The sequence below is a fragment of the Scleropages formosus genome, chromosome 16 (genome assembly GCF_900964775.1).
Source record: "Scleropages formosus chromosome 16, fSclFor1.1, whole genome shotgun sequence".
Taxonomy (NCBI): domain Eukaryota; kingdom Metazoa; phylum Chordata; class Actinopteri; order Osteoglossiformes; family Osteoglossidae; genus Scleropages; species Scleropages formosus.
Window position 1 is genome coordinate 1,454,636 of NC_041821.1, and position 62,516 is coordinate 1,517,151.

The 62,516-nt window shown below is 46.3% G+C and overlaps 3 protein-coding genes and 1 long non-coding RNA gene across 4 annotated transcripts; all 4 read right to left on the reverse strand.

Annotated features, from left to right (window-relative positions):
- Positions 1-29,677: 29,677 nt before the first annotated feature.
- On the reverse strand, positions 29,678-30,262 carry LOC114912446 (salivary glue protein Sgs-3-like; the record flags this gene model as incomplete). The annotated part of the gene is made up of 1 exon (XM_029259278.1): positions 29,678-30,262. A coding segment is annotated over one exon (585 nt), but the record flags the coding sequence as incomplete, so codon positions are not given.
- A 1,206-nt stretch (positions 30,263-31,468) lies between these two features.
- LOC114912409 (mucin-2-like) lies at positions 31,469-32,881 on the reverse strand (the record flags this gene model as incomplete). Its single annotated transcript, XM_029259034.1, has 1 exon — positions 31,469-32,881. A coding segment is annotated over one exon (1,413 nt), but the record flags the coding sequence as incomplete, so codon positions are not given.
- Positions 32,882-34,411: 1,530 nt separating this feature from the next.
- Positions 34,412-34,954, reverse strand: LOC114912411 (salivary glue protein Sgs-3-like; the record flags this gene model as incomplete). Its single annotated transcript, XM_029259048.1, has 1 exon — positions 34,412-34,954. A coding segment is annotated over one exon (543 nt), but the record flags the coding sequence as incomplete, so codon positions are not given.
- A 1,876-nt stretch (positions 34,955-36,830) lies between these two features.
- Positions 36,831-37,583, reverse strand: LOC114912415 (uncharacterized). The gene is made up of 3 exons (XR_003798264.1): positions 37,533-37,583; positions 37,223-37,362; positions 36,831-36,891 (listed from the first exon to the last, which is right to left on the reverse strand). It is a non-coding gene; the product is annotated as an uncharacterized LOC114912415 (long non-coding RNA).
- Between the last annotated feature and the right edge of the window lie 24,933 nt (positions 37,584-62,516).

The window sequence follows — 62,516 nt, forward strand, 5'->3', positions numbered from 1 at the left end:
CTGCTACTCCTGTATTGTATGTAAATGTTTGTGTACCACACACATACACACACACACACACACACACACACACACACACACACACACACACACATACACACACACACACACATTGTATGAAACCACTTGTCCCAAGCGGGGTCGTGGCAAGCCGTAGCCTAACCCTGCAATACACAGGGAGCAAGGCTGGAGGGGAGGGGCCACACCCAGGACGGGACGCCAGTCCATCGCAAGGCACCCGAAGAGGGATTCAAACCCCAGACCTACTGAAGAGCAGGACCCGGTCAAACCCGCTGTGCCACCACACACCCCTGTTTGTGTACCTTATTTTTTTTTTAAAAAAAATGTTGAAAGGTTCATCAGGATTCATTTATACTGCATTTTATGCACCTACTCAAGTGATGAACATCAGTGCATCAAGTGGAAAGTAACAAACTAGGTTTACTTAAGAATCACATATCTGCAGCTATGTCTATTTCTCCTAATGTAATGCACAAATTGTATTGTTAGTGACATTTACGTTGCTTTGGAGAAAAGCGTCTGCTAAATGAATGAATGAACTCTGCTTAGGGATTCCTTCGGGGTCCCCTGGCAGTCCCAAGCCCAGATAAAGGAGGAGGGTTGGGCACGGGGCTAGCGACCCCATCCCATAAAAAATCCACACCGCTACAGAAATGCCAACAAGTACTCAAGACATCCCAGACATCTCAGCCTTGGGAAAAGATGGACTTCCAGCTGGAAGTCTTATGACGCGGAGTGGTGAAAGCCAGAAGCATCTGGAAGCTGGTGCTGCTCAGCCAATCACCATCCTTTCAACCAAGGCCACCCTTAACATAGGGACGTGGAATGTGAGGACCATGTACGAAGCAGGAAAGGCGGCACAGGTGGCTGCAGAAATGAGGGCCTACAGACTTGCCATCCTGGGAATCAGCAAGTCACAGTGGACTGGCTCAGGCCAGAAGAGGCTATCACCGAGAGAAATGCTACTGTTTTCAGGACACAAGGAAGATAATGCCCCCCACACCCAAAGTGTGGCTCTGATGTTAAATAAGACAGCCCAGAGAGCTCTCACCGAATGGGAGGCCCATGGACCATGCATCATCATAGCAACCTTTAGAAGTAAGATGAGAAGGATCAACATGAATGTGGTGCAGTGCTACGCCCCAACTAATGACAGCGATAAAGAGCAGAAGGAGGAATTCTACGATAGACTGCAGACCGTCATCCAGAGTTTGCCAGTAAAAGACGTCACCATTGTCATGGGAGACCTCAATGTCAAGATTGGCAGATTATGGGGCAGCAAGGACTAGGTGAGATGAATGACAATGGAGAAAGATTTGTCACCTTATGTGCCACAAGCAACCTGGTTATTGACGGAAGCATCTTCCCTCATCGAAGGATTCATAAAGCGACTTGGGTTTCACCGGATCTATCTACAGAGAACCAGATAGACCATGTGTGCATCACAAGGAGGTTCCAGACATCCCTGCAGGACGTACGCACCAAACGAGGAGCAGATGTTGCCTCGGACCATCACCTCCTTGTGGCTCGCCTTAGGCTCAAGCTAAAGAGGACATGGACAGGAGAAACAAACCAACACCAGAGATACAACACCGCCCTTCTCAAGGAAGCAACAAAGCTAGAGAAATACAGACTAACCCTCACTAACAAGTTCCAGGCTCTGCAGGAGCTTCTGGATGAGGAGACTATTGATGTGAAATGGAAGGCAATGAAGGAGGCAATGACAATAACATGCCAGAAAGTACTAGGCCCCAGGAAACACAGCCACAAGGAGTGGATCTCAGTAGGGACCATGAAGAAGATACAGGAAAGGAAGGAAAAGAGGACAGCTCTTAACAACAGCCGTACACGGGCCGAGAAAGCCAGAGCACAGGAAGCATACAGTGAGGCCAACAAAAGTACAAAGAGGAGCATCAAGGTCGACAAAAAGAACTACTTTGACTCTCTGGCTACTGAGACTGAAGAAGCATCTCGACAAGGGAATATGAAGGATCTATACACCACTATAAAAAAGCTGTCTGGAAAGTTCGACAAACCAGAAAGGCCTGTAAAGGACAAGGAGGGAAGGACCATCACTGGAGATGAGGGACAGAAGAAAAGATGGGTAGAACACTTTGAAGAGCTGCTTAATAGACCAGCCCCTCAGGACCCACCAGACATCCAAACAGCTGCTGTAGACCTGCCTATCGATTGCAGGGAGCCTACTAGGGAGGAGATCCGCAAGGCCATCAAACTGCTGAAAAATGGCAAAGCAGCTGGACCTGACAACATTCCATCAGAGGAGTTGAAAGCTGACATCGAAACCACAGCGAAGATGCTATATCCCCTTTTCAAGAAAATCTGGGAGGAAGAACCTATCCCAACAGAATGGAAGGAGGGATACCCCATCAAGCTACCAAAGAAAGACGACCTTAGCAGCTGCTCCAACTATAGAGGCATAACACTACTGTCGGTCCCAAGCAAGGTGTTTAACAGGATCCTCCTCAACAGAATGAAGAACACAGCTGACCAACAGCTCCGAGACCAGCAGGCAGGATTCCGGAAAGAGCGATCCTGCACAGATCAAATAGTCACGCTGCGTATCATACTGGAGTAGTCAATAGAATGGAACTCACCACTCTACATAAACTTCATTGACTATGAGAAAGCCTTTGACAGTGTAGACAGAGACACCCTGTGGAAGCTGATGAGACACTACGGAATACCAGAGAAGTTTACCAACATCATCAGGAACTCCTACGATGGGATGACCTGCAGGGTGGTGCATGGTCAGCAGCTCACTAGCGCTTTCCAGGTGCAAACAGGAGTTAGACAAGGATGCCTTCTGTCACCATTTTTGTTCCTGCTTGTGATCGACTGGGTGATGAAGACCTCCACAGCCGAAAAGCGACTTTGGATCCAATGGACACCTTGGGAACAGTTGGATGACTTGGATTTTGCAGATGACCTCACCCTTCTCACATACACACACACACACACATTTTCAGAACCGCTCGTCCCTTACGGGGTCACGGGGAACCGGAGCCTACCCGGCAACACAGGGCGTAAGGCCGGAGGGGGAAGGGGACACACCCAGGACGGGACGCCAGTCCGTCGCAAGGCACCCCAAGCGGGACTCGAACCCCAGACCCACCGGAGAGTAGGACTGCGGTCCAACCCACTGCGCCACCGCACCCCCTTCTCACATACATCCACCAACAAATGCAGGAAAAGACCAGCATTGTTGCAGAGAACTCAGCACGAGTGGGTCTCATCAGCTTCTCATCATCCACAGAGGAAAGAGCAAGATACTGAGGGTCAATGCAGGCAAGGACTCTCCAATCACACTTGAAGGTGAAGCATTAGAAGAGGTGGACAGCTTCTCCTACCTAGGCAGTATAATTGACAAGCAGAGTGGGACAGACGTCTACGTCAGAGTCAGAATAGGCAAGGCAAGGGCAGCTTTCCTGCAACTGAAGAACGTGTGGGGTTCCAGAGTTCTGACAGTCAAGACCAAGACCTGAATCTTCAACTCCAACGCAAAGTCAGTCCTACTTTACGGAGCAGAGACCTGGAAGACCATCGTCACTACCACAAAAAAGATACAGACATTCATCAAGAACTGTTTGCGACAGATTCTCAGGATCCACTGGCCCGTGATCATCAGCAATCAAGAGCTATGGCAGAGATCAGGACAACAACCAGTAGAAGAAGATATCCTGCAAAGACGCTGGCGATGGATCGCCCATACCCTACAAAAGCCAGCTTCAAACACTAAAAGAAGAGTCCTCACGTGGAACCCCCAAGGTAAGAGGAAGCGAGGCCGGCCAAAAAACACATGGCGACGCCACCTGGATGCAAAAGCCAAGAGGATGGGCCACACCTGGGGAAAACTGTAAAAACTGGCCCAGGACAAAGATGTCTGGAGAGTCCTTGTTGGCGGTCTATGCCCCAGGAGGGGTAGTAGGCATAAGTAAGTAAGTAAGTAAATGAATGAATGAATGTAATTGTAAATGTACCGCATATACCTCGGGCCACTTGGTGAAGTAGTCCATCGCCACAAGCACATAGTAGTTTCCCCGGTCAGTAAGGGGGAAGGGTCCTAGTACGTCCTCACCCCCACGCGCCATTCGGGCGCCCGACTCAAACTGTTGTGACGGGGCATGTGACCAGTCGCTGGGGCCCTTGCATGTCATGCAGGTGTTGCAGCAGTGCACAAACAACTCCACATCTTGACAGCACCCTGCCCAATGGAACCGCTGGCATAGCCGATGGAGCGCCTTCTCCACGCCGAAGTGCCTGACGCTGGCGGGTCCGCGCACTCGTCAGAACACGTCTTCCCTGAGGGCGTGAGAGATGAGGAGCTGCCACAGGATTTGGCCGCACACTGGCCCTTCCCACCACCGATACAACAATCCTCCTCATAAAGCAAGGCTGTCCCACTGCGAGCAGTACAACTTGACAGCGGGGCTGTGCGGGGTCACAGTGGTCCAGGACGCACGTTGCCCCAACTGTAGGAAACCCCGCACCACCGCCAGCTCTGGGTTGGCTTCCTGGGCCTACCGGAACAGTCCTGCATTGTCAGCAGACACACCATCACTCACTGTGTCCGCAGCCAGCACAGCACAGATCTCAGCCACAGGTCCCTGTAAGCTCCTCCAGCCGGTCACAGTGTCTGCATGTGTCTGTGTTGCAAGGGTGCCGAGAGAGTGCATCGGCGTTGCCGTGCAGGCATCCCGGCCAGTGTCTGACCTCGAAGTCATACCCCTGAAGCAGTTCCAACCACCGTTCTATCACTCTTCCTTAATAGTTATCAGTAGTAACTTCAGTGTTACTGTAGCACTACCCATTAGCTCTGCATTAATTCCTCCATTACTACTTATTAAGTATGGAATAGTATTCTAAAGTGTTACCAATACCATCCATCCATCTTCCACCCTGCTTGTCCTAATAAGGTCATGGTGGCAGCAGGGAGAGCAGAGGGACCCAGCCGCCCCTGTCCCCAGCAACTTTCTCCAGCTCAGCCTGGGGGATCCCTAGCTGTTCCCAGGCCAGCTGTGAGATATAATCCCTCCAGCGGGTCCTGGGCCGACCCCGGGGCCTCGTCCCAGTTTGCCATGCCCGGTATACCTCCAAAGGGAGGCGCCCAGGGGGCATCCTTATCAGATGCTCGAACCACCTCAACTGGCTCCTCTCAATGTGGAGGAGTAGCGGCTCTACTCTGAGTTCCTCCCGGATGTCCGAACTCCTCACCCTCTCACGGAGAGTGAGTCTCAATACCCTGCAGAGAAAACTCATTTTGGCCGCTTGTATCCGCAATCTTATTCTTTCGGTCATTACCCAAAGTTCATAACGATAGGTGAGGGTAGGGACGAAGATTGACCGGTAAATGGAGAGCTTCACCTTATGGCTCAGCTCCCCCTTCACGACTACAGTCCGATATAGCGACCACCTTACTGCCAAAATCATTCTCAGTGTGTTTACTGAGTAAACACAACATGGTACCGAGAGTGCTCTGAGCAGCTAACAAACGTGAGAAATACAATGGATGCTGTTAAACCACCTGAGTCCTTGAAACTAACCGGGAACATCGACAGCAGCTGGCTGGCGTTCAAGCAGCAATTCTCGCTGTACATGCAAGCGGTTGGGCTGGATAACGGGCCGGACGCACGAAAGATTGCGTTGCTTCTGAAGCTAAAAGCGAAAACGTGCAACTTTGGTGTTTTGACTGATTCGCTGATGAGGGATCAAATTGTCTTTGGCATTCACGAGAAGAGAGTGAGGGAAAGACTACTTAGGGAAGTGGAGCTAACGTTAGATGATGCTGTCAAGATTTGTCATGTGAGTGAACTTGCTTTGCTGCATTCGAAAATTTTCGGTGACAAACTGGGCGCTGCTGTTGCTGAGTCCAGTAGCCGGCGCTGTCACTCCACAAATAAAAAAGCGAAGTGAACGATCCACGCCGAGGACAGGCACTGAGGCATTCAGTTGTAAAAGATGTGGTTCGGTGCATCAACCCAGGCGATGCCCGGCTTATGGGAAGCAATGTGCAAAATGCAAAGGTATGAACCACTTTGCCAAACAATGTTTCTCAAAAAATAAGTCTAAATCAAAAACAAATGTGCATGCCGTGGAAGAGATGGAACTGTCAGAGACTTTCTTTGTGGGAATGATCAACGGTGATACAGAAAGTGTTCGGTGAAGCAATGAGACTAAAGAAGAAAATGTCTCAAATGTGGATGGTGTGTCTGGGGATAAATGGATTGTGTCATTAGAAAAAAATGGAACCATTGTCTCACTGAAACTTGATACTGGAGCTAAGGCCAATCTGATAAGCACAAGTGACATAAGGGAGATGAAAATTAGACCTCATATTCGGAAAAGTCCAGTGTCACTCAAAGCTTAAAATGGGCAGAACATAAAGACTCAAGGTGTGTGTAGACTCAAAGTACGTGTAAAGAGCGAAATTCATCACCTTCTCTTTGTTGTAGTCCCAGATGATCATCACTCCCTTCTTGGTGACAAAGCCTGTGAGGAGTTAGGATTGGTCAAACGAGTGTATTGCATCAATAGTCATGATGTAGCATTGGCACAACAGGAAACTGCAAATGATATTGTCTGCAAATTTGAAGATGTTTTCAAGGGGCTGGGATCTCTCCCATTCACTTACAAAATTCAGCTTAGAGAAAATGCTCAGCCTGTGATACATGCTCCAAGAAGAGTTTCAGCACCACTAAAAGACAAACTGAAAAAGGAGCTTGACAGGATGACAGCTCTGGGAGTTATAAAGAAAGTGGAGGAACCCACAGACTGGGTGAACTCCATGGTTTTCATTTTCTGAACCACTTGTCCCATACGGGGTCGCGGGGAACCGGAGCCTACCCGGCAACAGAGGGCGTAAGGCCAGAGGGGGAGGGGACACACCCAGGACGGGACGTCAGTCCGTCGCAAGGCACCCCAAGCAGGACTTGAACCCCAGACTTGCCGGAGAGCAGGACCCAGTCCAACCCACTGCGCCACCGCACCCCCCAACTCCATGGTTTGTGTCAAAAATAAGAATGGTGATTTGAGGATATGCATGGATCTTCGAGATTTAAATGCGAATATAAAAAGAGAACATCACCAGATTCCAAAGCATGAGGAGATTACCAGTGAGATGGCTGGTGCTCAGTATTTCAGGAAACTTGATGCTTCTCAAGGGTTCTGGCAATTAAAACTTCACAAGGACAGCACCAAATACTGCACATTCAACCCACCATTTGGACGTTATTCCTTCCTATGACTCCCCTTTGGCATAATATCAGCATCTGAAACCTTTCATTGTGCCATGGAGCACAACATATAAGGGCTTAGTGGAGTTCGTGCATACTTTGATGACATAGTGGTATGGGGATCGTCATACAGGAGCACAGTGAGAGGCTTCTGAAGCTACTTCAAAGAATTCGGGAATATGGACTTCGACTCAACAAAGCCAAGTGTCAGTTTGGTGTAACTGAAATAACCTTTTTGGGCGACAAGTTGTCAGGACATGGTGTAGGGCCTGATAGAAGTAAAATACTGGCAATCCTTAACATGCCGAGTCCAGTGGATAAGAAAGGTGTGCTGTGGATCATGGGGGTGGTGAACTTTGTTGGTAAATTCATTCCGAATCTCTCCAGAAAAACAGCTAGACTCAGGGGACTGCTGAGTCACAAAAACAAGTTTCGATGGACAAGCAAGCATGAGGAAGAATGGAATATCCTCAAGTCAACAGCACCAGTTCTTGTACTTTGATGCATTCAAGAAGATCAAAATCTCCACAGATGCATCAAAATATGAGCTAGGTGCAGTCTTGCTCCAAGAAGAGGCTCAAGGCTGAAAACCAGTAGCTTATGCCTCCAGAACAATGTCATAATCTGAAAGCAGATATGCTCAGATAGAGAAAGAGTGCCTGGGACTTGTGTTTGGATTTGAGAGATTTCACGACTACGTACATGGTTTACCATCATTCACTGCCGAAACAGATCACAAGCCTTTAATAGCAATCATTCGAAAGAATCAATGAGATGTCTCCACACATTCAGTGTCTAATGATGAGACTGCAGCGTTATGACTTTGAACTAGTGTACACTCCAGGGAAGTACATTGTCTTAGCTGATGCATTGTCTCGCGCACCATCAGCATGCAAATCGCATGACGTGAGCTCTACTGAAGTTGATGTGGACATGCATGTGAATCTTGTTGTGGAAAGCCTTCCAGTGTCTGATCAGAAGTCCAAGCAAATAGCTGAGGAGACGAAAAAAGATCAGATTCTGCAGACGGTGATTACAAATTTGAACAATGGATGGGTCAAGGGTTCATGTCCACAGTTCTACAATGTTCGAGCCAAGCTCAGTGTAGCAAATGGTCTTCTGTTGAGACGAAACAGAATTGTAATTCCACAGGTCTTGAGAAAGGAAATGCTTTGCAGGATACATGAAGGACATCTTGGAATAGAGAAATGCAAGAGAAGATCAAGGGATGCAATATACTGGCCTGGAATGAATGCTGACAGGGGGTGCGGTGGCGCAGTTGGTTGGACTACAGTCCTGCTCCCCAACGGGTCTGGGGTTCGAGTCCTGCTTGGGGTGCCTTGCGATGGACTGGTGTCCTGTCCTGGGTGTGTCCCCTCCCCCTCTGGCCTTGTGCCCTGTGTTACGGGGTAGGCTCCGCGACCCCATATGGGACAAGCGGTTCTGAAAGTGTGTGTGTGTGAGTGAGTGAGTGAGTGAATGCTGACACTGAGAAAATGGTCAGTACATGTGAAATTTGTCTCAAGCATCAGAACAAGCAGGTTAGAGAGCCCTTGATCACAGTGGACTTACCTAAGTATCCATGGCAGAAGGTGGGTACTGATCTGTTCCATTTTAATGGGAAGGACTACCTTTTGGTAGTGGACTATTTTTCCAGTTACCCTGAAATAGCACTGTTGTCCAATTCCTCAAGTGCATGTGTGATACAGCACATGAAATCCGTTTTTGCCAGGCATGGCATTCCGAATGTAGTGATGAGTGACAGTGGTCCTTGTTACAGTTCAAGTGAGTTTCAGGACTTTGCCACTCACTATGATTTCCAGCATGTGACTTCGAGTCCACAGTTTCCTCAGTTCAATGGGAAGGCGGAGAAAGGAGTGCACATTGTGAAGCAATTGCTCAAGAAGGCATCAGAGAGCAAATCAGATCCTTATTTAGCTCTTCTGAGTTATCGTGCATCGCCTCTGGAACATGGTGTATCTCCTGCAGAACTCTTGATGGGTCACAAAATTAGAACAACACTTCCTTACAGAGGTGACACGGAACAAGATGTGATAAAGGACATCGCAATGGGACAAAAAGCTCTACAAAAGAGACAGAAGACAAACTATGACAAAAATACCAAAAGACTGGAACCGTTATCAAAGTATGACGTTGTGAGGTTTGGGGATTCAAACCACTGGGACAGGAAAGCTGTTGTGCTGGAAGAAGTGAATCCGAGATCATACATGGTTAGAGCAGAAAATGGACAGGTCTTCAGGAGAAATCGTAGGAGTCTTCCCAAGATGCAAGAAACGAGCCAACCATTGGATGATCATCAGAGAGAAGAGGTTCAAGCCTCATCACAGGATCAAGTGGCTTTGAGCACACAGGCTTCCTCGTCCATAGCACCTGACAATGATCACTCTGCCGGGACGAGTGATCCTCCTGTACTAAGAAGATCACTGCGAACCATAAAGAAACCCGACAGACTCAATTTGTAGATGCCCGTTTTCTGTGGCATTTGTGCATATAGAATAGGTATAATTTTGAAATTTCATGGTTTCTGTAACACTTGACTATCTGTTGTAATATAGTATCTATTATGACTTAGTTCTGTTTATCTAGGTTTCTACTTTCAAAGGAAAGGGGATGTGGTGATCAGTTGTTGTTTCTGTTATTACCTATAGAGGGCAGAAGTGTATGGTAGGTACAGGAAGGATACCTAGGCAGCAAGGAAGCAGATTTATCAGAGATACTAAAAAAGCACATGGTTGTGAAAACCCAGCGTGGACATTAAATGAGGCTACGTGCCAGTTAACAAAATCATTCTCAGTGTGTTTATTGAGTAAACACAACAACTACCTGCATATTTTCCCATCCTACACTTGTTTTTAACTGCATATTTTCCCTGTCTTCATTAATGCCCACTGTGTTATGGCATAAAGTTTTCATTGTTTGTTAGTTATTTAGCTGCCACTTTTTTCTACTTCCATGGTCAGTGTTCACTGTCAGGACTAGTACAGTATATTGCACCGTACATTTTCACAGTAAAATCCATGCGAGGCACCCGGAATCGACCTTTACATTTATCAGAGTAGCACAGGGCATTCGAACTGTCACATTGAACTCAGTGGACCTGGCTCTGAATCCCAGTGCTGCCATAGGAACCCTGAGAAAGGTGCTGACCCTAAGTTGAGTTATGCAATAATACACAGGGAAAGATGTTCAACCCCTTGTGCCAAAATCAAGGGGAGCTGGGCACAAACCAACCACACCACCAGTACTCCATCCCTCCCAAAACCCCACATACCCCTCACCCCCACCGAACAATTCCCTCCACGTAAAATATAACTAAAAATCAGCCCACATCATGGGCGAGCACCATCCTCCTTGCCAGGAGCCACCACGAGCACTTCGTTGGGGTTGTCAAGTGGGCACCTTCCTTCGTTGATGTTTCATTGAATCGAGCCCACGACACCTCCAGAAGGCTCAACGGCGAGATCTGGCGTCCCAGACCCACCCCATGCCCGCAGCGCCATCCCGGCAACTCCACCCATCAAAGGACCTCCCACCCCGGCCATACATCGACCACCAACAAACCAACCGATACACCACATCAGCATATGGAGATGACAACAAAACTCGAACCATTTGATGTGCACATAGGCGAATACTCCCCACTCAAGTGTGCTTCCCCCAAACACCCCGCTGCCTCCTCATCCACAACCACTGACTGGATCTTTCTGCTACCTCTGACAAGCTTTTAATCGCTGCTCTAACGACTGACGCCTAAAACCAAACCGCAACAGTAGCGACGTGGTTGATTTTGCACCATCTCCACCGGTCTAATAACGCACTGCAAGCCTCGCTCCCTCACCTCACCAGCCAACTCTGTGTACTTCAGTTTCTTCCTCTCAAAGGCATCTTCGAAGGGTATCGTTAATTCAATGAAGTACACTATCCGTGCGCCCTCGGCCTCGGAGTACAGCACACAATATCGAGTCTCAACGCCGTGATCGCAATGCACTGTGGCATCTCCAGCTGTTTTCCCACGTCCACTACCAACTTCCAGCCATGCACTTCACCCCACTTAAAACTCGTACCGCCGCATCCACGCGCGTGACATGCAACGCTCTCCCCCTCCCACACAAAACAAATTACCTTATTTCTCCCACAACGCGGGAGTGAATTGACTTCAACCCGCTTGTTCTCCAACAAGCATGCCAAGGATTTTAACACTTCATGATTATGCCTCCAAGTATATCATCTTCCCTGAGATATGCTAACCTTACATGCAGACGAAATATGCCTCAAAGAGGCTATACCAGCACACAAGCTGCAAGTCGGTTCTGTACCAGCGATTAAGATTCTGTGGAGTAGGGAGAACATCGTAGGTGGCTCCGATGAGAAACTTAATAGTACGACCGGCGTCCATCGCCCACAGATTATGCCAGCTGATCTTCCATTTCTCCACATGCTGCCAAGCCAAACATCGCTCTTGCACCCCATGTGACGTCGCAGTTACCCGCCTCATCTCCTGTTCCTGTTCGCAGATAAAACCAATCACCATCTTTCTCCTCTCCAGCAACTTAGCTTTACTCCACAACTTTATTCGATCGCTGGCGCCAAGCCCCGCCCTATCTACCTGCACCTGACCGACCACATCTCTGTGCTCAAGCGCTGTCTGCGCATGCGCAACAGCTTCCCGTGGATCCCACTTACGTCCTGTTTTTAGACTTACAGGAACCGATCTCACCACTGAGTCTCTTGTGCTTGACAATGTTAATTCCAAGCCAACCTTGGCACACTTGAATTCTTCCACAAGACTAGTCAGGGGTTCCCCTCAAACCATTTAAAATCCCTCTCAAATCATCGTTAACAGAAGTCCACTCCTTACAGTCAGTGGCTCCTGGCCATCTCACCTTAGGTTTTTGTTCCCTACGCGTTTCCTTCCCTGCCCGTCTTGGTATCATCTGTCCCGCATCCTCCCCATGATCGATGCTGCCTCGTGCATCCACGCTTGGTCTTGTCTCCTCTAAGACAGAGGTATTGATGTCCTGTGGTCTTTGGTGTGCAACCTGCCCCTGGACTTCACCCAACTTATTTGGACCACTCCGTAGGTCGTGGCAATCAATGCGGGGCACCTGCCCTCGTCCCCCCAAACACTTCTTCTTGCCTTGATGAATTCTTAGGCCTCTCACTGAACTCACCTTTCTCCAACCACAAATACACACCTGCAGCACCGATCCACCCCTGCTTGGTGTGGTTGTGTTCATGCGTTCCCCCCTACTCATGGTCAAGTTTGCGCCATAGTCTAAAGCCGTTATATCCATCGATGAGTCATCTTCCACGCCTGCTCTCGCTGACTCTTGGGGTATTGATAACATTTGTGTGTCTGTAGCTTAAACAGGGTGTACCTCCCGCTACACAAGAGCATACAATGCTGCTGACACAGGTTGCTAGCCCATGTCAGCCCCTAGTGGGGTCTCTTCCCTCCTGTCAGCAGTCTCTCCTTGCTGTTACACGGTCTTTCCCATGCTGCCAGCTGCCCTGTTCACAGCAGTCACTAGTCACCTAGAACCAAGATGCAATAATACACAGGAAAAGATGTTCAACCCCTCGTGGTACCTTGCACTGCAGCACTACAGCAGATGGTGGCAGTTGACACTACTTTGACCATTATGCTAACAGAATGTGCCTGTTGAGTGTTGTGCAAAAATGCAGTGTCTGACTGCTTCTTTATTATTGTGCTATTAATACGACCAAAGACCTTCCAAGTCACTCTTTTTCTCCCACCAGTTTCTTTAGTGATGTTGTTCATTTAAATTAGTTGACTGAGGTGTACATATGCATACATATTCATTGTCAGTATTGTTGTTTACACTACAGGTTTACACTATAGTCTTTACATGGTTCATCCATTTGGTATTTTGCGTTGTATGCTATTTCCACGCTTTTCAGAATTTTGTTTAATTTTATTTTAATTTGTGTGTAAATCTCATGGATTTGAAGAAACGAGGAAAAGATAATCAGGAAAAAGCAACATTTTTCCGGTTTTAACATTTATTTCTTACCAGTCTTTGTGGTAAGTTACTTTATAGCCAAAATTTAATTTATATTATGCCCCTGATCCTTTATTGAGCGCTATGCGCCACTGTGCGGGAAGTGAAGAAGAATTAGAAGAATTAGAACGAGCTTTATTGCCAGGTATGTTCGCACATACAAGGAATTTGTCTTGGTGACAGGAACTTCCACAGCACAGACAGAATGACAGTGACAAGACAGATGAGAAGATAGAGTATGTGAATAAGGGATGAAAAATATAGAAAAATATACAGTACCCAATATTATATACAAAAATAGTCACTAGTTACAAATGCAAGGGAGTGTGAGTAAGAGATATGATGTGATAAAAAGTTATAAATATAAATATAAATAGCATTATGTATTGCACTGGTTTACTCTCTAGGGGAGATATTTAGGTGTTCATGAGGTAGATGGCCTGAGGAAAGGAACTTTTCTTGTGCCTGGCTGTCCTGGTGCTCAGTGCTCCGGAGCGCCGGCCAGATGGCAAAGGTTCGAAGAGGAAGTGGCCTGGATGTGAGGGGTCTACAATGATTTTGCTAGCCCTTTTACTGACTCTGGACGAGTACAGTTTTTGGAGAGCTGGGGGGATGTGCCGATGATTCTTCCAGCAGTCCGAACTATCTGCTGTAATCTTCTGATGTCTGCTTTCGGAGCTGAGCCGAACCAGACAGTTATAGAAGTGCAGAGGACAGACTCGATGACTGCAGAGTAGAATTGCATCAGTAGCTCCTGTGGCAGGTTGAACTTCCTCAGCTGGCGAAGGAAGTACAACCTCTGCTGGGCCTTCTTCACAATGGAGTCTATGTGGAACTCCCACTTCAGGTCCTGTGAGATGGTGGTGCCCAGGAACCTGAATGACTCCACTGTTGCCACAGTGCTGTTCATGATGGCGAGTGGGGATAATGCTGAGGTGTTTCTCCTAAAGTCTACGATCATCTCCACTGTTTTGAGCGTGTTCAGCTCCAGGTTCTTATGACTGCACCAGACAGCCAGCTCTTGGACCTCCTGTCTATAAGCAGACTCGTCGCCATCCCGGATGAGGCCGATGAGTGTGGTGTCGTCTGCAAACTTCAGGAGTTTGACAGAGGGGTCTTTAGCGGTGCAGTCGTTGGTGTACAGGGAGAAGAGCAGTGGGGAGAGCACACATCCCTGGGGGGCGCTATTGCTGTTCGTGCGAGTGTTGGATGAGAATTTTCCCAGCCTCACTATCTGCTGCCTGTCTGTCAGAAAGTTGGTGAGCCACCGACAGATGGAGGTAGGCACAGAGAGTTGGATTAATTTGGACAGTAGGAGATGTGGGATGATGGTGTTGAAGGCTGAGCTGAAGTCCACGAACAGGATTCTCGCATAAGTCCCTGGTTTGTCCAGATGTTGCAGAATGTAGTGCAGTCCCATGTTGACTGCATCATCCACAGACCTGTTTGCTCGGTAAGCAAACCGCAGGGGGTCCAGCAAGGGTCCAGTGATGTCTTTCAGGTAGTCCAACACCAGTTTTTCAAGTGACTTCATGACCACAGACGTTAAGGCGACAGGTCTGTAGTCATTAAGTCCTGTGATTTTGGGTTTCTTTGGGAGGGGGATGATGGTGGAGCGTTTGAAGCAGGAAGGAACTTCGCACGTCTCCAGTGATATGTTGAAGATCTTTGTGAAGATAGGGGCCAGCTGGTCGGCACAGGTTTTTAGGCAGGCCGGTGAGACGCCGTCTGGGCCTGGTGCTTTCCTTGTCTTCTGTTTGACGAAGACCCGACGCACCTCCTCTTCACAGATCGAAGGTGGGGGTTACTGGAGGTGTTAATTGATTCGTGGAGAGAGGGTCTGAATGGGTGTGGGGTGTGAGACAGGGTTTATCAAACCTGCAATAAAACTCATTCAAATCGTCGGCTAGTTGTTGAGTTGACACGGTGCCGGGGGGTGGTGTCTTGTAATTTGTGATGTCTTTCATGCCTTTCCACACTGATGCAGGATCGTTGACTGAAAACTGTTCCTTCAGATTTTCAACGTAGTTCCTCTTAGCCACATTGATTTCCTTTGCCAGTGTGTTTTTGGCCTGTTTATACAGGATTCTGTCCCCATTCTTGTAGGTGTCTTCTGTGGCCTGATGAAGCTGTCTGAGTTTTGCAGTGAACCACGGTTTGTCATTGTTGTATGTTAAACGAGTCCTGGTAGGGATGCACATATCCTCACAGAAACTGACATATGATGTTAGAGTCTGTGAGCTCATCTAAATCGCTAGCAGCAGCCTCAAAAACACTCCAGTTGGTGCACTCGAAGCAGGCTTGTAAGTCCTGCTCTGCTTCCCCAGTCCATCTTTTAACAGTTCTTATTACAGGTTTAGCTGATTTCAGTTTCTGCCTGTAGGTCGGTATAAGATGAACGAGGCAGTGATCAGAGAGCCCCAAAGCTGCCCGTGGAACAGAGTGATATGCATCCTTTACTGTGGTGTAGCAGTGGTCCAAAATATTACTGTCTCTGGTGGGACATGTAACGTGCTGTCTGTATTTTGGCAGTTCACGGGAGAGATTTGCTTTATTAAAGTCCCCGAGAATGATTATAACAGAGTCCGGGTGTTGTTGCTCTGTGTCAGTGATCTGGTCGCCCAGCTGTTGCAGCGCTGCGTTCACGCACGCTTGCGGTGGAACGTAAACACTTACGAGGATGAACGAGGAAAACTCCCGCGGCGAGTAGAAAGGCTTGCAGTTGATGAAGAGCGCTTCTAGGTCGGGACAGCACATCTTCTTCAACGCTGTCACATCTGTACACCACCTTTCGTTGATGTAGAAGCATGTCCCCCCGCCACGTGATTTCCCCACTCATTCCGCGTCGCGACCCGCTCTGAACAGCTGGAAGCCCGGCAGATGTAGCGCGCTGTCCGGGATGGCTTCATTCAGCCAGGTTTCCGTGAAGCACAGAGCAGCAGAGTTTAAAAAGTCCTTGTTTCTTTGGGACAGGAGGAAAAGTTCGTCCATTTTGTTGGGTAAGGAGCGGAGGTTCGCCAGATGGATACTAGGCAGCGCTGTTCTAAAGCCGCGCTTTCGGAGCTTGACAAGCGCACCGGCTCGCTTTCCGCGCTTGCGCGTCTTGGAGCGCTTGAGCAGCGCCGCTGCACCTCCGACTACAATGTGCAGCAAAACGTCAGAATGGTCGAAAACCGGTAAAATGTCGGGTGGTGTGTACTGCCGAATGTTCAGCAGTTCTTCCCTGGTAAAGCTGATTGTCGGAGTATAACTAAAGACAGGGCAAACTAACAAAAACAGTACAACAACTGTGGAGCTCCACACCGAGGCGGCCGTTCGCGGCGCCATCATGCACATCTGGTGCTCTGTAAATCTGAATTGAATTGAATTGAATTTCTGATAGGGGGTGCGGTGGCGCAGTGGGTTGGACCGCAGTCCTGCTCTTCAGTGGGTCTGGGGTTCGAGTCCCGCTTGGGGTGCCTTGCGACGGACTGGCGTCCCGTCCTGGGTGTGTCCCCTCCCCCTCCGGCCTTACGCCCTGTGTTACCGGGTAGGCTCCGGTTCCCCGTGACCCCGTATGGGACAAGCGGTTCTGAAAATGTGTGTGTGTGTGTGTGTGTGTGTGTGTGTGAATTTCTGATGCTTACCATTGATTTTATTCTGTGTGTTTGTCTGCCATCTATTGTCCTAAAGTAGGAATGCGGGTCGTTTTCGACACAATCACATGCAAAATTAAATGTACAATGAAAAATAAATAAATAAGCTGGGAAATATTTGAAACTCTGAAATTTTTAACTTGAACGTTCATAACAAGGTGTATGTCCTCAGACTCCTGCCTACTCCTGTACTCTGCATTTTATGGTAAATGTCTACTTAAATATTAATTACACAAAACAATCATTTACTGCTTTCATAATGAGTTTATTTTTTGAACAGTGCAAAATACTTAATTTAGTCAAAGTTATTACAATCTGATAATTATTAAATTAATTATTGTCTGCAGTACATGCTTCTGACAAAATCACAGAAATACGAGTGGTTTATCTTTCTTAATAAGATTAATTTGAACTGACTATGCAATGAAAACATTTTATATGACATTACTGTTTTGAGTAAAAGAAGAAAGAAACTGAAAAATTTCTGACAGTTACCTTGATTTTAGAGGGCACATTATTTTTGGAAAGGAAGTAGAAATTAAAACATTTACAGCGTATTAAATAAATGTTCCCACAGTGCAACTATGAGAGCCAAAGTCCTTTGAACAGGGAGAATGAAAGAATCGCAGGCAGCAGAAGAGCGTTCGTCCACTGAGGTCGGGTCGTTGCAACAGTACCACTGTACACAGTGTGGTTGAGTGTTGAGCTGCTGAGAGAATTCGTATCCACTGTCGAAAGAGAACACATATCAACAGGGGCTCTCAGCTCCTTAAGTATTTAGAAATATTGAAGGTTTCAACCTCAAATGTTTTAGCGCCTGTTTTGAAATCTCTTATAATGACCACGAGAACCATGAAAATACATAGGCTGTCCTTTGTGATAGTAGTTAGAAAGAACAGAGAAAGAGGTGAAAGGACCAGAACGAAAGACCAAGTTGGAGGAGATCCACTGACCTGTAGTAGCACCGGATACAGAAACGCTTATAAAGATGTTATAAGAATTGAGCCCATCCACAATGGTTTTTAGCAGATCCGAAGCCCTGGGAACCGATGACATGTTTACGAAGTTCAATTCAGCCGTAATTGCTGGTAACAAGGCCCTGGAGGAACTGAGGAACAGAAAAAGTCAAGTCAAAAAAAGTCAACATTTGTGTGTAAAAGTACCTCACAGTATGAAAATGTTCTGCTTGCACATCTTTTCAGGAATCTAAGCCCAAGGTCTGCTTTTGCAGATTAGGAATGCACTGATGGTGACTTTAAATGCAAACATGAGTAGCACGTGTAGAGAAGACGTTAAAGACGCTCTCACCTGCCGATGTTAATTCCAAGGTAGAGTCCTGGAAACTTCTCAATCAAAGTTCTGTTCAGCTGCACAAATAAAACACAACAGCAGGACTCATTAGTTAATTGTTGAGAGAAGCTCTGGAGAAACTTACACAAAACATTTTTTTGGCTAGATGAATAAATGGAAATGAAAAGTTTGTTTGCAAGTCTTAATGCATACTTACAAAAAATGTATTACTCAAATAACATTAATATTATTTTACAATGTTGAATGAAATTTTTTAAAGAACTGGAGATATCAATTCACCAGCATTAAAATACGAAATGTAAAACATTTATAAATTTATCCGACTCTTCTCTCTAAAGTGAGTTATAAGGTTAATCTACTTATAATTATTTACCCATGTATTCAACTGGGTAAATTTATTGGAGCAATTTAGAGTAGGTACCTTATTCAATAATAACACAGCTGGAGGCCCCTAGATATGATCAAATAAATGTACAGCAATGGAAGTAACGTAGGAGGAGAAGAAATAGAGAATACCTCTTGTAAGTATTGCAAGAATGACTGGTAAGTTTGAGGATCGAGCTGAACTTGTGAGGTACTTTGATTAAATACAAAGGTCACAGTAATCATCCCAAGACCAGACGTGGAGTTCGCTGAAGTAGAATTTGTCACAGCCACAGGGGTCGTTCTGTCAGCAGTTGTGGTCCTTGTTTCAGCAGCTGTGGTCGTTGTGTCGGCAACTGTGGTCGTTGTTTTGGCAGCTGTGGTCGTTGTGTCGGCAACTGTGGTCGTTGTTTCGGCAGCTGTGGTCGTTGTGTCGGCAGCTGTGGTCGTTGTTTCGGCAGCTGTGGTCGTGTCGGCAGCTGTGGTTGTGGCAGCAGCTGTGGTTGTTGTGGCAGCAGCTGTGGTCGTTGTGTCAGCAGCTGTGGTCGTTGTTTCGGCCGCTGTCGTCGTTGTGTCCGCAGCTGTGGTCGTTGTTTCAGCAGCTGTGGTCGTTGTGTCAGCTACTGTGGTCGTTGTTTCGGCAGCTGTGGTCGTTGTTTCGGCCGCTGTCGTCGTTGTGTCCGCAGCTGTGGTCGTTGTGTCGGCAACTGTGGTCGTTGTTTTGGCAGCTGTGGTCGTTGTGTCGGCAGCTGTGGTCGTTGTTTTGGCAGCTGTGGTCGTTGTGTCGGCAACTGTGGTCGTTGTTTCGGCAGCTGTGGTCGTTGTGTCGGCAGCTGTGGTCGTTGTTTCGGCAGCTGTGGTCGTTCTGTCGGCTACTGTGGTCATTGTTTCGACAGCTGTGCTCGTGTCGGCAGCTGTGGTTGTGGCAGCTGCTGTGGTTGTTGTGGCAGCAGCTGTGGTCGTTGTGTCAGCAGCTGTGGTCGTTGTTTCGGCAGCTGTTGTCATTGTTTCAGCCGCTGTCGTCGTTGTGTCCGCAGCTGTGGTCGTTGTGTCGGCAACTGTGGTCGTTGTTTCAGCAGCTGTCGTCGTTGTTTCGACGACTGTGGTTGTTGTTTCGGCAGCTGCGGTTGTGGCAGCAGCTGTGGTCGTTGTGTCCGCAACTGTGGTCGTTGTTTCAGCAGCTGTGGTCGTTGTGTCAGCAGCTACTGTTGTTGTGTCCGCAGCTGTGCTCGTTGTGTCAGAAACTGTGGTCGTTGTGTCAGCAGCTGTGGTCGTTGTGTCAGCAGCTACTGTTGTTGTGTCCGCAGCTGTGGTCGTTGTTTTGGCAGCTGTGGTCGTTGTTTCGGCAGCTGTGGTCGTTGTTTTGGCAGCTGTGGTCCTTGTTTCGGCAGCTGTGCTCGTTGTGTCAGCAGCTGTGCTCGTTGTGTCGGCAACTGTGGTTGCTGTTTCAGCAGCTGTCGTCGTTGTTTCGACGACTGTGGTTGTTGTTTCGGCAGCTGCGGTTGTGGCAGCAGCTGTGGTCGTTGTGTCCGCAACTGTGGTCGTTGTTTTGACAGCTGTACTCGTGTCGGCAGCTGTGGTTGTGGCAGCAGTTGTGGTCGTTGTGTCAGCAACTGTGGTCGTTGTTTCAGCAGCTGTGGTCGTTGTGTCAGCGACTGTGGTCGTTGTGTCGGCAGCTACTGTTGTTGTGTCAGCAGCTGTGGTCGTTGTTTCGGCAGCTGTGTTCCTTTTTTCGGCAGCTGTGCTCGTTGTGTCAACAGCTGTGCTCGTTGTGTCGGCAGCTACTGTTGTTGTATCAGCAGCTGTGGTCGTTATGTCGGCAGCTGTGGTCCTTGTTTCGGCAGCTGTGCTCGTTGTGTCAGCAGCTGTGCTCGTTGTGTCGGCAGCTACTGTTGTTGTGTCAGCAGCTGTGCTCGTTGTGTCAGAAACTGTGGTCGTTGTTTCAGCAGCTGTGGTCGTTGTGTCAGCGACTGTGGTCGTTGTGTCGGCAGCTACTGTTGTTGTGTCAGCAGCTGTGGTCGTTGTGTCGGCAGCTGTGGTCGTTGTGTCCGCAACTGTGCTCGTTGTTTCAGCAGCTGTGGTCGTTGTTTTGAGAGCTGTGGTCGTTGTGTCGGCAGCTGTGGTTGTGGCAGCAGCTGTGGTCGTTGTGTCAGCAACTGTGGTCGTTGTTTCAGCAGCTGTGGTCGTTGTTTCAGCAGCTGTGGTTGTGGCAGCAGCTGTGGTCGTTGTGTCAGCAGCTACTGTTGTTGTGTCAGCAGCTGTGGTCGTTGTTTCGGCAGCTGTGGTCGTTGTTTCGGCCGCTGTCGTCGTTGTGTCCGCAGCTGTGGTCGTTGTTTCAGCAGCTGTGGTCGTTGTGTCAGCTACTGTGGTCGTTGTGTCGGCTGCTGTGGTCGTTGTTTCGGCCGCTGTCGTCGTTGTGTCCGCAGCTGTTGTCGTTGTTTTGGCAGCTGTGGTCGTTGTTTCAGCAGCTGTGGTCGTTGTGTCAGCAGCTACTGTTGTTGTGTCAGCAGCTGTGGTCGTTGTTTTGGCAGCTGTGGTCGTTGTTTCAGCAGCTGTGGTCGTTGTGTCAGCAGCTACTGTTGTTGTGTCAGAAGCTGTGGTGGTTGTTTTGGCAGCTGTGGTCCTTGTTTCAGCAGCTGTGGTCGTTGTTTTGACAGCTGTGGTCGTTGTGTCAGCAGCTACTGTTGTTGTGTCAGCAGCTGTGGTCGTTGTTTCGGCAGCTGTGGTCGTTGTTTCGGCCGCTGTCGTCGTTGTGTCCGCAGCTGTGGTCGTTGTTTCAGCAGCTGTGGTCGTTGTGTCAGCTACTGTGGTCGTTGTTTCGGCAGCTGTGGTCGTTGTTTCGGCCGCTGTCGTCGTTGTTTCCGCAGCTGTTGTTGTTGTTTTGGCAGCTGTGGTCGTTGTTTCAGCAGCTGTGGTCGTTGTGTCAGCAGCTACTGTTGTTGTGTCAGCAGCTGTGGTCGTTGTTTTGGCAGCTGTGGTCGTTGTTTCAGCAGCTGTGGTCGTTGTGTCAGCAGCTACTGTTGTTGTGTCAGCAGCTGTGGTCGTTGTTTCAGCAGCTGTCGTCGTTGTTTCGACGACTGTGGTTGTTGTTTCGGCAGCTGTGGTTGTGGCAGCAGTTGTGGTCGTTGTGTCCGCAACTGTGGTCATTGTTTCAGCAGCTGTCGTCGTTGTTTCGACGACTGTGGTTGTTGTTTCGGCAGCTGTGGTTGTGGCAGCAGCTGTGGTCGTTGTTTCAGCAGCTGTGGTTGTTGTGTCAGCTACTGTGGTCGTTGTGTCGGCAGCTGTGGTTGTTGTTTCGGCCGCTGTCGTCGTTGTGTCCGCAGATGTGGTCGTTGTGTCAGCAGCTGTGGTCGTTGTGGCAGCAACTGTGGTCGTTGTTTTGACAGCTGTACTCGTGTCGGCAGCTGTGGTTGTGGCAGCAGTTGTGGTCGTTGTGTCCGCAACTGTGGTCGTTGTGTCCGCAACTGTGGTCGTTGTTTCAGCAGCTGTTGTCGTTGTGTCCGCAGCTGTGGTCGTTGTTTCAGCAGCTGTTGTCGTTGTGTCGGCAGCTGTTGTCGTTGTGTCGGCAGCTGTGGTCGTTGTGTCGGCAGCTGTGGTCGTTGTGTCCGCAACTGTGCTCGTTGTTTCAGCAGCTGTGGTCGTTGTTTTGAGAGCTGTGGTCGTTGTGTCGGCAGCTGTGGTTGTGGCAGCAGCTGTGGTCGTTGTGTCAGCAACTGTGGTCGTTGTTTCAGCAGCTGTGGTCGTTGTGTCCGCAACTGTGGTCGTTGTTTCAGCAGCTGTGGTTGTGGCAGCAGCTGTGGTCGTTGTGTCAGCAGCTACTGTTGTTGTGTCCGCAGCTGTGGTCGTTGTTTCGGCAGCTGTGGTCGTTGTGTCAGCAGCTGTGGTCGTTGTGGCAGCAACTGTGGTCGTTGTTTTGACAGCTGTACTCGTGTCGGCAGCTGTGGTTGTGGCAGCAGTTGTGGTCGTTGTGTCCGCAACTGTGGTCGTTGTTTCAGCAGCTGTGGTCGTTGTGTCAGCGACTGTGGTCGTTGTGTCGGCAGCTACTGTTGTTGTGTCAGCAGCTGTGGTCGTTGTGTCGGCAGCTGTGGTCCTTTTTTCGGCAGCTGTGCTCGTTGTGTCAACAGCTGTGCTCGTTGTGTCGGCAGCTACTGTTGTTGTATCAGCAGCTGTGCTCGTTGTGTCAGAAACTGTGGTCGTTGTGTCCACAGCTGTGGTCGTTGTTTCAGCAGCTGTTGTCGTTGTGTCCGCAGCTGTGGTTGTTGTTTCAGCAACCGTCGTCGTTGTGTCAGCAGCTGTGGTCGTTGTGTCAGCAACTGTGGTCGTTGTTTCAGCAGCTGTGGTCGTTGTGTCCGCAACTGTGGTCGTTGTTTCAGCAGCTGTGGTTGTGGCAGCAGCTGTGGTCGTTGTGTCGGCAGCTGTTGTCGTTGTGTCGGCAGCTGTGGTCGTTGTGTCGGCAGCTGTGGTCGTTGTGTCCGCAACTGTGCTCGTTGTTTCAGCAGCTGTGGTCGTTGTTTTGAGAGCTGTGGTCGTTGTGTCGGCAGCTGTGGTTGTGGCAGCAGCTGTGGTCGTTGTGTCAGCAACTGTGGTCGTTGTTTCAGCAGCTGTGGTCGTTGTGTCCGCAACTGTGGTCGTTGTTTCAGCAGCTGTGGTTGTGGCAGCAGCTGTGGTCGTTGTGTCAGCAGCTGTGGTCGTTGTGTCAGAAACTGTGGTCGTTGTCTCCGCAGCTGTGGTCGTTGTTTCAGCAGCTGTTGTCGTTGTGTCGGCAGCTGTTGTCGTTGTGTCGGCAGCTGTGGTCGTTGTGTCGGCAGCTGTGGTCGTTGTGTCCGCAACTGTGCTCGTTGTTTCAGCAGCTGTGGTCGTTGTTTTGAGAGCTGTGGTCGTTGTGTCGGCAGCTGTGGTTGTGGCAGCAGCTGTGGTCGTTGTGTCAGCAACTGTGGTCGTTGTTTCAGCAGCTGTGGTCGTTGTGTCCGCAACTGTGGTCGTTGTTTCAGCAGCTGTGGTTGTGGCAGCAGCTGTGGTCGTTGTGTCAGCAGCTACTGTTGTTGTGTCAGCAGCTGTGGTCGTTGTTTCGGCAGCTGTGGTCGTTGTTTCAGCAGCTGTGGTCGTTGTGGCAGCAACTGTGGTCGTTGTTTTGACAGCTGTACTCGTGTCGGCAGCTGTGGTTGTGGCAGCAGTTGTGGTCGTTGTGGCAGCAACTGTGCTCGTTGTTTCGACAGCTGTGGTCGTTGTGTCAGCGACTGTGGTCGTTGTGTCGGCAGCTACTGTTGTTGTGTCAGCAGCTGTGGTCGTTGTGTCGGCAGCTGTGGTCCTTTTTTCGGCAGCTGTGCTCGTTGTGTCAACAGCTGTGCTCGTTGTGTCGGCAGCTACTGTTGTTGTATCAGCAGCTGTGCTCGTTGTGTCAGAAACTGTGGTCGTTGTGTCCACAGCTGTGGTCGTTGTTTCAGCAGCTGTTGTCGTTGTGTCCGCAGCTGTGGTTGTTGTTTCAGCAACCGTCGTCGTTGTGTCAGCAGCTGTGGTCGTTGTGTCAGCAGCTGTGGTCGTTGTTTCAGCAGCTGTGGTCGTTGTGTCCGCAACTGTGGTCGTTGTTTCAGCAGCTGTGGTTGTGGCAGCAGCTGTGGTCGTTGTTTTGGCAGCTGTGGTCGTTGTGTCAGAAACTGTGGTCGTTGTGTCCGCAGCTGTGGTCGTTGTTTCAGCAGCTGTTGTCGTTGTGTCGGCAGCTGTTGTCGTTGTGTCGGCAGCTGTGGTCGTTGTGTCGGCAGCTGTGGTCGTTGTGTCCGCAACTGTGCTCGTTGTTTCAGCAGCTGTGGTCGTTGTTTTGAGAGCTGTGGTCGTTGTGTCGGCAGCTGTGGTTGTGGCAGCAGCTGTGGTCGTTGTGTCAGCAACTGTGGTCGTTGTTTCAGCAGCTGTGGTCGTTGTGTCCGCAACTGTGGTCGTTGTTTCAGCAGCTGTGGTTGTGGCCGCAGCTGTGGTCGTTGTGTCAGCAGCTGTGGTCGTTGTGTCAGAAACTGTGGTCGTTGTCTCCGCAGCTGTGGTCGTTGTTTCAGCAGCTGTTGTCGTTGTGTCGGCAGCTGTTGTCGTTGTGTCGGCAGCTGTGGTCGTTGTGTCGGCAGCTGTGGTCGTTGTGTCGGCAGCTGTGGTCGTTGTGTCCGCAACTGTGCTCGTTGTTTCAGCAGCTGTGGTCGTTGTTTTGAGAGCTGTGGTCGTTGTGTCGGCAGCTGTGGTTGTGGCAGCAGCTGTGGTCGTTGTGTCAGCAACTGTGGTCGTTGTTTCAGCAGCTGTGGTCGTTGTGTCCGCAACTGTGGTCGTTGTTTCAGCAGCTGTGGTTGTGGCAGCAGCTGTGGTCGTTGTGTCAGCAGCTACTGTTGTTGTGTCAGCAGCTGTGGTCATTGTTTCGGCAGCTGTGGTCGTTGTTTCGGCCGCTGTCGTCGTTGTGTCCGCAGCTGTGGTCGTTGTTTCAGCAGCTGTGGTCGTTGTGTCCGCAACTGTGCTCGTTGTTTCAGCAGCTGTGGTTGTGGCAGCAGCTGTGGTCGTTGTGTCAGCAGCTACTGTTGTTGTGTCAGCAGCTGTGGTCGTTGTTTCGGCAGCTGTGGTCGTTGTGTCAGCAGCTGTGGTCGTTGTTTCGGCCGCTGTCGTCGTTGTGTCCGCAGCTGTGGTCGTTGTTTCAGCAGCTGTGGTTGTTGTGTCAGCTACTGTGGTCGTTGTTTCGGCAGCTGTGGTCGTTGTTTCGGCAGCTGTGCTCGTTGTGTCCGCAGCTGTGCTCGTTGTTTCAGCAGCTGTGGTTGTTGTTTCGGCAGCTGTGGTTGTTGTGTCACCTACTGTGGTCGTTGTTTCGGCCGCTGTGGTCGTTGTGTCAGCAACTGTGGTCGTTGTGTCGGCAGCTGTGGTCGTTGTGTCCGCAGCTGTGGTCATTGTTTCGGCAGCTGTGGTTGTTGTGTCACCTACTGTGGTCGTTGTTTCGGCCGCTGTGGTCGTTGTGTCCGCAACTGTGGCCGTTGTTTCAGCAGCTGTGGTCGTTGTGTCCGCAGCTGTGGTCGTTGTTTCAGCAGCTGTCGTCGTTGTGTCGGCAGCTATGGTTGTTTTTTCGGCTGCTGTCGTCGTTGTGTCCGCAGCTGTGGTCGTTGTGTCCGCAACTGTCGTCGTTGTTTCAGCAGCTGTGGTTGTTGTGGCAGCAGCTGTGGTCGTTGTGTCAGCAGCTACTGTTGTTGTGTCCGCAGCTGTGGTCGTTGTGTCGGCAGCTGTGGTCGTTGCTTCGGCCGCTGTCGTCGTTGTGTCCGCAGATGTGGTTGTTGTGTCACCTACTGTGGTCGTTGTTTCAGCAGCTGTCGTCGTTGTGGCAGCAACTGTGGTCGTTGTTTCGGCCACTGTCGTCGTTGTGTCCGCAGCTGTGGTCGTTGTGTCGGCAGCTGTGGTCGTTGTTTCAGCAGCTGTGGTCGTTGTGTCGGCAGCTGTGGTTGTTGTGTCACCTACTGTGGTCGTTGTTTCAGCAGCTGTGGTCGTTGTGTCAGCAGCTGTGGTCGTTGTTTCAGCAGCTGTGGTCGTTGTGTCCGCAGCTGTGGTTGTTGTGTCACCTACTGTGGTCGTTGTTTCGGCACCTGTCGTCGTTGTGTCAGCAGCTGTGGTCGTTGTTTCAGCAGCTGTGCTCGTTGTTTCAGCAGCTGTGGTCGTTGTGTCAGCACCTGTGGTTGTTGTGTCACCTACTGTGGTCGTTGTTTCAGCAGCTGTGGTCGTTGTGTCAGCAGCTGTGGTCGTTGTGTCAGCAGCTATGGTCGTTCTGTCGGCAGCTGTGGTCGTTGTCTCAGCTACTGTGGTCGTTGTTTCGGCAGCTGTGGTCGTTGTGTCAGCGACTGTGCTCGTTGTTTCGGCCGCTGTCGTCGTTGTGTCCGCAGCTGTGGTCGTTGTGTCAGCAGCTACTGTTGTTGTGTCCGCAGCTGTGGTCGTTGTGTCGGCACCTGTCGTCGTTGTGTCGACAACTGTGGTCGTTGTGTCCGCAACTGTGGTCGTTGTGTCAGCGACTGTGGTCGTTGTTTCGGCCGCTGTCGTCGTTGTGTCCGCAGCTGTGGTCGTTGTGTCGGCAGCTGTGGTCGTTGTTTCGGCAGCTGTGGTTGTTGTGTCACCTACTGTGGTCGTTGTTTCGGCACCTGTCGTCGTTGTGTCCGCAACTGTGGTCGTTGTTTCAGCAGCTGTGGTCGATGTGTCAGCGACTGTGGTCGTTGTTTCGGCAACTGTGGTCGTTGTGTCAGCAACTGTGGCCGTTGTTTCAGCAGCTGTGGTCGTTGTGTCCGCAGCTGTGGTTGTTGTTTCAGCAGCTGTGGTCGTTGTGTCGGCAGCTGTGGTTGTTGTGTCACCTACTGTGGTCGTTGTTTCGGCACCTGTCGTTGTTGTGTCAGCAGCTGTGGTCGTTGTTTCAGCAGCTGTGCTCGTTGTTTCAGCAGCTGTGGTCGTTCTGTCGGCAGCTGTGGTCGTTGTCTCAGCTACTGTGGTCGTTGTTTCGGCAGCTGTGGTCGTTGTGTCAGCGACTGTGCTCGTTGTTTCGGCCGCTGTCGTCGTTGTGTCCGCAGCTGTGGTCGTTGTGTCAGCAGCTACTGTTGTTGTGTCCGCAGCTGTGGTCGTTGTGTCGGCACCTGTCGTCGTTGTGTCGACAACTGTGGTCGTTGTGTCCGCAACTGTGGTCGTTGTGTCAGCGACTGTGGTCGTTGTTTCGGCCGCTGTCGTCGTTGTGTCCGCAGCTGTGGTCGTTGTGTCGGCAGCTGTGGTCGTTGTTTCGGCAGCTGTGGTTGTTGTGTCAGCAGCTGTGGTCGTTGTTTCGGCACCTGTCGTCGTTGTGTCCGCAACTGTGGCCGTTGTTTCAGCAGCTGTGGTCGTTGTGTCCGCAGCTGTGGTTGTTGTTTCAGCAGCTGTGGTCGTTGTGTCGGCAGCTGTGGTTGTTGTGTCACCTACTGTGGTCGTTGTTTCAGCAGCTGTGGTCGTTGTGTCAGCAACTGTGGTCGTTGTTTCGGCACCTGTCGTCGTTGTGTCAGCAGCTGTGGTCGTTGTTTCAGCAGCTGTGCTCGTTGTTTCAGCAGCTGTGGTCGTTGTGTCGGCACCTGTGGTTGTTGTGTCACCTACTGTGGTCGTTGTTTCAGCAGCTGTGGTCGTTGTGTCAGCAACTGTGGTCGTTGTTTCGGCCGCTGTCGTCGTTGTGTCCGCAGCTGTGGTCGTTGTGTCGGCAGCTGTGGTCGTTGTGTCGACAACTGTGGTCATTGTTTCGGCCGCTGTGGTTGTTGTGTCAGCAACTGTGGCCATTGTTTCAGCAGCTGTGGTCGTTGTGTCCGCAGCTGTGCTCGTTGTTTCAGCAGCTGTGGTCGTTGTGTCGGCACCTGTCGTCGTTGTGTCCGCAGCTGCGGCCGTTGTTTCCGCAGCTGTGGTCGTTGTGTCAGCAACTGTGGTCGTTGTTTCCGCAGCTGTGGTCGTTGTGTCCACAGCTGTGCTCGTTGTTTCAGCAGCTGTGGTCGTTGTGTCGGCAGCTGTGGTCGTTGTGTAAGCAGCTGTGGTCGTTGTTTCAGCAGCTGTGGTCGTTGCTTCGGCCGCTGTCGTCGTTGTGTCCGCAGATGTGGTCGTTGTGTCCGCAGCTGTGGCCGTTGTTTCCGCAGCTGTGCTCGTTGTTTCAGCAACTGTGGTCGTTGTTTCGGCAGCTGTGGTCGTTGTGTCAGTGACTGTGGTCGTCGTGTCGGCAACTGTGATCGTTGTTTCGGCCGCTGTGGTCGTTGTGTCCGCAGCTGTGGTCGTTGTGTCCGCAGCTGTGGTCGTTGTGTCGGCAGCTGTGGTCGTTGCGTCGGTCGTTGTTTCGGCAGCTGTGGTCGTTGTGTCGACAGCTGTGGTCGTTGTCGCTGTTGTTGTACTCTCAGCACACGTTTGTATTTCAGCTTTTTCTGCCCCTAGTTTCTCCTGAGCACTTGCTGCTTTGAAAGATCAGAGGTTAAAATTGCTTTTATCTTTTACCTTTATATACAGAAATATTTAAATAATTAATGATGAATCAACAGGGATCTATTACTGACCCATATGGAATGTCACATTATTGATATCCAGGTATGTTTTTGAGGACGCGATGGCTTTCCTTAATGCGTATTCTGCATTTGGAATACAGGGAACTGCGTCCTGATTCTCAAAGAACAAGAGGACATCAGCATGTAGACACCTGTGACAGAACGTAGACAGAAAAAGAGTATGAAGATGTGAAAAGCAAATAAAATAATTATTCAATGAAAGAATTCAGAACCAAAAATGGAACCAAAACCCCAAAAAACATGGTCAGAACATTATTTTTACAAAATACCAGAAACACAACATGACCGGAGCAAAGGGCAGTTTCCTTACTGGATCTTAATGACTTGAGACTTGATGAATGTGACAGGGAACACCCAGGAGTACACTTTACTGACCTGTAACCACCACACCAAAAACAGTAAAATTAATTTTATTATTACTTTTTTCAATATTTTTAAAGCTGGACTGGATTAGGTTACAGCAAATATAGTGAAAGGTGATGTACCTCTGTGGTGATGTTCACTGAAAGAGAACTACGGTCATTGTATATGGATGGGAACAAGTCAAAGCTGAGGATCAAAGCATCTTGAATGACTGAGACTGGTGAAGTTGCATTTTTGGAAGTCATTTCATTTGTGATTGGAGATGTGGTCGTTTCAGGTGTGGTTGGAGTTGTGGTCGTTTCAGTTGTGGTTGTTTCAGTTGTGGTTGGAGTTGTGGTTGTTTCAGTTGTGGTCATTTCAGTTGTGGTTGGAGTTGTGGTTGTTTCAGTAGTTGTGGTCGTTTCAGTTGTGGCTGGAGTTGTGGTCGTTTCAGTTGTGGTCATTTCAGTTGTGGTTGGAGTTGTGGTCATTTCAGCTGCTGTCGTTTCAGTAGTGGTTGGAGTTGTGGTAGTTTCAGTTGTGGTTGTTTCAGTAGTTGTGGTCGTTTCAGTTGTGGTTGGAGTTGCGGTCGTTTCAGTAGTTCTGGATGTTTCAGTTGTCGTTTCAGTTGTGGTTGGAGTTGTGGTCGTTTCAGTTGTGGTTGTTTCAGTAGTTGTGGTTGGAGTTGTGGTCGTTTCAGTTGTGGTTGGAGTTGTGGTCGTTTCAGTATTTGTGGTTGGAGTTGTGGTCGTTTCATCTGTGGTTGTTTCAGTTGTGGTTGGAGTTGTGGTCGTTTCAGTAGTTGTGGTTGGAGTTGTGGTTGTTTCAGTTGTGGTTGGAGTTGTGGTTGTTTCAGTAGTTGTTGTTGGAGTTGTGGTTGTTTCAGTAGTTGTGGTTGGAGTTGTGGTTGTTTCAGTAGTTGTGGTTGGAGTTGTGGTTGTTTCAGTTGTGGTTGGATTTGTGGTCGTATCAGTTGTGGTCGTTTCAGTAGTTGTGGTTGGAGTTGTGGTTGTTTCAGTAGTTGTGGTTGGAGTTGTGGTTGTTTCAGTAATTGTGGATGTTTCAGTTGTCATTTCAGTTGTGGTTGGAGTTGTGGTTGTTTCAGTTGTGGTTGGAGTTGTGCTCGTTTCACTTGTGATTGGAGTTGTGGTCGTTTCAGTTGTGGTCGTTTCAGTTGTGGTTGGAGTTGTGGTTGTTTCAGTTGTGGTTGGAGTTGTGCTCGTTTCACTTGTGATTGGAGTTGTGGTCGTTTCAGTTGTGGTTGTTTCAGTTGTGGTTGGAGTTGTGGTTGTTTCAGTTGTGGTTGGAGTTGTGCTCGTTTCAGTTGTGGTTATTTCAGTAGTTGTGGTTGGAGTTGTAGTTGTTTCAGTAGTTGTGGCTGGAGTTGTGGTTGTTTCAGTTGTGGTTGGAGTTGTGGTCGTTTCAGTTGTGGTTGTTTCAGTAGTTGTGGTTGGAGTTGTGGTTGTTTCAGTAGTTGTTGTTGGAGTTGTGGTTGTTTCAGTAGTTGTGGTTGGAGTTGTGGTTGTTTCAGTTGTGGTTGTTTCAGTAGTTGTGGTTGGAGTTGTGGTTGTTTCAGTTGTGGTTGGAGTTGTGGTTGTTTCAGTAGTTGTGGTTGGAGTTGTGGTTGTTTCAGTTGTGGTTGGATTTGTGGTCGTATCAGTTGTGGTCGTTTCAGTTGTGGTTGGAGTTGTGGTCGTTTCAGTTGTGGTTGGAGTTGTGGTCGTTTCAGTTGTGGTTGTTTCAGTAGTTGTGGTTGGAGTTGCGGTCGTTTCAGTAGTTGTGGATGTTTCAGTTGTCATTTCAGTTGTGGTTGGAGTTGTGGTCGTTTCAGTTGTGGTTGGAGTTGTGGTCGTTTCAGTTGTGGTTGTTTCAGTTGTGGTTGGAGTTGTGGTTGTTTCAGTTGTGGTTGGAGTTGTGGTTGTTTCAGTTGTGGTTGGAGTTGTGCTCGTTTCACTTGTGATTGGAGTTGTGGTTGTTTCAGTAGTTGTGGTTGGAGTTGTGGTTGTTTCAGTAGTTGTGGATGTTTCAGTTGTCATTTCAGTTGTGGTTGGAGTTGTGGTTGTTTCAGTTGTGGTTGGAGTTGTGCTCGTTTCACTTGTGATTGGAGTTGTGGTCGTTTCAGTTGTGGTTATTTCAGTTGTGGTTGGAGTTGTGGTTGTTTCAGTTGTGGTTGGAGTTGTGCTCGTTTCACTTGTGATTGGAGTTGTGGTCGTTTCAGTTGTGGTTGTTTCAGTTGTGGTTGGAGTTGTGGTTGTTTCAGTTGTGGTTGGAGTTGTGCTCGTTTCACTTGTGATTGGAGTTGTGGTCGTTTCAGTTGTGGTTATTTCAGTAGTTGTGGTTGGAGTTGTAGTTGTTTCAGTAGTTGTGGTTGGAGTTGTGGTTGTTTCAGTTGTGGTTGGAGTTGTGGTTGTTTCAGTAGTTGTTGTTGGAGTTGTGGTTGTTTCAGTAGTTGTGGTTGGAGTTGTGGTTGTTTCAGTTGTGGTTGTTTCAGTAGTTGTGGTTGGAGTTGTGGTTGTTTCAGTTGTGGTTGGAGTTGTGGTTGTTTCAGTAGTTGTGGTTGGAGTTGTGGTTGTTTCACTAGTTGTGGTTGGAGTTGTGGTTGTTTCAGTAGTTGTGGTTGGAGTTGTGGTTGTTTCAGTAGTTGTGGATGTTTCAGTTGTCATTTCAGTTGTGGTTGGAGTTGTGGTCGCTTCAGTTGTGGTTGTTTCAGTAGTTGTGGTTGGAGTTGCGGTCGTTTCAGTAGTTGTGGATGTTTCAGTTGTCATTTCAGTTGTGGTTGGAGTTGTGGTCGTTTCAGTTGTGGTTGGAGTTGTGGTCGTTTCAGTTGTGGTTGTTTCAGTTGTGGTTGGAGTTGTCGTTGTTTCAGTTGTGGTTGGAGTTGTGCTCGTTTCACTTGTGATTGGAGTTGTGGTCGTTTCAGTTGTGGTTATTTCAGTAGTTGTGGTTGGAGTTGTGGTTGTTTCAGTAGTTGTGGTTGGAGTTGTGGTTGTTTCAGTAGTTGTGGATGTTTCAGTTGTCATTTCAGTTGTGGTTGGAGTTGTGGTTGTTTCAGTAGTTGTGGTTGGAGTTGTGGTTGTTTCAGTTGTGGTTGGAGTTGTGCTCGTTTCACTTGTGATTGGAGTTGTGGTCGTTTCAGTTGTGGTCGTTTCAGTTGTGGTTGGAGTTGTGGTTGTTTCAGTTGTGGTTGGAGTTGTAGTTGTTTCAGTAGTTGTGGTTGGAGTTGTGGTTGTTTCAGTTGTGGTTGGAGTTGTGGTCGTTTCAGTTGTGGTTGTTTCAGTGGTTGTGGTTGGAGTTGTGGTTGGAGTTGTGGTTGTTTCAGTTGTGGTTGTTTCAGTAGTTGTGGTTGGAGTTGTGGTTGTTTCAGTTGTGGTTGGAGTTGTGGTTGTTTCAGTTGTGGTTGGAGTTGTGGTCGTTTCAGTTGTGGTTGTTTCAGTGGTTGTGGTTGGAGTTGTGGTTGGAGTTGTGGTTGTTTCAGTTGTGGTTGTTTCAGTAGTTGTGGTTGGAGTTGTGGTTGTTTCAGTTGTGGTTGGAGTTGTGGTTGTTTCAGTAGTTGTGGTTGGAGTTGTGGTTGTTTCACTAGTTGTGGTTGGAGTTGTGGTTGTTTCAGTTGTGGTTGGATTTGTGGTCGTATCAGTTGTGGTTGGAGTTGTGGTCGTTTCAGTTGTGGTTGTTTCAGTAGTTGTGGTTGGTGTTGCGGTCGTTTCAGTAGTTGTGGTTGTTTCAGTTGTGGTTGGAGTTGTGGTCGTTTCAGTTGTGATTGGAGTTGTGGTCGTTTCAGTTGTGGTTGTTTCAGTAGTTGTGGTCGTTTCAGTTGTGGTTGGAGTTGCGGTCGTTTCAGTAGTTGTGGATGTTTCAGTTGTCATTTCAGTTGTGGTTGGAGTTGTGGTCGTTTCAGTTGTGATTGGAGTTGTGGTTTTTTCAGCTGTGCTCGTTTCCGTTGTGGTAGGAGTTGTCGTTGTTTCAGTTGTGGTTGTATCAGTAGTTGTTGGAGTTGTGGTCGTTTCAGTTGTGGCTGGAGTTGTGGTTGTTTCAGTTGTGGTTGGAGTTGTGGTTGGAGTTGTGGTCGTTTCAGTTGTGGTTGGAGTTGTGGTCGTTTCAGTTGTGGTTGTGGTTGGAGTTGTGGTTGTTTCAGTTGTGGTTGGAGTTGTGGTCGTTTCAGTTGTTGCTGGAGTTGTGGTTGTTACAGTAGTTGTGGTTGGAGTTGTGGTTGTTTCAGTAGTTGTGGTTGGAGTTGTGGTTGTTTCAGTTGTGGTTGTTTCAGAAGTTGTGGTTGGAGTTGTGGTTGTTTCAGTTGTGGATGGAGTTATGGTCGTTTCAGTTGTGGTTGTTTCAGTAGTTGTGGTTGGAGTTGTGGTTGTTTCAGTTGTGGTTGGAATTGTGGTTGTTTCAGTAGTTGTGGTTGGAGTTGTGGTTGGAATTGTGGTTGTTTCAGTAGTTGTGGTTGGAGTTGTGGTTGTTTCAGTTGTGGCTGGAGTTGTGGTCGTTTCAGTAATTGTGGTTGGAGTTGTGGTCGTATCAGTTGTGGTCGTTTCAGTAGTTGTGGTTGGAGTTGTGGTTGGAGTTGTGGTCGTTTCAGTTGTGGCTGTTTCAGTTGTGGTTGGAGTTGTGGTCGTTTCAGTTGTGGTTAGAGTTGTGGTCGTTTCGGTTGTGGTTGTTTCAGTAGTTGTGGTTGGAGTTGTGGTTTTTTCAGCTGTGCTTGTTTCCGTTGTGGTTGGAGTTGTCGTTGTTTCAGTTGTGGCTGGAGTTGTGGTTGTTTCAGTTGTTGTTGGAGTTGTGGTTGGAGTTGTGGTCGTTTCAGTTGTGGTTGGAGTTGTGGTCGTTTCAGTTGTGGTTGTTTCAGTAGTTGTGGTTGGAGTTGTGGTTGTTTCAGTTGTGGTTGGAGTTGTGGATGTTTCAGTTGTGGTTGGAGTTGTGGTTGTTTCAGTTGTGGCTGGAGTTGTGGTTGTTACAGTAGTTGTTGTTGGAGTTGTGGTCGTTTCAGTTGTAGTTGGAGTTGTGGTCGTTTCAGTTGTGGTTGTTTCAGTTGTTGTGGTTGGAGTTGTGGTCGTTTCAGTTGTGGTTGGAGTTGTGGTTGGAGTTGTGGTTGTTTCAGTTGTGGTTGGAGTTGTGGTTGTTTCAGTAGTTGTGGATGGAGTTGTGGTTGTTTCAGTTGTGGATGGAGTTGTGGTCGTTTCAGTTGTGGATGGACTTGTGGTCGTTTCAGTTGTGGTTGTTTCAGTAGTTGTGGTTGGAGTTGTGGTTGTTTCAGTTGAGGTTGTTTCAGTAGTTGTGGTTGAAGTTGTGGTTTTTTCAGTAGTTGTGGTTGGAGCTGTGGTTGTTTCAGTAGTTGTGGTTGGAGTTGTGGTCGTTTCAGTTGTGGTTGGAGTTGTCGTCGTATCAGTTGTACTCGTTTCAGTAGTTGTGGTTGGAGTTGTGGTTGGAGTTGTGGTCATTTCAGTTGTGGCTGTTTCAGTTGTGGTTGGAGTTGTGGTCGTTTCAGTTGTGGTTGGAGTTGTGGTTGTTTCAGTTGTGGTTGGAGTTGTGGTTGTTACAGTAGTTGTTGTTGGAGTTGTGGTCGTTTCAGTTGTAGTTGGAGTTGTGGTTGTTTCAGTTGTTGTGGTTGGAGTTGTGGTCGTTTCAGTTGTGGTTGGAGTTGTGGTTGGAGTTGTGGTCGTTTCAGTTGTGGTTGTTTCAGTTGTGGTTGGAATTGTGGTTGTTTCAGTAGTTGTGGTTGGAATTGTGGTTGTTTCAGTAGTTGTGGTTGGAGTTGTGGCTGGAGTTGTGGTTGTTTCAGTTATGGTTGGAGTTGTGGTCGTTATAGTTGTGGTTGGAGTTGTGGTCGTTATAGTTGTGGTTGGAGTTGTGGTCGTTTCAGTTGTGGTTGGAGTTGTGGTCGTTTCAGTTGTGGTTGTTTCAGTAGTTGTGGTTGGAGTTTTGGTTGTTTCAGTGGTTGTGGTTGGAGTTGTGGTCGTTTCAGTTGTAGTTGGAGTTGTGGTCGTTTCAGTTGTGGTTGTTTCAGTTGTTGTGGTTGGAGTTGTGGTCGTTTCAGTTGTGGTTGTTTCAGTTGTTGTGGTTGGAGTTGTGGTCGTTTCAGTTGTGGTTGGAGTTGTGGTTGGAGTTGTGGTCGTTTCAGTTGTGGTTGAAGTTGTGGTTGTTTCAGTTGTGGATGGAGTTGTGGTTGTTTCAGTTGTGGTTGGAGCTGTGGTCGTTTCAGTTGTGGTTGGAGTTGAGGTCGTTTCAGTTGTGGCTGGAGTTGTGGTTGTTTCAGTTGTGGTTGGAGTTGTGGTTAGAGTTGTGGTCGTTTCAGTTGTGGTTGGAGTTGTGGTCGTTTCAGTAGTGGTTGGAGTTGTGGTCGTTTCAGTTGTTACTGGAGTTGTGGTTGTTTCAGTTGTGGTTGGAGTTGTGGTTGTTACAGTAGTTGTTGTTGGAGTTGTGGTCGTTTCAGTTGTGGTTGGAGTTGTGGTCGTTTCAGTTGTAGTTGGAGTTGTGGTCGTTTCAGTTGTGGTTGTTTCAGTGGTTGTGGTTGGAGTTGTGGTCGTTTCAGTTGTGGTTGTTTCAGTGGTTGTGGTTGGAGTTGTGGTCGTTTCAGTTGTGGTTGGAGTTGTGGTTGGAGTTGTGGTCGTTTCAGCTGTGGTTGGAGTTGTGGTTGGAGTTGTGGTCGTTTCAGTTGTGGTTGGAATTGTGGTTGTTTCAGTAGTTGTGGTTGGAGTTGTGGTTGGCATGGTTGTCGTTTCAGTTGTGGTTGTTTCAGTTGTGGTTGGAGTTGTGGTCGTTTCAGTTGTGGTTGAAGTTGTGGTTGTTTCAGTTGTGGTTGTTTCAGTTGAGGTTGTTTCAGTAGTTGTGGTTGGAGTTGTGGTTTTTTCAGTAGTTGTGGTTGGAGCTGTGGTCGTTTCAGTTGTGGTTGGAGTTGTCGTCGTATCGGTTGTGGTCGTTTCGGTAGTTGTGGTTGGAGTTGTGGTTGGAGTTGTGGTCGTTTCAGTTGTGGTTGTTTCAGTAGTTGTGGTTGGAGTTGTGGTTTTTTCAGCTGTGCTCGTTTCCGTTGTGGTAGGAGTTGTCGTTGTTTCAGTTGTGGTTGTATCAGTAGTTCTTGGAGTTGTGGTTGTTTCAGTTGTGGTTGGAGTTGTGGTTGGAGTTGTGGTCGTTTCAGTTGTGGTTGGAGTTGTGGTCGTTTCAGTTGTGGCTGGAGTTGTGGTTGTTTCAGTTGTGGTTGGAGTTGTGGTTGTTACAGTAGTTGTTGAAGTTGTGGTTGTTTCAGTTGTGGATGGAGTTGTGGTCGTTTCAGTTGTGGTTGTCTCAGTAGTTGTGGTTGGAGTTGTGGTCGTTTCAGTTGTGGTTGGAGTTGTGGTCGTTTCAGTTGTGGTTGGAGTTGTGGTCGTTTCAGTTGTGGTTGTTTCAGTTGTGGTTGTTTCAGCTGTGGTTGGAGTTGTGGTTGAAGTTGTGGTCGTTTCAGTTGTGGTTGGAGTTGTGGTTGGAGTTGTGGTTGGAATTGTGGTTGTTTCAGTAGTTGTGGTTGGAGTTGTAGTTGGAGTTGTGGTCGTTTCAGTTGTGGTTGGAGTTGTGGTTGGAGTTGTGGTTGTTACAGTAGTTGTGGTTGGAGTTGTGGTCGTTTCAGTTGTGGTTGTTTCAGTAGTTGTGGTTGGAGTTGTGGTCGTTTCAGTTGTGGTTGTTTCAGTAGTTGTGGTTGGAGTTGTGGTTGTTTCAGTAGTTGTGGTTGGAGTTGTGGTTGGAGTTGTGGTTGTTTCAGTTGTGGTCATTTCAGTTGTGGTTGTTTCAGTAGTTGTTGTTGGAGTTGTGGTCGTAGTTGTGGTTGTTGTTGTTTCAGTTGTGGTCGGAGTTGTGGTTGGCGTTGTGGTCGGAGTTGTGGGTGTTGCAGTTGTTGTAGTTGTGGTTGGCAGTTCCTCTGCATGAACAAAAGAAATCAGTTCTGTTACTTTTTCCAGTCTCAGTGGGAAGCACTGACATTCAGTGCATTTTCTGCAACTTTTTCCTGTTTTTCCTCCAGTCAGCTGATTTCATCAAGCTAATAATATTGTACATTCGAGCTGCTGAACTTACAAATGCCCTCAAAAGGAATACATTAGAAAATGTTAAATGATGTAGAAAAGAACTTTCAGAACAGTGTTTCCTACATTTCTGAGATCACAGATCCCACTCTGAGGAGTGTTACACAGAAGCCTGTAAAATGTACTGGAGAGAATGCCAACGGGCTGCAACCAAACACGGTCACTCACCGACAGTAATGGTGGTCAGCTTAATGGCCACAGTGATCAAATTATTTACGATAGCTTGTTTCATCACCGTCAACACTTTAGCGGGCGTGGGCATCGTCAATACATTCTTGAAGTCCAGCTGCAGCTGCACCACTTGGTTCCTGGTCCAGAGGGAATGAACAGTGTGGGATTCAAGCACAAAAGCACCTGTGACAGGAGATGGCCTCGCTCCATTGTGCCTCGCATTTATATCGCCACATGGGGGGAGGTGAGGATTTTCAGATGTCCACATGTGTCACCGGGAGTATAAATTATTTCATAAATGACTTACGTAATCCCTGATAATTCACAGCTGATGAATTTCCCTGAAAACGTTGTTTTGTACACACTGGTCACCTGGTAAAAATAATAAAATCATATATGTAAATGTGAGTGATACAAGACACGTGTTTTTAGCAAAGATGTTCAAGAAATATAATTTGTGCAGGTTTATCACAGAGTTTAAGGACTAAGAAAAGGTTTTGTAACACTTCTTGCTCTCAGACGATATTTTTACCGCATATCAAGACACCTGGCTTTTGATCTCATCTGTTGTGGTCAACATGTACAGTAATGTGCTTTATTAAAATCTTCCCAGAGTATATTTCTTATGCATTATGCATATTTGTCTGTTTATTCGGTACATCCAGGAGGTTACCCATGTTCTCATCATTTCCCTACTTACTGTCATTGTGACACCTTGTCATACTTTTGCAGTTATTGTTGCAGTTTTTTGCAGCAATAATGACTTAGCAGTGTTTTACAGTATATGGCACTCTTTTTAAATGTACAGGGTTTTGTGTAGTAATTTACATTTATTATTCATCTGACACTACAGTGTTAGTCTATGTACAGCTGTTTACTCTTTTGTACATCTGTACCAATTTAGAGTAAGTAAGTACCTTGCTCAAGGGTACTACAGCTGGAGGTGGGATTCAAACCTGTGACCTTTGGGTCCAAAGGCAGCAGTTCTAGCCACTAACCCAGCGTATAAGGCTGGAGGGAGAGGGGACACACCAATGACGGGACACCAGTCCATCACAAGGCACCCCAAGCGGGACTGGAACCCCAGACCCACCGGAGAGCAGGACCCGGTCCAACCCACTGCACCACTGCGCCCCCGAAATGAAAATATACCCATGAAAATAATTTAGCATCAAAATTTAAAACTTTTCTTGCTGTCTAAATAAATTAGCTACTTTCATGATATATGAAAAAGTTTGCATAAATTTCATCAAGTTAACTCTATAAATTTGTTAGTCACCCAGATTAAAGTGTGTAACTGCCGCCTCCAAAGTGCATGTGAATGAAATTTTACAGTTTGTGCCTTGAGTTTTTGCTTTCCTGTCACTTTGCACATATATGTTTTGCATTTATGTAACATTTTTTTTTTTTTTTCCAGAACCGCTAGTCCCATACGGGGTCGCGGGGAGCCGGAGCCTACCCGGTAACACAGGGTGTAAGGCTGGAGGGGGAGGGGACACACCCAGGACGGGACGCCAGTCCGTCGCAAGGCACCCCAAGCGGGACACGAACCCCAGACCCACCAGAGAGCAGGACTGTGGTCCAACCCACTGCGCTACTGCACCCCCCGTTTATGTAACATTCATTATAAAATTTAAAATGAGGAACACTGACGCTCTTAGGAAAGTACTTCTGTGATTTAGTGTCATGTAGTGGTTTAGGGCGGTACGGTGGCACAATGAGTAGCGCTGTTGTCTCACAGCGCTGGGGTGGTGTGAGAGGACATGGATTTGATCCCCGCTCAGTTTCTGTGGAGTTTGCACATTCTCTCTGTGTCTGTGTGGGTTTCCTCCCACAGTCCAAAGACAAGCTTTTCAGGTTCCCCCATAGTGTGTGAATGACAGAGAGAGAGAGTGTGTGTGTTCCACTGATGTATGGATGAGTGACCCGTTGTAAGTAGTGTATCTAGCAGTGTAAGTCACCACTGTGAATAAGGTGTGTGGGCTGATAGTAACACTACATAGAGTTCATTGGAAGTCACTTTGGGGAATAGCGTCTGCAAAATATGGAAATGTGGTGTATTCACCCCCCCTTCCTGCTCCAACATGGGTTAAACTCCTGCTTCTCTTGTCATAACTTGTCTAACTGAAAAGTGACGGGGAGGGCAAATGGGGGTGAGTGGGCTTACCTGACTGACAATCTGTTGCGCTACGTCGGCTGTTGGGGCCACAGTAATTTTAAATTGCATTGACATGTAGCCCTTTGTTGGCGTTTGACCGTTTGCTGAGCTTGGGCCCATGATGGCAATAATCGCACACACACCTGTTAAGAGACATGAATGTAAATGAACATGTAGAGGAGGTGCAACGAGGGACGAGCCCAAGCATCATGGAGAGCCTTCGATTCCGGGATTATCACTCACTTCCCTTTCGGTTTGCAGGACAGTTTTAACACAGCTTTTGGGTTTTTGGTTTTGCCTGGTGGTTGATAAGCTTTGCAGGGGTCACGTACCCCTGTTTAAGTTCCCCATGTTTTTTTTACCAAGGCATATTTTTGTTGAAGTCCCAGTGCCTCACTCTCACTGCCTGTGGCTTACACATCCAAATATATTTTTTGGCAAAATATTCTTTTTCCAGAAGTATCCTGGAAATTTCTCTTTTACCCTTCTCTAGAAACCTTCTCAAAAACCATCCTGCCACATGTGTTTTGGCCAACTATGGAATTTTGCTTTGAATTTATTCAGTTGCTTTACCTGCTAGCCAGACAAGTGAGGCTCTCCAACTGACATCCATGTTGTAATCTGAAAGACAAACATGACATTTATTTTCAGTTTGAGATTAGATGAGAGAGTCACTGTCCTTCAATTGTAATAGCAGTGCATACCCCACCTCTTTTCTCAGCCCCACCCCTTTCTTGGCCACACCCACTTTCATCTACCCCTGTTTCATAGCATGTCCCCTTTCTCAGTCACCATCAGGTGTTACTCCTCACACCTTTTGTGTGTCTGGAATTCTCTGCTGTACTACATGTTCTTACTTTCTGCACTACACACACATTTTCTGAACCACTTGTCCCCTACAGGGTCACGGGGAACCAGAGCCTACCCAGCAACACAGGGCATAAGGCCAGAGGGGTAGGGGACACACCCAGGACAGGACACCAGTCCGCCACAAGGCACCCCAAGCAGGACTTGAACCCCAGACCCACTGGAGAGCAGGACCCGGTCCAACCCACTGCGCCACTGCACCCCAAGTGTGCAGTTTAGTGCAATAAATAAATCAGTCACATTTGGACTCGGCACAAACTTCATTCCAACCCGTCAGTCTAATTAATATGACTCCGCAAAAACTGCAATATCATTATATTCCATTTTAGGGCTCCAGCATTTTATTTCATGCCCTTTTTTCTTTGCCCTTCATAGTAGAAAATATATTTTAAACTGCCACTGAATACACCATGTTCATTTTATTCAGAATATGTAAAAAAGAAAAAGAAAATCATATTTTATTTTCTCCAAAGTGCACTATAAAATTGAAGCTTGTAATACTAACATACGTACTTATTAATATCCCTGCCTCTCCAGGTTTGCGCCCTGTGTTGCCGGGTTAGGGTCTGGTTTGTCACGACCCCGCTCAGACAGTGTGTGTGTGTGTGTGTGTGTGTGTGTGTGTGTGTGTGTGTGTGTGTGTGTGTGTGTGTGTGTGTGTATTTATTAATATTGTATGAAGGATTTTAAATGGATTTACTTAAAGTTGAAACATTTTACCTGGAAAATAAGGGTAAATAGTTCATAAGCTCCATTCATTTTTCTGCAGTTCTCAGGCAAAAGCACTGCACTTTGTGAGAATTAATTACATCCATAAAAGTGCTTAACTGAATTACAGTAAAATTAAGTCAAAAGTTTGAAGCTCATAAATCTGGACGATTGAACCGGGAAATCAAGCTATTAGCATTAATCTATAATGTCATTAATAGGTGTAAATTCACTTAAAAGTTTTTTTTTTTTTATATCAGGAATACCTTGGGGGGGCAACCACTGGCACTTGGACCCCCAGAGCTTTTTTTCTCCCTTAACTTTCAGTTACAAGTTTTTGCTTCCTTTCCTCCATGGCCCACAGACATACTTCAATAGCTTCAATACTTACATTGTTACTAGTTTTATATATTTTCATATATTGCCAACACACACACAATCAGAACTGCTTGTCCCAGACAGGGTGGCAGGGGACTGGAGCCTACCCGGTAACACAGGGCATAAGGCCAGAGGGGGAGGGGACACACCCAGGACAGGACACCAGTCCATCACAAGGCACCCCAAGCAGGACTCAAACCCCAGACCCACTGGAGAGCAGGACTGTGGTCCAACCCACTGCACCACCACACCCCTATATTGCCAACTCTTTGTTTATTTGCCTTCTCCCTTAGTTCAGCACTCTGTGTCACTGTGTGAGAAGAGCTCTCTATAAAAATTTATTGAACTGAATTGAAAAAAAGGACAAGCAGCTGATACAGATTCTTTTTCCCAGACATTGTTTAACAATGAACACAAGAAATAAAGTATTTAACACCCAGCATAGAGACACTGGTACAGATATTAGAAAAAATCACTGAGTCAAGTTTTGCTTTCTAGTAAATGAGGTTTAGGGGGTGCAGTGGCGGAGTGGGTTGGACCACAGTCCTGCTCTCCAGTGGGTCTGGGGTTTGAATCCCGCTTGGGGTGCCTTGCGGCGGACTGGCGTCCCGTCCTGGGTGTGTCCCCTTCCCCCTCCGGCCTTACGCCCTGTGTTACCGGGTAGGCTCCGGTTCCCTGTGACCCCGTCTAGGACAAGCGGTTCTGAAAATGTGTGTGTGTGTGTGTGTGTGTAAATGAGGTTTCTTCCAATTTCAAGAAGAGAATTCCTGATGTCAGGTGTGGCTCAGGCAGCAATTCTCAGATTCCAGACAGATTTGTTTTCGAACGCAACAGACTTGTTTTTTGTGATTCCGCTCATACATCTCAAACACGACAGGTGTTTCATTAAACGAAAGCATCCTCACGGCCGTTATTTGAATTTCTAAATGACTCTTTGGCTCATTGAATATTCATTTGCTGAAACAGGATGAGTAACACTTGAGCTCCAACTGAACCAAAGCAGTGAGTCTGTGGCAGGAGAATCTGCCAGGCCAAAGCTGAAGCTCCTGCCACTCCATAAGGGACCTAAGTCACCTGGTTCAGAGTATAAATGCTGCTGTAGGGACCACAAATCACCCAGAAGAGGCTGAGCAAAGAAGTCAAACTGACATTTCGGTTACTAACATGGAATCAATTGCAATATTCACCTGTATGGTATGTAAAGGTCTTCAAATTATTTCTGAATTGAAGATCAAAGTTGCAAACATTCTAAAAGTGCTCAAATGTTTATCTAAAATTGAAATAGCAGTGGATTTGTTTCTGCAACCTAGTTTGAATTTTAGTTCCACAATTTTCATGTTATTATCTACATTATAGCATTCTTCAGTGAAAGTGTTTGAAATAAATTTATCAGAAAAGAATCATGTGCTTTTTAGTGTGTATTTCTGGCTATTTTTCTTTTTAATTTTCTTTTTTTAAAAATTTCTCTATTTTGGGTTCTTTTGGCAGCCAAGTGATGCCATTCCTGTTTGTTTAAACTCCCATATTTTTACATAATTTTTATTTCGGTTTGAGTGACAAAAGATGAATTTCAAGGTCAAACGTTTTCAGGAGCTAAACTTTGTTATGGTGTTATGGTAATGCAGTTCATGAACTAATATGTCTAAGAGATAATATTGTTAACAGAATTTTACTAAGGTAATAATGTAATAAAGAAATAATTGATTATTGTGAAAGAACAACTTACCAGAAGGTCACACTCAGTATTTCTTGAAAGTCCTGAAAACTTCTTCAGGTGCCTTTAGATGCTGAGCTCGACTGAGTGCATCTGTATGGATGAGGATGTATTTAAACTGTAGCACCCCCCCCCCCCCCCCCCCCCGCCGATGTTCCTACCCACAGATATGTCAATGTGTTGACAACCTTCGTGACAAATTCTATTTCTTTTTTACATTGTTTTGACACCATGGCAATCATCATGAGAATTTTTGCCACTCCCTATACAATCAATATTCTTCATAATGAATACGCACATACAGTATGCAAAGAATGTTCACTCCAGTACAGCATTTAATTTTTTTTAAAAAATCTAGATTTTTTTAGATTTATTTATTTATTTTGTTTTGTTTTATTTTTTTATTTATTTATTTATCGTATATTCATAGAACTCTAGGGGGGTATCATGTTGAAGACAGTAATGTTCCTCTCATTCCTGGCAGGCTGTTGAGACAGTCAGAAAGACACAAACACAACGCAAAACTGTGTGGAAAATATGCAAAGAGACATTGTTCGGTTACACAGATAACTTTGACAAATTTCAGAATCAGAATCAGAACGAGCTTTATTGCCAAGTATGTTCACACATACAAGGAATTTGTCCTGGTGACAGAAACTTCCACAGCACAGACAGAATGACAGTGACAAGACAGGTGAGAAGATAGAGTATGTGAGCAAGGGATAAAAAATATTTAAAAATATAAAGTACCCAATATACAAAAATAGTCACTAGACATTGTATGTATGTACAGGTATGTTCTATACAAATGCAAGGGAGTGTGAGTAAGAGATATGATGTGATAAATAGTTATAAATATAAATAGTGTTGTGTATTGCACTGGTCTACTCTCTAGGGGGGGATTTAGGTGTTCACGAGGTAGATGGCCTGAGGAAAGAAACTTTTCTTGTGCCTGGCTCTCCTGGTGCTCAGTGCTCTGTAGCGCTGGCTGGATGGCAAAGGTTCGAAGAGGAAGTGGCCTGGATGCGAGGGGTCTAGAATGATTTTGCTAGCCCTTTTACTGACTCTGGACGAGTGCAGTTCTTGGAGAGCTGGGGGGGATGTTCATTAAATTCCAGAGTGTCCAGTAGCATAAACTGTAATCTTCTTCCACATTTATTGCTCTGACTTCTGTCAGCGTTGTCCATTGAAGTATCTAGGTGGCACAATGATAACACTTGGTCGAATCCCTCCAGTTATGAAAATGCTTACAATCAGTGAGTGTGTATTTTTCAGAAATATTAGGTTGTTTTTTTTATGCAGCAAATAATTGGAAATAAATGCAAATAACTGGCCTTTTTTTCTTCTGTACCTAAAAAGAACCATTTTTAAAATTTATAAGCATCTTTCCCTAAGGAAACCAGCATTACAGTACAGTGTTAGGTTTGTATACTAGGTTACTTAGAAATATTTCCCTGGTATATACTATTTGTGAGATTTATAACTTTAAAACTGGCAATAATGTTTTTTTTATCCTTCGCTTAAGGTTTAAAGGTAAGGGAAAGTAAAAATCTTTCTCTTGCAGGAAAACAATACACCAACTACTTCACCATCACTTGAAACTAAAAGTTCAAAGAATTATTTCTTCCTCTTGATGTCACACCTACCTTTATTCATTTAGCAGAGGCTTTTCTCAAAGTGACTTCAATTCAATTTATTTTTATAGAGTGCTCTTCTCACGTTGTGACATTTCCAATGAACACATGATGTTACCAGCCCACACCTTATTCGCCAGAGGTGATGTATACAGCTAGAAATACCACTAACAACGAGTCACCCATTCCTACAGCAATGGAACATGCTTTCTCTCTGTCTCACACACTATGGAGTCACCAATCAACCTGAACAGCATGTCTCTGGACTGTGGAAGGAAACCCACATAGACACAGGGAGAACATGCAAAGTCCATATAGGTTGAGCAGGGATCGAACCCTGGTCTTCTCAAACCACCACTACTCACTGTGCCCCTATAGCACCGTGAAGTTTGGGTCACATTTCTTTGCAGTATTAAATACTCTAAGTAATGGAGTGGTAAAGCAAAATGAATGATGTGATCTAGTGCATTTACCTATTTACCTTTTTACACCCTTCACAGATCAATGTATACAAACCTTGTGTTGGTGAGGAAAAACACTGAGTGCAAACATGTGCCTAATGCTGATTATCAGCATTTACAGGTTATGGTATGGTGAAGCTTGAGACATAAGGAGTGTATGACGTGACTGTCTTGATGACCTTCTGGATGGTGAGGGCATATATGTCTGAGGTTCAGGTATGATGTGCTGGAGGGGAACCATGACTGGCAACAGGATTATGTGGCACCTCAATAACATGTCTGCTCAGGTGGAGGCCCATGTGAGCAGAGCTGCAGTATCTTGTTGTGGAGATGCTTCTCAGGCAGTTTTTTCACAGCGAGATCCAATTAGAAATGGTTCAGCTTTACTGAGTGGACCAGAATGGCTCCATCAGATGCTGCACAGGTAGGAACAGTAAGATCCAATAAGTGTCAGTCTGGATTCCTGGGTGATGGAAAATGATTCCATTTGATGGTATTCAGAGACTGATACCAGATCTCTGCTGGACAGCGGTGTCTTCCTGCTGTGTAAAATGAAGATGTGGGAGAGTTAAAGCAACACTGCAAAGTGTTAATGTGGAAATGCAGAGACCAACTGAACTCTTTGAGTGTTGGTTTTAACTTTTGCTGTTCTCATGATAGCAAGAGGTTATGTGGTGGTGTAGGAAGTTAATTTTAAACTAGGTTGTAGTCTTATTTATTGGGCTGCGTTCTGCATTAATAAGGGGCACACCCATCTACTGAAATGCTGAAGAAATACAAAGGAGAAAGATACCATAAAGATTCCACTGTTTCATTGTAATAAGCATACTGATCTTTAGCTTTCATTATTTATTATGCGTGAAGGCCTACATCAGGCCTACATCTTTTGTTTTCAACATCTATTGAGCCTCTGTGCCTAAGGCAAATTACTTCATTAGTCTACTCAGAATTTTAGGCAGTCCAGTCAGACTAGATTGTGTTTTCTTTGTAGACATCTACAAAAACAAATCTAATGTCAGTGCATATTTCTATTGCTGAAATATATGATTAACGTGTTTCGCGATTAAGAGCTCAAACTGTTGTTTGACTCACTAATTAAAAACTTCAGAGAGATGGGTGAAATATTTTGCATTAGCATTCTGTAGCAGAAAAATACATCATGTAAATTTCCTTTCCCAGGATTTCTCATGGAATATAAAAATTCAGTACGCTCTTCATAGAGCAACAATTTTCTTTTCGGCGGGGGGGATTTTTTGAACTGACTGGAGTAGCAGAAGTAAAACGCAGCTGTGAAGAAAAATAGGATTTCTTGGAATTCTGTTCTTTTTGGAATGTGAAAATCATATTACATTCAAAAGGGATGTAGAACTTTACTGTGTAATCAATAAGAATGTAGAAGCAGCTTTTTTCCTCAATTAATATTTTTAATAAACAAGAGGTTCATTCTGGCAGCATGATGCCACAATGAGTGGTGCTGTCACCTCACAGGGCCTGGGCTGTTTGGGCATTGGTTCGAATCCAAGTCAGTCTGTATGGAGTTTGCATGTTCTCCCCTATGTCTGTGTGGGTTTCTTCCAAAACACACGTAGTTTACATGTATTCATTTATCGGACACTTTTCTCTAAAGGGATGTACAGCTCGTAGAAAATCCAATGTGTTCATTACATTAGGTGAAAGAAACATAGTGGCAGACGTGATTCTTAAGTACAGTTAGTTTGTCACTTTCTACCATATAAACCAATGTTCATCACACAAGTAGCTGCATAAAACTTTATTAGAATATGAACGATTCCTAATCACCTTCCTAGTAATTTTTTCTTTTCTTTCGGTTTTTTTGAGATACATATAAACGTTTACATTACATCAATGTCTCCACTTCCTCAGGGGTCTGAAGAAAGCCAGGATGTCCATTACAGTCCTCACCACTTTCTACAGGTGTTCTGTGGAGTCCGTCCTCAGAGGGTCTATTACATCCTGGGGTGGCAGCTGCTCCATACAGGACAAGAAAGCCCTACAGAGGGTGGTCAAAACAGCTCAGAAAATTGTCGGCACACAGCTACCAGCAGTCGAGGACACCTACACCACACGCTGCCTCAGAAAGACGATGCGCATCATGAGAGATCATAGTCACCCCTCACGGGCACTCTTCTCTTTTTTGCCATCTGGAAAGTGGCTCAGGACCACCAAGTGAGTAGAAGTAGACAAGCAAAGCTGTCTGGTTGGGGTGTAGCGGTTGCTCAAGTCTTGTAAATAGCTGGGAGCAGTTCTATTGATTTATTAGTGCATAAATTGTACTTTTGCGAAGATGTACGCCGCTTTGGAAATCTGCTAAACAAATAAATGTAAATGTAAATGATGCAATTGTAGGCAATAACCAGGGTCTTAAATTTCATCCGGGCAGCTGTAGGAAGCCAGTGCAGAGAAACAAGTAGAGGAGATACATACAAACACTTCGGCAAGTCAGACACAACTTGGGCAGTTAAGCCGGGCTGGTAACTTTAAAGTGTATGTCCGACTGGCTACCCTGCAATAGACTGGCAACCCTTCCAGGGTATAACCCCTCAGTCCTATGCTCACTGATTCCACAAAAAGCTCTGGACCTCCAAGCCCCTGAACATGAGAAGCAGTTATTGGAAGTGGATGGAAACAGTTAATTCAGTTCTTGTGTTAGTAGACCTACTAAGTTACTGGTAACAGCCTACTCACACACACACACACACACACACACACACACACACACACACACACACACATTTTCAGAACCGCTTGTCCCACACGGGGTCACGGGGAACCGGAGCCTACCCGGCAACACAGGGCGTAAGGCCGGAGGGGGAGGGGACACACCCAGGACGGGACGCCAGTCCGTCGCAAGGCACCCCAAGCGGGACTCGAACCCCAGACCCACCGGAGAGCAGGACTGTGGTCCAACCCACTGCGCCACCGCACCCCCTACTCACATACATATATGTTGAAATACTAACAATGGGGTAACTGCAACACTTTTTTTCCCAAAATGTGCAAGTCTGAATTTGGAGCACATTATAACTAAAATAAAATAAAAAAAATGTTAATTTCTCAGTTAATGCAAGGTGGTGTTTGTAGATAAAAGAGGAGGGAAGGAAATTTATTATAGGTATATTTATGTTGTTCAAAAGAAACATTCAAATGCATATTATGGGTGAAAGAATGTTGCTCAAAGAAATGTTTACATTGTTTTAATGCAAGTTCTTTTTAAGTAGCATTAATAGGTTCCCTTGAAGTGCTTATACTAATTCTTCCAATAAAAAGGGTGCAGTTCTGACAAGTATTGTTATTTGAACTGTAACTCTACTTATTTGGTCACAGAATTTATTGGCAGGTGCTTTTCTCCAAAGCAATTTAAAACAGAGAGAATACATTAAAAATTAAGTTGTATATACAGTATACAACAGAAGTGAGTACACACTGTGCAATATCACTTAAATGTCAAATGATCCAAAATTGGGGTGGCGCGGTGGCGCGGCAGGTTTGGCTGGTGCCCACTGTGTGGTTGGTTGGTTGGTTTTTAATTTTACATAAGAGCAAATACCCAACTGTTCACTTAGAAATAATGCAACTACTTTAAGTGATAGAATTTTGAATTATGGCATGGCATTGTCAAAAAACCACTTGTCCCAAGGGGGGTCATGGAAAAGAATTTTACATGTACATAGAATACATTCAGTGGCCACTTTATTAGGTACACATAGTGCCAGGTGGGACCCTCCTTCCCTCTAGAACAGCATGAATTCAACAACAAGCTGCTGAACACATTCCATGGGGTTCTTAGTCCATGCTGACTTCACAGTTTCAAACAGTTTCGGCCGATTTTTGAATTTGCAGTCTGCTAACATTACTTTCCCCTCCATCTCAACAACGCACTATTGCAACGATGTCAAACTCATTTCATACCCGAGTGCATAAAGGATTCATGGTGTCTGTTGTGGGCCAGTTATGTACATCATACTTGCACAACACCACAGACAATGACAATGACAAAATTAAATATTGTCTCCTAGTTAACCCATATGTTTAACTCTTGCACAGCTGCTACTAAAAGCTAAGCAATTTTGAAACAAAGAAAAATAAATCAAAAAAGCCTATCTTCAGCACCATGACATTTTTTACTTATATCTACAGGGCTTCTTGCCTCCTGACACCTGCTTCCACGTAGCTTGGACAACAGGCAAAGGTCAGAGCCAGAGATTGGGCTGTGGCAAGTTTTAGAATAGCAGTCAAACAAGCATGATTGGGTTGAGCGCAATACTGTAGCATCCAGGTTTGGCTGTGCAGCCAGTGTTATTAACAAAGGGCTCTGGGAAACATGACCAAATGTCCAGTCCAATGCCCAGACACACAAATCAGTCCTGCACAACTGTGCAGAGGTCAGTAACAGCAATACAACCAGGTGGTGTTGGTTACTACATGCTTGGTGATTGTTACTGCACTAAAACATGTCTATAACTCATAACTACAGACTTAAAGACACAATTAACATGAAGAAAACTCTTACATCATACATATACTGTATATTTCTAAGTTTGTGAATGTGGCAGCAGATACTCCAGTGAAAGAGTCATTGCCTCTGGACTCAGAGCCTGCTGCTTTCAATCTTGCCTCCTGCTGTAGTACCCTTGAGTAAGGTCCTTAACCTCAATCAGTTCAGTTGCTAAATTAGTGTAGTGTAAATTAAATGTACTTGGTACCACAGCAACATGAGCGAAAAGTGGATGATTGACTTAGTAGTTGTGTCCTTGGACTTGAGGCAATGTGCTCTGGACACCTGGGTGAAAAGAAAGGCACAGAGGGCCCCTGTGGCATCTGGTGGCTTAGGGTTAGAGCTCCAGCCTTTGGGCTCAACGGTCAGAGGTTTGAATCCCACCTTCAGCTATAATGCCCTTGAGCTAGGTGCTTATTCTGAATTATTCCAGGAAAGTTACCCAGTTGTATAAATGGGTAATTTTCTGTAAGAATTTGCTTTGGAGAAAAGTGTCAGGTATGTAATTGTCAACTGATCACTGCTTGTTACTCAGCTAGATTTGATGTATGGGGTGCTGGCTGGATAAACATGAGTTCTGAGTTCAGCTCTGAGCAAACTTTTCCTTTGTCCCAAGTGAGTATGTGGACAAGGAGTCAGAATGCATCATGTTCAAGTGCTCAGTTGTGGGGGCTGCTGTTAAAAGCTGTGGTTTCTGGGCAGCTGGTGCCTCCTTTAGTGGCAACCCTAGGAACCCTTACTAGTCACCCATTATAAGGGAAGCTGTGAAGCTGAAGGAGGGTGGCATATCTGATTTTTGGCCTTATCCGACTGTTACCTTTGGCGTGCACTTTAAAGGTTTGCTGCTGAGTACCTCTAAGTGTGATGTCATGATATTTTCCCAGGAAAGAGTGGATTGCTATCTGTTGGTGGAGGGGGTGCAACTGCCCCTAGTGGATGAGTTGAAGTATCTTGAGGTCTTGTCTATGACTGATGGAAGAAGGAGGCAGGAAATTGACAGATGGATCAGTGCAGCATCAGTTGTTTTGCAGGCACTGCATCGGTCCATGGTGGGAAAGCAAGGGCCCAGTATTGAGGTAAAGTTTTCAGTTTACCACTCAATCTACATTCCATTTCTCATTTATGGTCATGAGCTTTGGGTAAATGACTAAAAGGATGAGATCACGGATACAAGATATGATGTATGGATGAGTATGAGTATGAGGATGATGTATGGATGAGTGATCCATTGTAAGTAGTGTGTCTAGCAATGTAGATCACCTTGGTGAATAAGGTGTGCGGGCTACATAGTATCCATTGTAAGTCACTTTGGAGAAAAGCGTCTGCTAAGTGACTAAATGTAAATGTAAATGTAAGACACTGAAATTGAGTTTCTCTGCAGGATTGCAAGAAGGTGAGGAATTCGGCTATCCAGAAGAGTCTCCAAGTACAGTAAAATCTTCATTTTCATGTTTCGTGTAAAATTAATCAGAGCAGTGTTTAAATGAAATTGTTCAAGGAAATGTCAGGTTTTTCCCCTTTAATCAAAGAAGTTATGTGTGGTGGAGGTGTGCCAAATATCATGGTTCATTTACCACACCTGTGCCTGAATTTGTCATGCTGCTGCCAACGTGAGATGTGTAGAATGTAACAGGAATAATGGCGTGTCCTTCCCTTCCTTAGACACACTACGCTACACATTCTCTTCAGAATATGGAGGCGAACCTACCTAAGTAAAACAAAAATTGTGGCTTATGTTATTACCTTTACACCAGTTCAAAGCTATTGAGAATGGTTTACCCACTTAGAGAGCAGGGTAATTACTGTATCAAATCAGGATAAGTACCTTGCTCAATGGTACTACAGAGGAACCAGGGTTTCACATCTGGGTACTCTGATTGCAGGGTGGTAGCTCGAACCACAACACTTAATTTTACAGTTTCAACTTTGCTCTTTGCCTTTTCCGCTGAAGGTGAAATTAGGTCATAGTCAGTCATCGAGAGACTGCATGAGGCTGAGAGAGTAGACTCATAAAACCAGCAGTACAGGAACATATTGAGGTCATGCAATAAGCACAGGGTTACTGTGCCGCCCCTTCAAAGTTCCTCGTTCCTGAGAAACATGCAAAGTCAAAGTGTGTGGAGATGTACTGCTTTATGGCAACCGTAATAGCAGGAATGTGCAGGGCTGCTTCACAGAGTGATCTACCCAGCAGCAAGGGGAGAAAAACCATGGATGAGTCAGATGAACGAGGGACGACTCCATGAGGTGACAGAGCATTTCAGGAGAGCTGAAGAGAAACAGTCTCTACATGGTCTCTATAGAACACCACTTCCCTTCACCAAGGAGGATGTATCTAGATGCATGTGGCACACCTGGGCTGACGGAGAGGAAAGAGGGGGGAGGGAAGGACTCGCCACACCTGGGATGGGACTAATGACAACTTTTAACTATCTTTTATTATACTAACTATTTCAAATCCTGTGCCGACTGACTGAGAAGGCATGAGAGATGGATGCCAGACACTCCCACTGGGAGAACAGATGACCTCGCCCAACCCCGCCCCCACTTTAAGACTCCCTCTCACTGTACCATCTCCCCCCGCTTCCTTTGCACCCTTTCTTGTGAACTGATCAACTGTCTGTATCAAGTGACAATAAAGGAAACACGAGCATGCACCAGGGGTCTCTGGCATCTTGTGTCGCAATGCGTTACACCTTTTCTCTCTCATCCTCTCCAGATGAGCATAGGGTGCTAACCAGTGGCTGTTGAGACTAAAGCATTGCCACTCTGGGCAAAAATGCAAACATGCTCTAATGTGTTCTTGTGTTCTTATCTTCTTATGTTGTGTCCACATGGAATAAATCTGCTTTTGTTTCACAAGCTGCTCCTAACAAACAGAAAGCTCTTTCACGCCAACCCAAAGTTTTCTAGCATGAGCTAGAAATCAGCTGCTGTACTACACATCAGTTTCTCCTACAGATGGGTCTCATGAGCTCAGCACTTTAATAACTGTAATGCAACAAGAATCCAGATAGACTAGGTTACACTCTTCTTAATCACACTTTAGATAAGACAATGCTACTGTGTACATTAGTATTTTCATCCTTTAAACATTTGAATGTATTGCTATATAACAGCTCAGAAGTGTCATTTCATTCACAAAGTGCCATATTGACAGCTTTAATATTTTGTGGATGAACTGCCAAGCATTTTTCATTTAGGATAGGTAATGCATCAGAGTATCGCTAATGAAATTGTTTTCCTTTTCCCCATTGCCAGGTGGGAACTTCTTCATTATAAAGTACTAAAAGTACATAAAGTGTCTTTAATAAAACTATTATATTGAGTCTTTTTGTTCTTATTATTTTGATTATATCCATTAACATTGTACATACCTGTGTTTATTTACACCCACACACTGACTGAAGCTGCTTGTCCCAAGCAGGGTCACAGTGAGCCAGAGCCTAACCTGGCAACAAAGGGTGTAGGGCTGGAGGGGAAGGGGACACCAGTCCATCACAAGGCACCCCAAGCAGGATTCAAACCCCAGACTCTCCAGAGAACAGGTCCCAGCCAAGCCCGCTGTGCCACCACACTGCCCAATTCAATTCAACTCAGTTCACACACACACACTTTCAGAACCACCTGTCCCATACAAGGTCACGGGGAACCAGAGCCTACCCGGTAACACAGGGCGTAAGGCCGGAGAGGGAGGGGACACACCCAGGATGGGACGCCAGTCCGTCACAAGGCACCCCAAGCGGGACTCGAACCCCAGACCCACCGGAGAGCAAGACAGTGGGCCAACCCACTGCGCCATTGCACCCCCTTCCAACTCAGTTCAATTCAATTTATTTTTATAGCGTGCTCTTCTCACGCAGTGACACAGCGCTTGAACACAGGGATAAGGCAAACAAATAAATACATTTGAACAAAGGATCACAGAAGACAGTTGACTACAGACTGGCATAGTTGATACAGAACTAGCGTAATACACTATCAATGCTTTTATAAAGCTATAAGTATGCCTACTGGCCATGGAGGAAAGGAACAAAAACTCCCAACTGAAAGTCAACTGTAATGATGACGTATTATTGTGGAGACCGAGGGGTTCCCCCCCCCCCCCCCCCCCCCCGAGTCCCCTCTCTCTCCCGAGCGGGCGCAGGCTGATATACTTGGCCGTGTACACATTTTGTGCCCCGCACGTTTTGGAGTTTAATGTTGTTTATTTTATCGTGAAGACAGCTGTGTGAAGTATAAGTCATCCATAGTTTCCTACAAGATCTTAAACGAAGAGCTTCCATTCTTCCGTGTCCGTCTGGCTTTATACACCTTTTTTGGAATACTTGTGAGGATCTGGGCTAACTCATTAGTCAGATTGTTACACAACGGAGGACAAAAAACATCTGGGGGTCCAAGTACCAGTGGCTGCCCCCCACCGGGCATTCTAAAATAAATAAGAATTCTAAGCCAGTTTACAAGTAATAGTGGCATTGTTGCTGTATGATAGCTTGATTTTCCAGTTCATCAAGGTACGTCTTGTCCATCATGGCTGTTGGTCATCACCTTCAGTAAGCATGGGGTGCGTCTGTGACTGCCAGCTGACCTTCTCAGGTCTTATTCCTTAGATGTGATGAACACATATTATGCTTTCCAACCTCCACTCTCAAACAATAAATGTTTAAAGTGAAAATAATTTATTTCTCTGTACATACTGTATACCTGAAATATCAGAAATGTTAGTGTCTACAGTGCCTTGCAAATGTATTCAAGCCCCTTGAAAGTTAGCCTCATTTTCTGGATTTGTAAATACACATAGAAATGTTCTCCCATTCATATTTTCACAGAAATCTATTTCGTGCTAGCAGTCTATTTAAAAAGAAAAAATCAATTATTTCACCTCAGATGTTAAAAATAAAATGTAAAACAAAATGTGCTGCTTGCATGGTATTTAAACCCCTGTGCTTCAAAGCGGTAAATTGTTTCCAAACATTTACGTTTATTCACTTAGCAGACACTTTTCTCCGAAGCAACTTCCAATGAACTATGTAGTGTTACCAGCCCACACACCTTATTCACCGCGGTGACTTACACTGCTAGATACACTACTTACACTGGGTCACTCATCCATACATCAGTGGAATACACTCTCTCTGTGTCACTCACACACTATGGAGGACCTGAAGAGCATGTCTTTGGACTGTGGGAGGAAACCAGAGACCCGGAGGAAACCCACACAGAAACATGGGGAGAACATGCAAACTCCACACAGACTGAGCAGGGATCAAACCCACATTCTTTTGCACCACCCAGGTGCTGTGAGGTAGCAGCGCTACTCACTGTGCCACCATGCCACCCCAAAACAAGCCACATTTATCTATTATTTGGACATAATGGAACAATTAGATTGTACTAGTGAGCAATTAAAGTAAAGGTCACATTTTCTGAATATAAAAAGCACTCTGTGTGGCGGTCATAAGCCAGGCTGTGAACCCGCTGTGAAAATGAAGACTAAAGAGCATACCACAGAAGTAAAAGATAAAATGATCCAAATGCACCAGTTAGGAAAAGGGCAAAAAAAAACAAAGAGCTTGGATATCCCAGTGAGCACTATTGGACCCATCATCAGGAAATGTAGGGTATATACCACCACCCAGTTGCTGTGTAAAGAATGCAATTTATTAAACCTTGGCACCCAAGCAATATGTAAACTGATAAGGAAAGTGACAAAGATGACAGCCATCACTCTGAAGGAACTACATGTGAATTGCTGAAACTGGGGTACATGTGCATTAGCCCACAGTATCAAAAGTTCTCCATAACACTAGCCTGTTTGGGAGAGTGGCAAGAAAAAAAACATTACTCAAAAATATCCATAAAAAGTTACATCTAGAGTTTGCCAGAATGCATGAGAAGGACCCAGCTAGGATGTGGGAAAAGGTGTTTGCATGGCAGAAACCTAATTCTGTCCATGCCTCAAACACCATCCCTACACTGATGTATGGTGTGGGGACACTTTTGCGTAGGGACTGAGAATCTTAAGATTGATGGAAATGTACAGCTTGAACCACATCATCAAGTTTGCCGATGACATGACCGTACTGGGCTTCATCAGCATGAATGACGAGTCAGCATAAAGAGAGGAGGTGCAGCGGCTTACTGTCTGGTGTAGAACCTACAACCTCTCCCTGAAAATGGAAAGAACAAAAAAAATGGTTGTTGACTTCAGGAGAGCACGGAGCGACCACTCTCCACTGAATATTGCCTGCTCCTCTGTTGAGATCTCCAAGAGCACTAAATTTATAGGTGTTCACCTGGCGGAAAAGCTTACGTGGTCCGTCAACACTAGCTCCATAGCCAAGAAAGTCCAGCAACATCTCAGCTTTCTTCGAAAGTTGAAGAAAGCCCATCTCCCACCCCCATCCTCACCACATTCTACAGAAGGACTATTGAGAGAATCCTGTGCAGCTGCATCACTGCTTGGTTCGGAAATTGCACCGTTTTGGATCGCAAGACCCTGCAGCGGATAGTGAGGACAGCTGGAAAGATCATTGGGGTACTAATAAAACATTCATTATGAGCGCCCCCTGTGCATCCTTCTTCACCCCATGCAAACCCAGAGTGTTGTGTGCCACAGTATTTATTATTATACTGTAGTATCTTCTGGTTTTTACTGTGTTTCTTGTTTGTATAGGTAGCTTTGTGTTGTTTTTCATGTAGCACGATGGTCCTGGAGGAACGTTGTTTCATTTCACTGTGTACTGTAGCAGCTGTAGATGGTTCAAATGACAATAAAGCCCTGGAAGTGAACTTGTTGCAGTCAGCTCAGAAACTAAGGCTTAGGGGAAGGTTCATCTTAGAACAAGACAATGATCTCAGACCAAGGGCAAGGCAACACTGGAGTGGCTCAAAATCAAAAACTGAAAGTCCTACAATGGCTTAGTCAAAGTCTTGACCTCAACTCCATTAATAATCTGTGACCAGTTTTGAAAATTGCAGTTCAGAAGCACCATGCAACAAATCTAAATGATGTACAAAAATTCTGTCAGGAAGAATGGTACAAAATCACTGCTGAGAAGTGTGAAAGCTGGTTCAGACTTACCAAAAAAGATTTAAGGCTGTTATTGTGACAAAAGGAGGTTCTACTAAATATTAATGTATGGGGGTTGAATACTTGTGCAAGCAGCATTTATCCAATTTTTTGTTATTTTTTATTTGTTTTAATCTTTTGACAAAATATTTACTTTGGGCTTGAAAATAAAGTGTTAGAAAGCAGGTTTACAATTAAAATACTTATTGGAAGAATACAGTATACACACACACACATTTCCAGAACCGCTTGTCCCTCACGGGGTCACGGGAAACCGGAGCCTACCCGGCAACACAGGGCGTAAGGCCGGAGGGGGAAGGGGACACACCCAGGACGGGACGCCAGTCCATCGCAAGGCACCCCAAGCGGGACTCGAACCGCAGACCCACCAGACAGCAGGACTGTGGTCCAACCCACTGCGCCACCGCACCCCCCAGAATACAGTATATCAGTGTGCAAATATTTTCTCATATGAATTGGTTGCTGTCTTTTAGTTTCTCTCTTTCAAGAATAGTAGAACATAATTGCACAATATTCAGGTGGCCAGTCATTACACATCAGGCAATAAACTCAGTGAAGATGAGCAATTGGCTGGATCTCGCAAAACCAGCCATACAGGGACATGCAGATGGTCCACCTTTCCTTTCAAAGTTCCTCATTCCTAATCAACATGCAACGGAACAGGTTGCAGGATGCTCTCTTTTGCAGCAGCCGTGGTGTCCACTGTATATCAACTCCATCCTGAGCAATCTGGCATTGACAGGCTGGCTCAAGTCAGCAGCAGTCAGAGAATGCAAGTGGTTCTACTGCAATAAGTTCAAGGGGCTTCATAGAGGAAATTACCTAAAAACCAAAAATAAACACCAATAGCGCATGGCCAGAGAATCATCAGGAGAAGTGGATTCACTGGTTTTAGCTGTGTTAGAAGTTAATTAACATTCTTTTCACAAATCATATTGTAAGTCATAAGGTGCAATTAAACAGAATCTCATAAGCCCAATGATTAAGTGTTTATTTTGACAACATTACAAGGAAGATGATACAGATCAGTTAGAATGAAATTCCTCAACTGGTGTGATTTCAAGTGAGGTGAAGATAATAAAACTGGGACATCATAATTAAGCTTATAGCTTGGCACAGTTACAAGGAAGATGTAACCTGCTGCCAGGGTGTGGAGCAGGTTGTTTTCTAAGGGTTGTTCCCCACTGTACAAAGTGTCATCAAGGCACACCTCCCTTCCTGGAATGCCTGCCAACACCTTGACTAAAAGCCTCTCAAGAGATGACATGTAAGATGCAAAGCACAAAGCAAAGAAACAGAGATATATTATGAGTACAAATATCAGCTGGTACAGAGAGCAGTGTAGATGACAAAAGAACAACCTATGAACCACTGCATCAAAACTACTGTTTTCTTGTTTACGAAGTGTCACAAATACCCTGCCAGGAGACTCACAAAATGCACACATGCACACTCAGAGTAAACAAAAGTGTAGCTCACAACTCACAAACTCATGATTCCCATCACAGTCTGTTCATCCAAAATCATGGCACACATTACTCTAGCAGCTGCATAGAGAATAGATGAGGAGCAGCTGGCCTGCTTTATGTGCCATGTAACTGCTACATTTTTCAAGTAATGAACTAACTTTCTGTCCCAGTTAGTTCTGTAACTAGGGGACCCACTAGTTTCTTGCAACTTTTGACTGTTACTGTACATTATGAATATTGGCATATGTCTCTAGTATTACGGCTACTATTTATTTATGTATTACAGGATTTTTGAGACTGTTAAAACATCTATAAAATGTGTTGGTTTCCATCTAGAATTTCTGCAGTTGAGCTCTGGTGCTTAGAAACTCAAAAATGTGAGTGTGTATGGATTCAGTGAGTAATTTCTGCTTCCGGCAGGGAAGAAAGCTGGTTCAACCAGTGCTTTGAGAGCAAGCAAAAGCATGCCCCAGAATCAAAACATTTCGTGACCTGATGACAAATGTCATGTTTTAATCATCAGATACCTTACAACTTTTGTGGGCTCCATAATACTTGACACAGTTATTACAAGGCCAAGTACTTTAAAACTTTCAGACTTCCTCTAGATCATCATATTGCATCTTACCGGTGACAACTGTAATTATGAGAAATTAAATAAATACATTTTGAAATTGTTAAATAAAATTTATCAAATGTACCTAAGTTGGCCCTTCCTGGATCAGGGCCTTGTCGTGGAGGAAGGGCTTGCGTGATCTAGGTATCTCCAGAGTTATATCGTTGGGAGTAGTATGCTCCAGGCAGGGTCACTCAAGGCGAACAGGTCTGAAGTGAAGATCCAGACAAACATGATACAAAAACCCCCCTATGAAAAAAGTAGAGAAGACAACGTCTACCCTGCTCGGAATAGGGTCACCGGGACTGACCCCTGGAGCCAGGCCTGGGGGTAGTGTTCCTAGGCGAGTGCCAGTTAGCCGGGCAGCCCACGTAACCTGGCTGGGCTAAGCCCGTACAAAGGGAACGTGGGGGGGCCATGTGGGCCCTCCACCCGCACGGTCTATCATGGAGGTCAGGTGCAATGCCTTTCAGGCAGCAGGAGGGAACAGCGGGGATGCAGAAATTGACCCTCGCCATGTGGAATGTAACCTCACTGGGGGGGAAAGAGCCAGAACTGGTGCAGAAGGTTGAGAGATACCAACTAGATCTAGTTGGGCTGAACTCTACTCGCAGTGTTGGCTCTAGAACCAAACTCCTCAATAAGGGGTTGTCTCTCCCCTACTCAGGAGTTGCACAGGGCAAGAGGCGCCGGGTGGGTGTGGGGATGCTCACAAGCCCCTGGCTAGCTGCCATACAGTTGGAGTTTGTCCCGGTCGACAAGAGGGTCACCTCAAAGCAACTTAAAGTCGCAGAGAGAAAAACTTTGACTGTTGTGTGTACTTATGCACTAAACAGCAGCTCAGGTTATTCGAACTTCTTGGAGAGAATGGGTGAGATTCTGAACATGGCCCCACCTACAGACTCCATAGTCCTGCTGGGGGGGCTTCAACACTCACCTTGGCAATAACTGTGAAAACTGGAGTGGGGTAAGTTGGAAGAACAGCTTGCCTCTTGGATGCCTCCAGCATGCTTTGGAATGGTTTGCAGCCGGGTGTGAAGCGGCTGTTATGAGGATCAGCACCTCCAAGTCAGAGTCCATGGTTCTTTCACGGAAAAGGATGGCATACCCCCCACCCCCTTCAGGTAAGAGGATAATATCTGCCCCAGGTGGTGTAGTTTAAGTATTTTGGGGTCTTTTTCACAAGTGAGGGAAGAAGGGAGTGTGAGATCGGCTGCAGATTGAGAGCAATGGTAGCAGTAATGCGGTCGCTGTACCGGACTGTAGTGGTGAAGGGGGAGCTGAGCCATAAGGCAAAGCTCTCTATTTACTGGTAGGTCTATGTCCCTACCCTCACCTATAGTCATGAACTCTGGGGAATGACCAAAAGAACAAGATCATGGATGCAAGTGGCTGAAATGAGTTTTCTCCACAAGGTGGTGGGACTCACTCTCCGTGACAGAGTGAGGAGTACAGTCATCTGGAAGGAACTCAGAGAAGAGCTGCTACACTTCCACATTGAGAGGAGCCAGTTGAGGTGGTTTGGGCATTTGATAAGGATGACCCTGGGCACCTCCCTTTGCAGGTATACCAGGCTTGGCCAATTGGGACAAGACCCCGAGGACAGCCCAGGACCCACTAAAGAGACTACATGTCCCAATTAACCTGGGAGCGGCTGGGGATCCTCCCTCGGGTTGAGCGGGAAGGAAGTTGCAGGGGACAGGGATGTCTGGGCTACTCTGCTCTCCCTATTGCCACCGTGATCCAAGTATGACAAGTGGTAAGAAGATGGATAGATGGATGGATGGATGGATGAGCAAAATTACCTTGACGAGCCACCTAGTTAGTTGAGTAGTTTGTCTGCAAAAATAATGCTTCACAGAAAATGATTGCAGATTTCAAGATAAAAGAACTTGTATTTTGGAGGTCCTTCAGTCTGGTAATGAAATAATAAGACAAACTAAAGACCAAGGAGCCTTCGAAACATGTCAGAGATCAAGTTATTGCAAAACACAGATTATGAGAAAGGTACAAAAAGTATCACAATCCCTAGAAGCATCACAGACTCTGCCAAGATCAGTGCATTTCTCCAAATTGAGAACCTGAGCAAGAAGAAAAGTAACAAGTGACCAAGGGGCCAACAACAGCTGTGAAAGAGTTGCTGAATTCAATGGCTGCAGTGAAGGAGAATGTGTATCAGCCAGGTAACACAATACGTACAGTAAATCGTGGTGGTGGCAGAATCATGGTATGGGTTTGCTTTTTATCAGTAGACACTGGAAACCTGGAAAAATGTGATACACACATCAAAGTTAGGTATTTTTGATAATACAAACATTTTCCCATTTATTCACTCACACACACACTTTCTGAACAGCTTGTCCCATACGGGGTCACAGGGAACCAGAGCCTAACCCAGCAACTCAGGGCATAAGGCTGGAGGGGGAGGGGACACACACCCAGGACAGGACACCAGTCCCTCACAAGGCACCCCAAGCAGGACTCGAACCCCAGACCCACCAGAGAGCAGGACCTGGCCCAACTGACCGCACCCCCCTCCCATTTATTCATTTTTTTTTAATTTATCTTACATTACATTGTCTTCACAGAGCTAAAAGTAATCATGCAAACTCAATTAAGTTTCTTTTTCTAGTAAAAGACGACAGTTTCTAGAAGAGAATACCTGATGTTGGGCGCGGTGCAGATCAAGTGACTGCACCACCTGTTAGCTTCTCAGTATGACTGATGCATATTTGAACCCAACAGACTTGTTTTTTGGGATTCCATTTACATTTATTAATTCAGCTGATGATTTTCAAAGCAATTTATAGTGTCAATCTACCTACCAGCAACTCTAACCACTATCCACAAGCTGTCCCTTAGTTCTATTAGCTGCACATAAGCTAAGAATATATTCACCTTTTGTGAGCTTTAATTTGATGACAGGGTAGCGCAGGTCATAGTACTGGTGCCTTACAGCTTCTCGACTGTGATATTGGATATGGGTTTCAATTTTAGCTGTATGTGGTGTTTGCATAGAAGAGGGTGTGGTGGCACAGTGGGGTAGACCACAGTGCTGCTCTCCTGTGGGTCTGGGGTTTGAGTCCCGCTTAGGCTGCCTTGTGACGGACTGGCGTCCTGTCTTGGGTGTGTCCCCTCCCCCTCTGGCCTACCGCCCTGTGTTACCGGGTAGGCTCCGTGACCCTGTATGGGACAAGCGGTTCAGAGAATGTGTGTGGTGGTGGTGGTGGTGGTGGTGTTTGCATGTTCTCTCAGTGTTTGTGTTCTGGTTTTTTCCATACTCAAAAGATGTGTATTTCAGGTTACCTCAAGGCTCTGTTTTGTCTCTAATCAGGGATTTGACTATTTTCTACAGAAAAGGGAGATCTGAAATAAGTCTATGAAATGTTAAACATCAGTCATGTGCTGGGTTCTCTCAAGCACTTGTGGACTTGTCTCTACAAATTTACACAACCTGCTAACAGTGGAGCTGTGCCCTTTACATCCCACTGTGCTGATTACTGCAGGTGCTTGCATTTTGGATGTCATTGTGGACATGACAAGTGCCCTTCCCATTGAGAACAGTGTAGTAGTTTTAAGGACCTGTTGATAGGTAGCTAGTAGCATAATAGTTAGTGCTACTGCCTTTGGATCCAAAGGTTACAGGTTTGAGCACTAGCTGTAATACCTTGAGCAAG